Here is a 72,089-nt window from a genome sequence, read left to right on the forward strand (position 1 = left end):
CGAGGAAGGAAAGCAGGAGAGCTGGGAGAAAGCAGGAGTTGGGGGCAAGAAAGACACCTCTCCCGAAAGCCGACGAGGCCCTCTTCCCATGACTCAGGGAGCTTCCTCTCCGTGTATCTAACTCAGAGCCTCTGCTGAGAGCATCAGCAGAACACAGGGAATCTAGGCGTTTTAAGAAATGATTAACCACGGAAAGAGCATCTGCCCATTTCAATTTGCTTATTTTGTCCTCGGCTGTTTCTTTTGTGCACATATCATGTTAATTAGAATTACTTCTCCACAGAGGTGCAAGAAGACTAATAGATTTCCTTTATGTAATTACTTATCATTATGACCACCAGGAGTCTTTCGAAATGTGTTTGAAGTTATGCAATTTTTTTAATTGCACTTGGATGAATTCTTGAGGAAGAGTGTGATTGAAACCGACATACCTGCTAAACGGTGAGCTAATAAAGCATTCTTCTAAGAAGAAATCGAACACAAGAGTCTTTGGATAGCACTTCTTTATCAGGATATGGAATTAAACTAGATAGATAGATAGATAGATAGATAGATAGATAGATAGATAGATAGAAAGGTAGATAGGTAGATAAAGCACAGATATACCAATACATTCATAATGGTTTCTAATATAGGATTAGATAGAACAGTGAATGTAGTTCTAAAGTTAGGGACATGTACAAGAATGAAAGTGGATCAGAGCAAAAGGGTTCTAACACCAAAGCAAGCAATTTGTAATAAAAGTATTTAAGACCAGTCCTAGAACATCTAGCATACTATGGAGGTCAAAACCATCTGAAACCTTCCTTCTCAGCAAAAATCCTTTTTACACTGGGAGCGGTTCTTTTACGCTTCTCCAAATTTATAAACAGGATCAAAAAAGGAAATACAATAGCTATATAAGGCCATTCCCTAAATAAGAAGCATGATGCAATCCAGAGTCCCAGGGAGCTGAACTGCAGAAAAGACTGTAGATCGTGATCATTTTAACACTTTCTGACACTCTTTAAGGTATCCTTTTCCAGCCCAAATCACTTAAAAAATATGTATATGCATATCTCTACACTTCAATGGTGTTGGATCTTTGTACTATTTTTTCTTATGGGGGAAACGTGGAGTGGAGAAGAGAAGAACTGATTTCCAGCCCAAATGAAATCTTTCTCTTTTACTAGCACATGCTACTTGGATTAACTATGATATTTCCATATATGCATAGAATGTAATTCAATTGACGTGACCCCTGTATTGCTCCTGATGCCCCCCTTCCAGTGTAAGTTCTTAAGTCTACAACAAGCACTGGTCCAACCCCCCCCCATCCACACACACACACACACACACACACACACGCACACACACGTTCTATCTGGTGCCAGCTTGCTCAGGGCAAGGCTGGGACTACAAGTGGGCCAGGGAGATGGATCGGACTATAAATTACCACAATCGAGGGTGATGAAAAAGGAGAATGCCTAAAACAAACGGCATCTCTTCCAGATAACCTGGTTTGACGATCTTCCTAGCTAATAAGGCTCTACTAGGTTTTAATCTATAGACGGATCTCATCTATATGGAAGAATCAATCGATCCTAGAAGTCATTGCCCATGTGAGAGTTGGAGCCCTGGTCTCGCCAGAGAAGCCTTCTAGCTGCCTTCTTTGCTTCCCCTGAAATCATGAAATGGTTCCGCGCGTGAGGGTCCAGCTATACTGAAGGCTTTGTGCGGGAGGGTGAGCACGGGCCACAGCACTTGCGGGCTTCGCCCAAGGCTTGCGTGGTGTTCAGACATTTGCTGGGAATGCCTCTCAGTGACACCCATGCAGATCACTGCCTGAGCTCCGCGGGGATAAATGAGTTTCGTAAAGCCAAACGCTCTTTGTCTCTGGTGTTAAGCAGAGAGCCCTGGTCCCGCTCCCGTGGCCCGTGTCACTCCACACAAGCCCCTACACCTCAAAGAGCAGTCACCCCCACGGCGCCAGACAGCTGCTGCAGGTCAGGGAGTTTTCCAAGAGCTTGAAAGACAGACGTGCATTGCTGTCACCTCCTGACTTCCCACGAAGACACAGATGGATTCTTGTCATCTCCCGACCTTCCACAAGCCACGACAGCCATGGATCCAATGGAACACTACTTAGGCAAATAGTCCATGGGGGCAGTTCTTTCACTATCCCCGGGTTATCCCTCCCCCCACAAATCCAGCACCCTTCCCTCCCATCTCCCGGGGGTCCTTCCATCCTGTTGTTTCTCATTCTCTACCACCATCACTAGATCCAGCCGTCCCTACGGAGCATAGATATCACACTTCAGACATGCTAATGTCTTCTGTATGTGGGCTCAGAGGCTCCAAAGCCAGAGAAACCTCTCAGGGAAATAAAGCCACAAATACAAGCTCTCGGGCGTGGCGGTGAAGAGGGGCGTGTGCACTTGAATCCGCACGGGGAGGAGGATTTCCGCTCTTCCTCGGTGTTTTGTGGAAGGAGGGCCACTTTAGGCAGAACAGCCATTTGTGAAGAACCCTTGGCCAGTGGCACCTGTTGCTCTGACAATCCCCTCTCCAGGCCGACCCTGCTCGGTGGGAGATGGCCGGGATGGGAGGCGTGCACAGGTGGACGGGAGCTGTGAGAAGACTGGGAGCCAGCGGCTGGGTGCAATGTCCCTGAGAGAGAAGGAGGGGTGGAGGGGGGCACTCGGGGCGCCCTCCCGAGCCGCCCCACGCACGCCTGCTCGGTTCCCAGGCGGTTCCAAGGCAGGCAGATGTGCCAAGAGTTTGTTCAGACCCGGCCCCCGCTGCAAATTCCACCCGGCGAAGGCCACGTCCTGCGTCTCCCCCGTGGCCCGGGCCGTCCGTGGGGACCGACACCGGGTCGCGGGTTGGGGTGGACAGGGCAGACTGAATGGAAGCAGATGGGGTCAAAGGGCGGGCTAAGCACTTCACACCCCCCCACCCCCAACGGCACCCCCCCCATCGTCCTCACCCAGCTGGTTTGCATCCTCCAGCCCTCCCTCGAACCCAGGTCTGGGTGAGTCCAACCGGGGGGGGGGGTAACACCCGGGCCCTCCTTCTCCCCCCCACCCTGTGCCACAACCATGTTGAAGGCCAGCTGCCCCGCCGTCTCCCACCCCCCACCCCCAGTCGGGGCTGTTCCCTGCCCCCTCCAGGCCCCTCTCCATTTGTTTAGTGGCCCGGGGCTCAAGCCCATGCCCCCCCCCAGGGGGCCGCACGGCTCCCGCCGGCGGAGGAGGGGCGGCCCCCCCCCACTCCACCCCACCCCCCGCACCCCGCGCGCCCGCCCCTCTCCAGCCCCTGCGCCGCCCCGGTTCTCCAGCGCGCGGCGCTGCGCACGCGCTGATCCCCGGCGCGCGGCGCTCGGTGCTCGGTGCTCGGTGCGCGCCCGGCCGGCCGCCGGCTCAGCCCCATCGCCGGGCATGGAGGAGGCTTCGCGGGACCTGCGGGGTTCATGACGTCTCCCCGCGGCGGGGTCCGTCCCTTCGCGGCTCGCCCGGGATCGCTCCTCTCCCCTCGGCCGCTCCCGCGTCCCGCACCCGCCGGGGCCGCCCGCTCTCCGGCCGGGCGCGCGCCCCTCCTCCTCCTCCTCCTCTTCCTCCTCCTCCTCCTCCTCCGGCCCCTGCCCCGGGGGCAGGCGGGAGCCGCCCGGGCCGCACCCGGCGGGCGGTGGTGGGCGGGCGGAGGCGGGGGTCGCGGCCCCCCGAGGCGGAGGATGGGGGCTCCCGCCGCCGGCCCGCGCCCACGCCGAGCCTGAGCCCCCGCCGCGGGGCCGGCGTCCGCGCTCCTCCGCTCCGGCGCGGCTCTCGCTGCTCCCCTCGCCCGCCCGCGGCCGGCCGACGACGCGCGCTGGAGAGGAGGGGGCTATGGAGTGACCCCACCACCGGCCCGGCGCCAGGTAAGCGGGCGCCCCCCGCGCGCTCCCCACCCCGCACCCCACCCCGCTCCTCGCGCGCCCCCCCCCGGGTCCCCACGCCCCCGGCCCGGCGGGCGTGGGTCCGCGCCCGGTGCCCAAGCGCGCCCACCCCCCCCCCCCCCCCGCCCCGAGGCCGGGAGACGCCGCCGCGCGTTACATAACAGACAGAAAGGGAATTGAGTCCTGGGGTTTCCATGAACAACTGAAAAGTCTCCGGGGAGAAGGGGAGAGCGGGGGGGGGGGGGGCGCCCCGAGGCGGGGAGCCGGCCGGAGTCGGCAATCACGGGGCACGACGCCCACCTTCGCGGGCCGAGGAGAGCGGCGCCCAGCGCCTGGCCGGGGCGCCTGGCTGGCCGGGGAGCCACCGTTTAGTGCCGGACAAAGCCCGGGGTCGTCCCGCGGCGGCCGGGCGCAGCCCCGGAACCCCGTCAGCCTCTCCATGGGGGGTGGGGAGGGGGATCGTGCCTGCCGCCGGGAAGGGGGCAAGGGAGGCGAGGAGGGGACCCCGCGCGCACTCGGAGGAGGCCCGGGGAGCCTGCTGACCGGGCTCGTCCTCTTGCCCCCGCCCCCCCCCCAGGTGGGAAGCCCCGGGTTCGCGTCTGGCCGAGATCGTCTTAGTGTCAGCCGAGCCTCCCAAGACCTGTGGAGCCACAGGTTTGTCTCCTGTCTCCGGGGCGCGCTATGGAGAGGGAGAGACGCGCAAGAGGTGGCGGGGGGAGGGGGGGAAACGCATCTTCAACAGCAGCCCGCACGGACCCCGGGGTGAGGTTAGGAGGGAAACAAAATACCAGAATTTCCCCAAGAATTCTGTCTCTACCCCCAGCACCGCCCCGCCCCCCCCACACACACACCCCAAGGAAGAGGAAATGTTCCTTCTTCAGCTTTGGGGAACTGGAGATTTCCTCTCCGGATTGCTGGGTGTCACCGAGTCTCCTGGAGGGTTGGGGGACCCCACGGGTACGCAAAGCCGGCCACACCCCTGCCAGCCTGGGCCCTGCCTCCCTCTGCCCCTCTCTCCTGAAAGATGGAGAACGGGACATGGCCCCGAACTGCTTAGGAAGGAAAGAGGCCAGCAGTGGCCCCAGCTCAGCTGAGCTTCGCCCATCTTGCCAGGAGAGAGGAGAGAGAGAGATGGAGAGAGAGAGAGGGAGAGATGGAGAGAGAGAGATCCCTTGTCTCCATGGCAACAGAGGTGGGGAAGGAAACCCTGGCTCCCTGGACTGGGAACACATTGGGCAAAACTTTCGTGGCTCCGGGAGGAGAAAGGCGCCCGCCGCGTGCCCTGGGAAGGGTCTTTTTGCCCAGCTCCCCGTCAGAGACCTGCGGGAGAGCACTGAGCCCCGGAGCCCCGCTCCCCGCTCCCGCGTGGTGGTGAAAGTTTCCCGCGGGTCGCAGAGACGGTGGCGGAGCAGGCTTTCGATTCAGCACCAAGGCCAGAGCGCAGGCTCCGGTCCGCGCCTCCTCTGCCCGCCGCCGGGAATCCCGGCCCCCCCGCCACCAGCCTGGATTTGGGGAGCTGATGAGTTTCTATGAGGAAATGATCTGATGCCTTAGCCCTGCAGAACCTGAGTAACCGATTATCTGCGGGATTGATTACGCGATGATGCATGCGAGCTTGGGAATCATTTTCTTTGTGCATCAAAGTCACCATTCAGAACCAAGAACTCGAAAACAGCAAAATATCCCCAGCCGGGCCAAGAATGGAGAAAAGATCCCATCGCCTAGGGAGAGAAAGGGTGGACTTAAGCAAATACACACACGTCCCTGATAAGAGTTGTCTAGTTTCAAGCAGCCTTGGACGCTGACTCATAAAAGCACCTATTCCTCCCTCCTTTTCCCTCTCCTTTAACGCAATATGAAGGATAGATGGAAGGCAGGCGCGGTGGTATCATTCTTATCAGAGGGATCAACCAACCAAGTCCTGCCCAAGGGTCCTCAGATCCAAGAGGGCGGAGAAACAGTTCACTCTCAGTCCAGACTTGACAGGCTGCTAGGCAGAGCTGGCCAGCTTGCAGGGGGGGTGGGGGGGAGAGTGTCTTAGAGAGATGAGATCGGGTGGTGAGATCAAGCCAAACGACTGAGCAAAGTGTCTGTGTTGCCAAGGCTGCAGGCATAGGAAACGGAGGAGAGTCCCTTCTCTTCCTATGAGGGAGAAACGGCAGGAGGGAAGTCTTTAGTCTCTCAAGTTCATTTGCACATTGGCCTCCGGGAAAGGCAGGTAAGTGGAGCCATTGTGCCTTTCCTTGTCAGAAGCCAGTCTCTGCGGTGCTCTCCTCGTCTCTGGAGATAGGTGAGGAAGGGGGCAATCCCATTTTAAGGAGCAAGCGTGTAAGAGTGGCGTTCCGGTGTTCACAGGGGGCAGGTTGAATCCTAAAGCCCAGTGCAGCTTGGCGGCTGCCAGCCACTGCTGCCGTGGCTTCTGGCCACGGCCCTGCTGTCTCTCTCTTTTGAGGATGGGCTTCTGTGTGAGATGGTGGAGCTGGTTCTGGTTGGTTTTCCTAGTTTCTCCCTCGCTGGGCTTTCCAGCCATGAGCAAGTAGTTGTTTCCTAGCAGTGATGCATGCAGGGGGCTGAGATGTTGTGGGAAGCTGCGTGTGTCCATACTTTCCCATCGTCATCTCTAGCCAGTGAGTGGCTGACGGATCTGTTGAGAACATGGCAAAGGATTAGAGCAAGGACTTCTTGAGGTGTAGTTCCTGGTGGTGACAGTTTACCCATGACTGACTTGGGAAGTGTGGTGGTCTGAAGGAGAGAGAAGTGATTGCACGGAGCATTGTTAGAGCTAAAGAAAGCAGCTGCTCCCTGCTCCTTCCATCCAGTATTACCAGAAGGGAAAGAGGGATTCCTTATGAAGACAGCCACACAAAGGATGCAGATAGTTAGGCCTATCTGTGCATCTGCGAATTCTATAAAGATCAATTTCTCTCTCAATTTCTAAAGGGCAGAGAATGCAAATAAATAGAGTATTAGAAGTTACTCTTGAGTTCTGTAAGTAAACTAAGGTAGGAAATGTCTCAGTCAATAGTGTTTAGTTCTCCTAAGTTCCATACTCACAGATTCAGCAAATAACTTACTAAACCATGACTTGCTGATTTCTGGCATGGCTAATTATGGAACAAAGTATCCTCATGTCCGTATTTGCTTGCTTGCACTTTCCAAAATAATGGGCCCATTCCTTTAAACTAAAATATGTTTCCCAAGAAGAGCAACTTTAGTAAAAATCCTCTCTTGTGCATTTGGTTTCATGTTGCATTTTAAGGAATTCTTTTGCCTTCTGAAACATGGGTTAGCAGTGCGTGTCTTTGTGCAACCCAAATTTTCATTTGGTCTATACAGTCTACAAAGATCGTTTTCTTCCAGATCTGAAGAGACTGCAAGTGCTCATTTTCTTCCTGCCTTCTTGAAAACCATCTCTACCTTGTAGGGTTAAAAATACGAAACTAGCTGTGCCGTATGCAATAGAAAAACTCATTGGGGATGAAAAGTAATTGAATGTACTTTTCTGGAATCCTCACCTCATCCCCTGAGTTTCCCAGCTAAAAGCTGCTGCCAGCAAGGGCTCAGTGTACACAAGACAGACGCTGGACAGGGCTGGCGGAGCCCCTGTCCTTTCACTGACTCATTAGCCAAACGTCCCCTGAGGGTCAGGCAGACAGACAAGGAGAATGGGCCAGAGAGAGGCAGAGTAAAGCGAAGGAAGGGAGGGAGCTCGAGAAAAGACAGAAACTCATTTTTATCAACTTTAAAGGGATGACACATTGCAAGTCATACTTTTCAACTCATCAGAACTCAATAGTATGGAAGCATTTAAATTTAGTTTGTGGGTATAATTTAATGAAATGACATCTATCGCTTCTTTACTTTATGCCAATTGTTATTTATTTAAGGACCTAAAGAGAATTGACTTACTCCAGAGTTTTATGTAATTATTAAATTGGGTAATAGCAGTAAAAGGAAAATTGACAATTAAGTTGAAAAACAATCATCAAGAATCAAATCACTTTTGTTTTATTGGTGGCTCTTCATTAGTGTTTGGTGGTAGAAGAGATTAGGATACAGTCATTTGGGATAAAAATACATTTTAAGTATATTTTGAATAGTGGCAAGTAATTATTTCTATAAATAATTAAGAATTAATATGAAGTAACGCTCATCATGATGGCAGTGAGTGCTGTACAAGTGCCCTGAATTTCCTCTGACAAGGTTCAGGAATTCACATATGCCAGGTGTCAATTAATAGCACTCATTAATAGCAAAATCCATAGCCTCCCATAAAGGACAGTATCATTTCCACGAGACAGACCATGCCCTTGACCTAACCGTAACTCCAGTCAATTGTACACGTTCGTTTGCTTATTTATCACCGAGCTCGGTAGGTGCTTTCACAAATCATCAGGGAACTATTTTGCTCAGTGCACAATGTTCAAACAGCCTCTCAAATCTCAATTCTGTCCAGTAAGGGCATCCGCAAAACTTCTTATTTACAATATAGGAGGCCAGCCCGGAACTTTAGCCACATGGTTCTTTAAGTCAGGTCTGTAGAGATGTATAGCTGGCCTTTCGTCGCCCCTACAGCTGCTTCATCTTACTGCTGACCTGTCTCATCTCCTCCGCAGGACTGCTCAGAGCCGGGACCACACGGTTCCCATCATCCTTCGCGTGAGCAGATTTCAGCTAACATTCACAACCAGTCTAATTCCTGGTCACAGAGATGTGGGTTCCCATACAAAGCCTGCACATAAAGAAGCAGCAGGGCTCGTGTGGGTAAAAAAGACCCATGTTCTTGCCAAGAACTGTTATACAAGGCAATCTGAGAGTAGCATACACAACGCGGGGGGCGGGGGGGGGGAGAAAAATCTATAAACTCAGCTCACATTCTGATTCTGAAGTAGTTTCTTCTTTAAACTTCCTCTAGACATTTCTTTTTCCTACCCAGGATGAAAACTGAGTTTTCCAATGATGCTCTCCTCTGCAAGGATCTGCAGGGATGTGACTGGCAGGTGGCGTTGCTCTGAGATTAGGAACGCAGCTCTGGTGTCTCGCTCTCTGCATTGACACCAAGGCCTAGCCATATCAAACTTTTGTTGTCGCTGTTGTTTCTGTCATTATTGAGCTCGGTACAATAATAATAGCCCAGCATCTCAAGGGAGTCCGAGACTCTCTAACACCACATACCTTTGCTGGGCAACTGAGGCTCTACCCACCATGTCTTAATTCAAGGAATCAGGCTGAAGGACCGGTCTTATCTGGAACATTCCAGAATCGAGGCGGAAAGGAGAATGCCGTATAAGCAGTAGTCCCTAAACTGTCTGCTCAGCTATGGTACACATTACCCATGCCGTTGACCAAATCAAGACCCAGGCTACCCTGCGGCCGGCAGTCAAGGGCGCAGAGCTGTACCAGCCATCCCCTAATGGAGGGAGGCATAGCGTCTTCTTATGGGTTAGAAAGTGAATCACTGAGGACGATTTCAATCCAGTTCACCAGTTGTGACTCTGATCTACTCTGTGCATTGATTTCCCAATCTTTAAGATGAAACAATCCTACAGACATCTACTCGGGAGCTGATAGGAGGATTCATTGTGATAATGGAAGACTCTTAACGTACTAACTGGCACAAAGCAGGCGCTTCGTAGGTAGTAGATACTGACGTTCATTCGCTGCATGCGTCACAAAGTCCCCACTGTGTGCTGTGTGCTGTGTTGCCACAGTTCCCATCCCATGCACCTGTGCATTCAATTACCAGCCGTCTGAAAATATTAATATTTGTCTTGACTCCTTCCATACAGACATAGGACTTGGCATGAAGTCTCAACTCCTATCATAATGTATTGGTATCCTTGTCTTATTTTGTTATCATCAGTTACTATTGTTAATCTTATATTGTGCCCAACTTATAAACTAAACTTTACATGGTGTTTATGTATTGGGAAAAAAAAAACCCATAGTATGTAAAGGTTTGGTGCTGTCTGTTGTTGGACATCCACGGGGGACCCCCACAAATTGGGGGAGGGCTGTACCTAGCTGCTTTGACAGAAGACTGGTATATCCCAACAACGTAGCAAAGGAGATAGTTCTTTTTTTTTTTTTTTTTTTGCCAGTCCTGGGGCTTGAACTCAGGGCCTACCTAAGCACTGTCCCTGGCTTCTTTTTGCTCAACGCTAGCACTCTACCACTTGAGCCACAGCGCCACTTCTGGCCTTTTCTATATATGTGGTGCTGAGGGATCGAACCCAGGGATTCATGTATGCGAAGCAAGCATTCTTGCCACTAGGCCATATCCCCGGCCCCTCAAAGGAGATGTTTCTCACTCCCATAAATCTAATCAGCTGATTCTGGGCAGGAGGAGTTTAGATGGATGGACACTATGTCACCTTTAACATGAGGCTTCTAAATCATCCAGGGAGTGGAGAAAGGAGGCAGGGAGGGAGGGAGGGAGGGAGGGAGGGAGGGAGGGAGGGAGGGATGGAGGGCGGGAGAAAATGAGGGTAGGACACACAAATGATCCAGGCTGGGGCTGAGGGATTTCCGTCTGTCTTCTATTGTCGTGTCTCACTACTAAAGTAGCTGGAAATGGTAGGTTAGCGCCAGACCCAGAGGAGGGAAACCGGTAGGGTAAACACCTGGGAGTCTTGGGCATGGATATCCCATGTAAGTTGCCTGGTAACAGGAAAACACACACAGCAAGTGTGGGTCAAGGAGAAGGTAGGGCCGTGAAAATGATTTACCCCAACAGTGAACAGGTTCCTGGTGGAAAAAGTCTCTCCTTGAGTCATTCTTCAGTGATGCATTTAAAAAACAGAACCAGATTCATTGGATCTTTTGGCTTTGGGCGTGGGTGTAGATGGTGTTTAACAAAAGAGATGGGAATCCATGTCATCTGACTTGTTTGCTGAACTGTTCCAGCAGACACCAAGATTTAGAGCCACCATCACAAGCCGTGGTGGGAGCAACTTTGTAATCTTGACGCTTACACCCACATCCTGTCTGAGAATGCAGAAGAATTAGATGCTGTCTTCCCCCAATATCGGGTACTTGCTGTTGACTAGCAATTTGCATTTTGCTTTGTATCACACGCATGCCTATAGGTTAGACACTTGTGACAGGTTGAGGTTGAACGCATCTAACTACAGTCTGTGGTCTTCTGAAAATAGACCCTGCAATTTAGAAGCAGTCTTTGAGAATGTCTGGCTCCCTTGAGGAAAGCAGGTACCCCAGGAACCAAGGGCCACGCCCTTGAGAGACAGGCTTAACACTCAACTTATAACCTAGAAAAGAGAAAAGTTAGAGGGCACATCGCAAAGGTTATGAGAGAAAGAACTAGAAGACGCAGGATGGCAAAACCTAGTGCTTCCGTCTCTCTTCCATCACTCCTTGTCCCCCGACAGGCATCAAAGCTACAGTCCCTTCATGCAGAACCTACCCTGAAACAGTAGATGTGGCCAATGGGTGTCCGTCCTTCTGTGAGCCAGAGAACTCTTGGCCACTATAAATACTTTGCTGTTCCAAAATAAAGAATGTGTCATAGCAGAAGTTCTGTTTCATGAAGAGTATCTTTGGAGAGGTGGTTTAATTCTCTGCCTCTTTCTATAATCCCACCTTCAAAGGGGCATACCCCAACTCAGCCATGTGTCCAAGAAAAAGCAGAGATCGTAGATGAGCCTAAATCGCACTCTTAAGAAACAGATGAAAGAATGTGGGGTGTTTTCCACGGTCCGCGAGAGGAGCGCCACAGTCATTTTCAGGCGTCTCGATGGCTGAAGACGAAGGAGAGATTAAAGTTGGTCTGCTGGGCTATAAAATACAGAGCTGACACTAGCAGCCAAAGCTATAATGTTTTATATAAGAAAGAGTGTTCTGTAGTCAGAGCGAGGCAGAGGAAATGCAGTCTCTCTTGCCCTGGTGGTGTAGCCCAGGGTTCTCCATAACTGGGAGGCCCAACGCAGCCGGGAAAGCTGAGAAGTGGGATTGGGACGAAGGTGTTTTCCGGCCCTGCGGATCTGCACTGGGACAATGACAACCTTGGTTTTCAGCGGATGGGTTGGACTGAACCTTGGCAATCTGGGCTGCGCCTATTTTATGACTTCAGGAACCATCCCTTCTCTACAAGAGAAGGAAATGCTTTTAACCAGAATGGCCTTCCGTTCCATGAGGTCAACCAGAGCTGATTCAGAACATTCTGGCCACACGGTCAAGCCACAGGGTGACAGGACTCAGCACTCACAGAAAGGACTTACCCTGGCCGAGGGTTTTCGTCACACCTCTATAATTCCATCAAAAGATGAGGGCATGGAATTCCTCTTTGGGTCCTTCTCCATCTGCTCCCAGTGCTTTCAGAGTTGGACCCTGTGACACATCTACAAAGCAACACTTCAGATTTAGAGGCCTCTCTCACACACAGAATATGGAGTGGCTTAGTTATTTTCCTTCGTCATTAACAGAATACCCAAAAGCGGTCATTTATAATGACCAGAAATTCAAGGGACCTCTCAGTTCAAGAGCTGGAAGCCCCAGGCGTGTAGCAGTATCTTGCAAGCAAGGTCTCCATCCTTCATCACCCCACAATAGAAGGCAATAGAGCCAAGAGCAAAGATGGGGGTCACACTTGCCTCTAAAACAACTCACTGTCAGGACAGCGAGAATCCCCTATGGTAATACCACAAATCCATTCACGAGAGCAGAACTTTCAAGACCTTATCTTTCAGGAGGCCTAGCGTGATGTACTGGGCATCGAGATTGTCTCCCAAAACCTTTCAGGAGCAAAGTCAGCCAGGGCATGGTGCTCGTGGGTTCTCATTCCTCCTTTCAAAGGCTGCCAGTCTCAACAGCTACCACTTGATCCCTCGCCCCTGGGAATGCCCCAAATGCATATTCACCCTTGAGTTTTTATCAGCCGTGCCACAGCGGTGACAGGTCTAAAGAGTGAGGGCACAAAGAGGAAGTCCTGGAGAGACACCATTATCATAGAAAGGGTCCATCAGAATTGAGTCAGTCCCAGACCGGCACTTCGCATCAGCTTGACTGGCCACAAGTGGGTTTCTGTGGGCAGAAGAAAGTATCAGAAGCTGACGGGAGCCAACTGAGCTCACTGGGGCGTGTCCCCAGCCCAGCAGCCGCAACATCATTAGAGAACCAGCTCCAAACACAAATTCCTCCGCTCGCCCCAGACCCGGTGAATGAGAAACTCTGCCACCCTGCGTGGATGCTGGTAGACATGGAAGCATGACTAGGTTTGGCTTTCTTCAAGTCTGCTCGAAGCCAGAAGCCTTCCAGCTGCAGGCAAAGCTCCACGACCGTGCGCTCACATGGGGGGCCCACCGAGTCACAGGGTGGCATGCTCGTGAGCAGACCTGACTGGTGCCCACCAACTCAGGCCAAGGCAAAAGCTTTCTGTCCAGCGGATGAACAATATAGTCACCCTAAGCCGTAGACATGACGGCCCCAGAGCAAAGGCTTCCCCGTCCCTCGCCTTGTATAAATAGCCCGCTGAATCTTAGAGAATGACAGCTAATCCGTCCAGGAGGATTCCTATTTTTTAAACAATAATCCACAGTGCCACTTATTATCCTTTAACTAAGACGGTAGCAGCAAATAAGAATGGTGTACCCTGGAGAAAAGCCATATTGAGAAAAATGAATAGAGCACTTATCATAGCCATCTTTCATGTAGTCAGGTGAAGAATAATTGTAGTTAATACAACATTTATGTTCGGTTAAAGCATTCCCTTGGCCAGCCTCCTGTTCCTGGAAACTAGTCACCCATCGCTGGGTCTTCACGGGACACAGCTAACTAATCCCTAATGTGTACAAGAGTGCTAATGAACAAGAACGAGCCACGTAAAAGGAAGAGCACGGCTGGGAAGGAGGACCATGCTGGAGTAAGGACAGAAGGAGAGCATCATCACAGGGGCTGCTGGTGACAGGAGACCCCTGGCAAGCTGGTGGGTGGGATGGAGTCTTGGAGGGTGAACTGGGGGGCAGGGAGGGCTGTCCTCCCTGGGGAAGGGAGGGCTACCTGGGGGACCTCTGACGCTGAGGGCCGGTCAGGAAGGGGTGCGCTCCGCCTCTCTCTGCCATGGCTTGAGGGTGCAGATCTGTGAGAAGCACCTGCTCTGACTTCAGGGTGGCCAGGAAGACACACTACGAATCTTCACCCGGCCACCATGAGCGAGGCAGAGACTTGACAGGCTCTTCTAGGACTCGGGAGGCAGCCTAGAGACTGATGGAAAGAAAAGCAAAGCGAGGCATGCTCGGAGTAGCAAACTAGCCACAGAAAAATGGTCCAGGTCTAGTTCCATCGGTGGTGCTGAAAGCAGGTGATTGCTCAGGAGCCAAGGGAAGCTGCTCAGCGTGGATCCCATCCAAAGAAAGCTCCCGCGCCGCACTGCACTCCTCCGGCAGCATGGCCAGGGGCCAGGTACAGACTGCTGACGGCGCCCTAGTGAATAAACAGCTCTGCTGGAGGGAGGCCCCTCACCCCCTCCTGCCAGCCCTCGGCCGACAGCAGCCGCGTCTGTCTTCAGGGATAAACCCTTCCTGGGCCACGGGGAGAATCGAGTGTGACTGTGGCGATGAATGGGAAGCCGTGCCTCCCGAAGGTGATGGGAACACTTGGTTCTGTGATCTGTAGCAGAGAGAGCCGGCAAGAGCCCAGCCCCATGGTCCTGGTGACACACAGGAGAACTAGACTGGAACAGGAGGGGGCCTCGATTGAAACTCACCGACACGTCCAAACGGACGCGCGGTATCTTCACTGAGCAAATAGACTTACTAGGTCCTCTCCTGTGTCCCCCATCTGACGTAAAGCGAGCCATCCTCCGATGGTGAAGGACGTGTCGGGAGACCGTTAAGACTAAGGACAGTCCCCGAGAAGCCTGGTGACGAATCTTTGGGCTTCATGAACCTTTTCAATATGCGCCCCTGGTCCTGGTTTGTTGCTTTCTCCATGCTGGGGATCTGGAAGTGAGTTGCTTCTTCCTTTCTTAGATGAGTTGTCGACATTGTCTTGCCTGAGGTGGCCCGTGAGGCCATGCAAGTGAAAACCGGCAGGTATGGGTGCTACCTCTCCCTCTCTCCTGTCTCCCACCCCGGTGACTTGGCCAAGGCCTGTTCAGCCAGACATTCAACCCCAAAATAGACCCAACCACCATCTTCCCTCCTAGCGCTTCAGGATTTTCTAGACGACCGATCACACGAGCAATGGCAGCAGAAACCTTGATTTGTCAAGGAGGAAGAAGGACCCTTAGGCCTTGAGGAAGAGTCTGAGAGAAGACAAAGTCTGTGGTTTTGAAGGAGAGGGAGGGAATGAGACCAGACTTGCTGAAACCAGAGATTCAGCTACCATGGAATAGAGGTAAAAAGAAGGAGGAACTCATTTGCTATCATCTCAGAGAAATCAAAAAGATATAACGTGGCCAAGTTCCAGGGGCGTGTGCTTATAATCCTAGCTCCTCAGGTGGCTGAAGTCTGAGGATCCCAGTTCAATGATGCCGGCCCGGGCAGAATGTCTGTGAGACTCTTATCTTCAATAAGCCAGCAAAAAGCTGGGAGCAGAGATGTAGCTCAACTGGCAGAGCCCCATCTTTGACCCCAAAAGCCAAGGGAAAGTGCCCTGCCTTGAGCTCAAGTGCCAATACTAGCATGCACACACATACACACACACACACACACACCACACACACACGAGAGAGAGAGAGAGAGAGAGAGAGAGAGAGAGAGAGATTGGTAGTCCTTGAGTTCAAGGTTCAAGTCACTGAACTGGGGCATCAATTGAGGTCTATTAAAAAAAAAAAAAAAGCCACGCGATTGCAGAGTCATGTCCTTTCTCCTTCCCCTTGGTGGGCACTGTCTGTGGGGCCACTCAGCACCCACCCCAGGACTGCTGTGCCGCACATCTGCCAGGCACAAAGTCTCCGCCATCATCACCTCCTGCTGCAGCTCTCCCAAGAGTTTCAACCGCTCAGGATATATTGTTTGACTAAAACTCCTGGAGTTCTCAAGCTGTTCCGACTCCAGTGCAACGATTGGAAGCCATTCCAACCATCCTGAGTCATTTTCCTTGGAAGGTTAAAGGCAATGTTTTCCTTTTCAGTTGAGTGAGGGTCTCCAAGGAATAAGACGCGCAGATACTGAATATGGAGGTCTCAGGGGAGACGTAACATGAAAAAAAATAGCGTTTTTCTTCCCTTTGTAACTTTCCTTTTTAGAGAACATATCTGTTCTGGGCATCACTGGACTGTGGTATTTAAATAGTGGGAAAGGCTGAATACATTTCTGTGCCCAGTGAGGCAAAGTGGGTGACATTTGCTTTTCTGAGTCATATTCAAATTGGAGCAAAGTCCGGGTCACTGGTTTCTGTTATTCCCCTATCAGTCCTGCCTTTGCCTGTTGCTTTAAAGATCTTCAAAACCCAGGCCACCGTGCCATTAGACACAGTCACATTTCTGTGCAAAAATCCTGAATGAGAGGCTGGCTGTTCCTGCCTTGACAGACACCAGGCTTTATGAGAAATAATTCAGTTTATTTCTGTATCAGACTTCCTAGCTACAAGATAGGGACTGGGAGTTAAAGTACACCAGTAAGCTATTTATTTTTCTATCTTCAGCTTCAAAATGGACATGGAATACCTTAATGACTTAATGATTTCCTTCAATGCCAAGAGTAGATGTGACTCCAAGGAGCAGACATGTGACTCTCCGCGACACTGGTGGGACTTTAAAGGAGAAATTAATGAGTATCGGGGTAGAATAATGACCTAGATACATCACAGGCCCCACAACATCAAAGACCAAACCATGTCCCCGTCTCCAGAAACATCCACCAACACAGGGAAGTAAGCGTGGCTTTTAGAAAGCTTTGCAACAACTGAATTTGACCCCCTCGGTTGTGATGCTGTTGCATCATGAGTTGCATGTTCATCTAGAATGCTCCGTTCCAGAAGCACTGTCCCTGGACAGCTTCGCAGCAACTCAAGGCTGACCCTTGAGGGGGACAGATGTGTGGGACAACGTGGTCCTTCTGTGGGAGGAGCTTCCCACATCTGTCTAGATACCACGGCGACAAGCGGGGCCTCCACCGAAGGGTGCTCTTCGGATTCGCGCCCAGGATAATGTCCGCCCATGGAAATGTAGATGGGGGCGGGGGGGGGGGTGCGTTCTGGGTGTGAGTATATTGTCATTTGTGGGTAAACCTTGCCTTCCCAATTTTGGCTGTTCCCTGAGGTTAGCGTTCCTACAAAGCAGAGGACGTTTCTTGCTAAGTGGGTGAGATGGACAACTTTGACATCAAGGTACGAGCCCCGGGAGCCAAGTTCAACGCAAAGTTGCCTATTTATGATTATGCCTAGGCCTTTCTGACGTATTTGTGGCAGAAGTAAGTGGTGCTCGATGTCAAGAAATGCATGTGAGAACTCAGATAAACTAAATTTAAAAGGAAGGAAGGAAGAAGCAGGGAGGGAGCGTGGGAGGGGAAGAGGAAAGAAGAAAAGAGGGAAAAGAAGGAAATACTGAAGAAAGAGAGCCGGGGTGGTAGAAAGACCGGGCTAGGGAGGGAGGATAAAAGAACCAAGAAAAGGACATAGAGACGGAGAGAGAAAGAAAAAGAATACAGGGAAGAATGAAAGAAATAGCACATGCAATAAGTAAGCAGGGATGTTGTTTTTTAAACTAAAATTGATGAATAGTTGGGGTGTTTTGTTTTGTTTTTTTAAAAAACTGAAACTATCCCATTGCCTGCTTTTATGTGACAAATCCATCATTTGCCTCTTTCTGGGGTAAATCAGGGTGGATGGCCAAGCCGTCCTGTTGTGGCCCTTGCCTCATACTCTAGCTTGCTGGCCTCTAGCTTGCTGGCCCCTAGCTTGCTGACCCAGAGGTCAAGACCTCCCAACTCACCCCTTCCGCATCCCCGAGGCCCTGCCTCCAGTCTCTCTGCCCCCTTGTGGTCTCTCGGAGATCACACACTTCTACCTGTAGCTGGCCATCTCCTCCTTCCTGGCCCAGGCCCCTCTACCCTTCTTCTTACCTTCTGAGCTAGATGGAGATTTCGTTTTCTCTTTCCCCAAAGAGTCAGCGAGGTCCCCAGGGTGCCGTTTCGTCTGTCTTGTTCACTGAGGTATCCTCAGCCCAGCGCAGAGCAGATGGTCAGTACTGTCGGATAAATTTAGACTCGCCTTGCAATGGCTGCACTGGAAGTAATCTGAAAGCAAATTTACTTTGCATGGATATGCTTTGCTTTGGACATTGGTTTTGCGGCACACCATGTTGTAAGAAGCATCCTGCCCAAACCACATCTTGCTACAAACTGTTTCATAATGCATTTTCTGGTACAAAGTAACAGAAATGAAACTGTAGAGTAAGCCAACGGTAGCTTTTAATAAGCCCTTTTGGCACTTCACCACACTGCCCTTCAGAAAAGGGGCACCCGTTTATTCACTGTCCACCTGTGCCACTCCAGGAGCAACCTCTAATCGGGGATCCATTGTCCCTAGGGACAATCCAAGCAAGTGCAAGTCTGGACCCTCCCCCTCCTCAGCCACAAGAGCCACTCAGCCCAGGCCCATGGTACAGAAGGGCAGAATAGGAGACACCCAGCAGAAACTTTCCCACCATGCAATTTGATGATGCAGGGCTCTGAGAAATAACTTCCCATCCAGCCAGTTGGTTCTCAACAGCCGGTGGTGCAGAGCCCAGCCAGGACGGGCACGTGGCGCGTCCTCTTGGGTAGATTTCACCCTGGTTTGGCTGAGTGGCTTCTGCTCCTGTTTCAGTTCAGACATCACCAAAGGACAAACTTCCTGGGCGGTCCACTTGCTGTCTTGGTTTTGTTGACTAAGTGATAGTTAAGACACTTCTGGAAATTTTCACTACGCTGATTGAACAGGTCGGCTTTCAGTTTCCCAGGGCACGGCTTTGGAGAAGTCGGAGCCAGAAAGGGGAAGGGGAAGATAAGCACTGAGCACTGGGGCCTTGTGTGGATTTCTGACTTTGCCCTGGGATGTGTGGAATAACAGGAATTTGGACGAGGTTATTTATTGAAGTGCTTTGGAATTAAATTTTACCCTGCTCTATCTCTTCAAAATAAGCGTCAAGCTCTTCAAAATAAGAGCCAAGGAAATTCCAGCTGCTATCCTAGGAACAGGCTCTAGAATTGACTGCAGAACCTGCCAGACAGACATTTCAGAAAGGATCGATTCCAAATATGACGCGGGGCCGAGGAGGGCTAAGAGAGGGCCCGGCCGCACGAGTGGCCAACTGCACGGGCATGCTGGAGTTCAGCCACTCGTGTCAGGAAGGACGAACCAAGGAAAGCGACGCGCCCCGGCAAAGCTGAAGCGGGCAAGGCCGGCAGGAACGCCCAGGGATGTTGGAAAACAAAACTGTGGAAGAAACCCGACGGGTAGCAAAGAAGTCTAAGGCTTTGGAAGTTCTCATTCTACTGAATGAGTCGTTTCTTCTTTAAAATGTTCCTAGATAAAAATTATCGTTACCTCACTGCCAGGGCCAACAACAGACAAACCAAGGGTTGTCGTAGACATCCTAACCCCCCCCACCCCGTTTCCCAATCTGCCACCCCATCTCCACCCAGCCTACAAATACCTGCACCCTGTTCCCTCACTTACACTAACGTGTAAATGACCTGCGGTACCTAAATCAGCAGCCTGACTTTTCTGTGCGTCTATCCAAGTGCACCCTGAGCTTTTAAAGATATTTTAAAGTCACATTGTTTTTCCAAAACTGTACAGAAAGGAGTATGGTCAAATACGACCATGCACTCATGGCAGCAGTGAGAGCCTGGGAATTCTGTGTGCTTTCTTGAATTCTGGAAATGTTTTGTAACGGAACTATGGAAGAGGGGGCGTGGGTGGTGCTACGATTGAGCGGAATCAGGTGAGTCCTGCTTACAGAGGAGGCCGCAGGGCCCGCCTCCTCCCAAGGTGACCTGTGCTGGCTGCCAGTGTCACACTTGCAGTGGGAAGAAGGAGGCTCTTCTGCTGAGCCCCACCCCACCCCCCCGCCGCCCAAGCAGAGCTGGTGCGTCATCTTTTAGCATGACTGACACTTGCCTGGCCATGTCCAACCCAGACGTCAGAGGCCCCAGGCTGCATTTCACGTGCAGAAGGCTAGTTGAGTTTGCTGGCCAGGTACACATAAAGCCAGGAGCCAACAATAGAGCAGACCTCCTGTAGTCCCACGGGGAGGGGTCTATAGAGGCAGAAGGGGAGGGTGTCGGTTAACGTGGGTCCCCACTTCTCCGCCTTATCGATGTGAATGAAAAAATATAGTTTTCAATCTGACCCGCTTATACCAGGCTTCTGCAACCAGGAAGCAACAAAACAACCTAGGCAGAAAGTCACCAAGACTCCATCTCCAGCAAAACAGCAGGGCTAGAGGTATGGTGACGGAGCACCACCCAACAAAAAAGCAGGACACGTGTGAGGCCCTGAGTTCAAAACCCAAAACTGGGGGAGAAATAAGTAAGTGAAAAAACTAACATATTTGTCAATGCAACTGACCAAAAATTGGGGGGCGGTGCTGGGCGCCACTTAGGCCTGTAACCCTAGCTGCTCGGGAGGCTGAGATCTGAGGATCGCAGTTCAAAGCCAGCCTGGGCAGAAAAGTTGCCATGAGATTCATAGCTCCAGTGAAGCACTCGAAAACCGGAAGTGGCGCTGTGGCTCAAGTGGCAGGGTGCTAGCCTTGAGCACAAAGAGGCTCAGGGACAGCGCCCAGGCCCTGAGTTCAAGCCCCAAAACTGACCAAAAAGAAAGAAAGAGAGAGAGAGGCGGGGAGGGAAGGGGGGGCTGCCGGGGGTGGGCTAGGAGATGCAGGAGCAGGGCTGCCTCCCCGGTTCTGTGCCGCCGGCATCCGCTCTCACTTCCGGATCCCGCGAGGACCCTGGGGGAGGGGAGGACGGTGTACAGGCAGCACCTGAGCTGCTCCGGCCAGCTTGGGGGAGCCCGAGGATGGAGACGGAAGGAAGAGTTCCGTGGCGAGAGGGGAGACCACCCTACTGTCTGCCCACTTGAACAGAAGGAGGAAACACGCAGGAGAGAGCAGCATGGCGAAGAAAGGCCGGGCGCTGATCCACCAGAGAACCCACGAGTGAATGTTAACTAAGAGAAAGCAGCCCCGCCGTGCGCCCCGAGTGCAGGCAGGACGCCACGGGCTGGGGGATGACACAGGGGAGTCTTCATTCCGGGCCGGGGGAAGCCCAAGTGCAGGCAAGAAGTAGGCTCCGAAGGGTCTGCGAGCTCGCACAGCCGAGCGAACTGGGGACCCGAGTGCAGCTTCTGGGGTCCGCCGCGTGGCTTCCTCCGGGGCCCAGTCTGAAACTTAATCAGAGGTTCCCAGAAACCGCCTATACGCGGGGCACCCTAAGACAAGTGCCTCGGCCTGCTCATTCTATTTTTAAACGGCATTAACCATGCTTCTTTGGACTTAGAAATGGGACAGGTGAGCTCTAACTGCATGAGACATTTTGAAGGAGTTTATATAGTGCTATCCCCCCCCCCTCATATTCAGGAAAAAAGCGATATAGGAGTGGGGACCCACGGGGACCAGACTCGGGTCATGAGCAAGGTCCCAGTTCACCGTGCAAGGCTGGGTTAACCGCAACCTCTGTCTTCCTATAGAGAGAAACATGGGTGCATACAGACAGAGACATGCATGCATGCATACAGACATACAGACATGCATACAGACAGACATGCATGCATACAGATAGATAGACATGCATGCATACATACATACATGCAGACATGCATACAGACATGCATGCATGCATACAAACAGACAGACATGCATGCATACAGATAGATAGACATGCATGCATGCATACATACATACATGCAGACATGCATACAGACAGACATGCATGCATACAAGCATACAGACAGGCAGATATGCGTGCACGCATACAGACATAACTTGTTTTAAGGAATGGGATCTGGGCAGCAGGTTGCAAAGAGAAACCTTTGGAACTGGCATGAGATCTGACTATGCACTGTTGATGTCCCCAGTGCAGCGAGATTAAGGGGATAAATAGGTTCAGATGAGGTCTTGGGGGGGGGGGGTGGGCTGGTGATAGAACTGGTGGAGAAGAGGAAGAATGCTCTCTCCACCTGCACACACATGGATATGAAGACATAAGAAGAAGGTGGCTGACAGCAAGAGAGGAAGAGAGCCCCCACCAGCGGCCAACCCCGCCACACTTGACCTTGGCCAGCTGGCCTCCCTCTGGGACTGTGAGAAGTCGAGGTCTCCTTGCTTTCAGCCTCATCTGCACCATTCTCTTGGGGTAGCTGCAGCCGCTGAACACGCCGGCGACTGCTATTCCTTTCCACAGCCTCTCTTCACTGGAGTCCCAAGCCTCCCCACCGCGAGCGGCCTCCCCGGGCTGAGCAGCAGTTTGTTTTTATTTGCACAGCTGTCCCAGAGAGAGGACAGAAATGACCCAGAGATGACACTTGCTTTAGTAGCTTATAAATACCCTCATCCTCCACCAGGCCAAGAGCGAATGGCAGCGGTGGCATTCTACTTACAGTGTGTTCCAGGCTCACTTCCCTGCGGAGACGAGGCTCGGTGAGCATCTATCTCCTAAAGCCAGGAAAGGAAAATGCAGAGGGGAGGCTGCCTGCCCTGCCCCGCCCCCCACCCCCACCCCCGGGGTGCTCACTTGGGATCAGGTATTATAACTCCATGCCTGGGGACAAGTCAGTCACCCTTGAAGAGTACTGAGCTCGAAGCCAGCGTTTTGCCAGGTTTCCCCTCGAGCCTCTGCTCCTCAGAGCCAAAGCTTAGTTGTCCTTGCAGTGCCCACGTGGCCGGCCGGGACTCAGCCCACAGCCCGGTCCCCGAGGGAACCCGCCAGCCTCCCCTCCTTTCTGATTCAAGTCGCTGTTCTCCTTTCCTGAAGAAGAAGATATCAGGATCCATTTTCCTCCTCTTCAGTTTCCTCCTCTCCAACTTATGTTTTAGCTTGCAGAAATGTCACACAAATTAAGTGCATGAACTTCTGGCATGCGCCAGGGAAAGAGACAGACAATATACACCCACTCTTGTTCTGAAACCTGGCATTCGGTTAAGTTCAAACTAAAACAAGTGCCCGAACCCCCAGTCGCGGGGAGCGGGGGTTCTCTCCGGGGGAAGGAGGCAGAGGGGCAGGAGGATGGTCTCAGAAGACTGAGGGTTGGCCAGACTGGGGGAGATGGGGTGGCCCCTGGGAGGATTCTGGAAGGTTCCCACCTCACAGACCTGCAGCCTAATCCAAGATGCCATGTGGCTGACAAAATAGCCCAGCTCCTTCCCTTGTCTTTGCAAAGCTCATTGTCACCTGGATTTCACGCTGAGCCCGGAGTTTCTGTGGCCGAAGAGGCAGCTCGCAGATCCGAGGCCCCGTCTCCAAGCACTCCCCACAGGGCCCCCTTTGAACTCCTTTAGATAAAAGTCACGGGAACCTTCTCCGGCAGCCAGTTCCTTATCGACTCATCAGCTGGTAGGGTTTGTGGTCAAAACCGCAGATGATGTGACAGGGAGCAGAGGTGGAGGCGAATGGCTGGTTTTCTCATCATCCTCTCATCCCTGGTGACCGTTTTCCCTTTGATGTGATCCTGCCATTGTGGTAAAGTCCGTATGCAGATAATGTTCACACAGCACCCACGTGTGGAAAAAAACAACAGTCCTGTAAACCCATTTGACATGAACTCAAAGGTGGGGCACTCATACTGATAACAAGGCAAAGCCTCGGGTGATTGGGACACACCGACACCCTGAACAGCAATGCCCACTCACGTGCCACCATTGTATCCTCAGGGTCACGTGTGTGTGTGTTCACTCATCACCAACCTGCCCTATCCACCCAGCCGTCCTCTCTCCTATCAGCTATCCATCCACTCATCCATCACCTAGTCCAGCCTCTATCATCGTGCATCATCGCTTTATGTATAGCCTCTACCTATCTGTCACCTGCCCGTCGCCCGCCTATCATCTGTCAATCACCCTTCTAGAAATAACTGGGTTCCAGGAGCCAAACTCACATGAGCTAAACCGAGAAGAGCCTGCCGGGTACACCAGAATGCCAATGTGGACATCGCCGATCGGGAGGGGAAACTGTGGAGTGTGTCCTGCTGCGCTCTGATGATGGTTCAAGAAGCCTGCAATCATGGGCTGGGGATATAGCCTAGTGGCAAGAGTGCCTGCCTTGGATACACGAGGCCCTAGGTCCGATTCCCCAGCACCACATATACAGAAAAACGGCCAGAAGCGGCGCTGTGGCTCAAGTGGCAGAGTGCTAGCCTTGAGCAAAACGAAGCCAGGAACAGTGCTCAGGCCCTGAGTCCAAGGCCCAGGACTGGCCAAAAAAAAAAAAAAAAAGAAGCCTGCAATCTGACCCTCCTCCACGCAGGTGGGCAAAACCGTGGCCATCAGTCCGGCTGCCCTACCTCTCAGGCGTGCACACCTTCCTGTTGGTAGCCAGGGCTGGCGGCAAAGAAAGACGTGCATGCTGACTCTGGACACACGCACGCCAGGCAGCTAGCTGCCTTGCTTGGCTTCCTCCACCTGAGCTCGGCTTCTGGGTCAGGACTGTGCAATTGTTCTCTGGAAGGCCATTTTTCTTCTCAATGGCTCTAGTGTTTGTGTATGGTACAGTGGATGAGTTAACCTGTCCAGCTCATAAAGGGTGGCCTGTGTTTGTCTGCCTCAGTACCGACTGACATCTACACCCCCACACACACACCTTACTTTGGTTTGGATGTTTACATTAGTGCTTTTAATAATTAATAACAATTAATACTCCCCCACACAAAGAAAAGGAAAGGGCCAACTTGTGTTTTCCTGGGGAAATCTTTTTCTTTAAAAATCCACACATTAAGTTTAAGAAAAATGGAATCCATATGTTCCTGACTTAATTATTTTAAACCCATCAAAACATGTTAACAGCTGCCTAATGCCCAAGAATCATTTTGATGTGTCTTAATAGGTTTGTGTAAAAATAAAGGCTCTCCCTTGAGAAACAAAAGAAGAAACAGGTGGCCGTACGTTACGAACAGGAAATACACCCAGACGCCACGGTTGGATTGCTTTGGATGCCGTCCCGTCCACACCGTCAATCGCGGGCTGCCATCACCGTGCCTCCAGCAGGAAGGCTGTCCGCCAGCTTGACCGCTTCCTCGTCTGTCTCCAGAGCCTCGGGGTGACCGTGCCCCGCCCCTGTCCTCATCTGCTTTCCCGTGTCCCCTCTTCCCACCAGCTCTGCCAAGTGTACAGCCACCTTCCATGTCACCCCATGAAGCTCACCTAACCCAGAATGCTCAGTTGAGCCTCTCAGGGAACGCTGGTTACCTTACAGCAGAGCACACACTAGAGCCAGGGGAAGGAATGTGAACCAGGGACACCCATGTCTGTGGGATCGCCCAGTCTCAGCCCAGAGCACCGGGCTTGCCTGTCTGCCCAGCCTACCATTCGCCCTGACAGCCTCTGTCCAGCCCAGCCCGTCCCTCTTCGATTCCTAAGCTCTAACATCAGTGGAGAGTCAAGGGTGGTTTCTTGGTGCCGGGAGGGTAAGTGAATAGGAAAAGAAGGTAGCGGATGGGAAAAGGAAGATTCTAGAAAGTAGATACAGATGTGAATGTGACAAATCTGCACGAGGCGGAGGCTCCCGTGGCAGTCCGTCCTTCGTGACTCAGCACTGATGTTTGTGTTTGTAATGGACGGGAGCAGCCAGCCGAGTCCAGGGCCAGAGGCCACGCCCATCAGGAGGGTTCAGGGATAGGAGAAGCCTTGAACAGTTCGACGACACTACCGTGTCGCCCTTTGCATTGGGCAAATGATACCCTTGGAAAGCTGCTCCAAAACTTACAAACTTCCTCATCAAATATAAATGTGTGATGATCGAGGAACAGGAGGTGGCATTGTACCGTGTACAAGTTCTCCCTCAAGCGAGTATTACATACCTTCCTAAGAACTGGTTTGGGGCGGTGGGGGTGGGGGGGAAGACTTTTCAATTTGTTTCAGGTAGCTCTTTGAATGCATATAAATTCACATTTGATCACAGAACCCTGAGCAGAGGCGGCGGACACTTGCTACCCTCCCTCTGGAGTTTTCAGAGTCCGTGAGGAACGCTGGGGGTGGGCTTGGGTCCCCGCCAGCCAGATACTTGGACCTGAGCCAGAGAGACAAAACACTGGGTCTCAGATAAAACAAGCCGTTACACAGGTCTGCTGCCATCTGAGGTCTCCGTCTAACGGCACCCAGCGCTGACATTATTGCTTTCAAGTCTTTCATTTATCTTGGCAGAGGGGCAGAGCCGCACACATACTGTTCTCAGCAGGCCAGGGGGAAAAAACCTCCCAGACTGACACCCTCTTGGCTATTGCTATGCTATGATCAACACCAAAAAATGGCTCATTGTGTAGCTTAACTCCTCAGAAAATACACACTTCCCGGAAACAAGAAGTTTCTGCACACAGTGCTCACTTTGCAGCAGCCTGGCCTCCTCTTCCAGCCCTCGATCCTGGGGCCTGGACCACTCCCTGAAGGAAGTGGCCCCTGTCTCAGCTCACTTCCACCAGGGCTGGCCTCTCTCACCATCTCCCACCGGAGCCCCTCACCCAGGGCCTGATCTCGGGAGCCATTCAGCCCCTCTTCTCAACGGCCATGTCTGGGAGCTTCCCCTTTGGCGTCTACTGAAGGAAGAGCTTCAGCCAACTGGTCAACCATGCTGTCGGTTGGTGGAAAAGGAGCAGGCTCCCCAGAGCCAAAATAGGACTTTATGGCCTGACTCAGAAGTGTGAGGGCAGATTGGAAAGCACAGACAAGGACAGAGCTGCTGTGTTATCTGAGTGGGCAACGCAAGGGGCCACAGTGAGGGAGACAGGAGACCCTCCCTTCCTCCTCCAGATGCCTGCATCCTCAGCACCTCTTAGGTGAAAATGCTTCCCACTCCTGACAGGATTTGAAACGAGCAGGCGAGCCGAACTCAAATCACATGAAGCCCGAGGCAAGTGTTCCTACCGGAATGTCGCTTAACTAGATCCGAGAATGATCAGGAGTGACAACCGGAGGAAATGGTTCAGTTCTGCAAGTGCCGCCCCGCAATCCGGTGTTCCTGCGGCCAGTCTCTCCACTTCGGTCTGGAAAAACACCTCGTTGGTTACCTCTGAATTAATATGCAGAATGCAATACCTGGCATACCGCAGGTGCTCCGTAAGTGGGAGTCATTACTGAAACAGTATACTCTTCCCTAGAAAGACGGTAACAGCACCTTACCAATGGTACCACAAAGGGAAGGGATGCCTCTTTCCTCATCTCCACATGCGTGGCCCATCGCTGGCCCCCAAGTCCTCCTGTGACTGATTCACAGCTGGTTGGACAACCCCTATAACAGCAACGGGTCTGGGGCTCCGGAACCCTGGCTCTCCCTCCCAAGGCCCCTCTTCCTTCTGCTAGCCCATGTCAGAGACTCCCGTGCACAGCCTGAGCCCATGCTGTAAAAATATTCCCCGCCCCCCACGGAGGGATTACCATGACTTTTGTGTACTGTGGATTCCCACAAACACTTTTGCTTTAGATAGTAACGATCAGCTCCGCCATCCTCCCCACGGCAAATGGATTGTAGGTTGTGAACTCTGTGAGTTCTCTCCGGGAGATCTCCAGGGCCTGGAAACATGGGCATCTGAATTTTCTGATGCTCATCTTCCCGCTCCTTTCTCTTAGACAGGTGGATCTCTCCAGTTCCATTCGTATTTCTCCTCAGATCCCAGAGAGCTGTCCTTCAATTGCTTTCCTGAGCTCAGCTTTAATCGAGATCTTTCTCTGAGAAGCAGTCTATACTGTCTATAGACAGTAAGGGAGTGTGTGTGTGTGTGTGTGTGTGTGTGTGTGTGTGTGTGTTTCCTGAGGCTTGAACTCAGGGCCTGGGTGCTGTCCCTGAGTTGTTGCATTTGGGGTTTTGATTTTTTTTTTTTACTCAAGGCTATACTGCTCTACTACTTGAGTCACAGTTCCATTTCTGGCTTTTTGCTGGTTAACTGGAGATAAGAGGCTCCTAGACTTTCCTGCACAGGCTGGCTTCAAACCATAAACCTCATATCTCAACCTCCTGAGTAACTAGGATTACAAGTGTGAGCTAATGGTGCCAGGCTGAAAAATAATATTTTACCCTGGTTATCTGAAGCCTTTCTTCATAAAATGTGCACTTTACTTGTTGAAAATAAACTTTTTTTATAGAGAATGTGCACATCCAATCAACTCTGTGATATCTTTCCTTTTAAAAGGTGTTTTGGAGAATTTTTAAACTTGTGTTCTGGAAAATAACATAAATGTATATAATTATTAATCTCACAGGACTCCTCTCCAACTTTACACTGACTGTCTCTCCAGTTACGGTCGTGAGTGTTGTTACGTAAATAGCAGACCCGTGCCTCCTCCACGTTATTTATGGCATTGTTCATGAAGGCAGGTTGGAAAGGACCCGGGCCACACAGGAAATCCAGGCTGTTGTCTTCATTCTCACAACCAGAACCGAGGTCTGCTACATCTTGGGGAAGGAGTGTAGGAACCGCCTGCCTCCAGAGTCTTAATCACACAAGAACAGTAGCGGTGCCACTCTGCTGCCCCTACCCATCCCCCAGTGAAGAGAGAACGCACTCTTCTGGGATTGTGGATACAGGCATCCAACGTGTTAGTCATAGCTCAGAGCCAGTGACCTTGGGTGACCCTCGGGCCTCTGTCCTTCTGTTCTTCAGCCTCCTTGGGGGCCTGCTTGCTGTGGTAACATATTTACCATTCAGCCTTTCTCATATGTTGGATTTTTTTTTAGCCATCTGCTGGGCACTGACACTGCTCTTTTACAAGGGAAGTCCTTTTACTGCCCAAGCTCTTGTTCTCTCTCATAGCACACTATTGGACTCATTTCAAGCATAGCCTCTGGAAGCACGTGGGCTATACATGACAGGTACTTAAACAAGAGTTTATAGAGGGCTGGGGATATGGCCTAGTGGCAAGAGTGCCTGCCTCATATACATGAGGCCCTGGGTTCGATTCCCCAGCACCACATATACAGGAAATGGCCAGAAGTGGCGCTGTGGCTCAAGTGGCAGAGTGCTAGCCTTGAGCAAAAAGAAGCCAGGGACAGTGTTCAGCCCCTGAGTCCAAGCCCCAGGACTGGCAAAAAAAAAAAAAAAAAAAAAAAAAAAGAGTTTATAGAAAGATGCAGCCGAGAACGGGCCTAACTCTTCCCTTAAAGCCCATGAAAACATCTCTTGTTATTTATCTCTAAAGGGAAGATAAATGAACAATAAATGCAAAATTCTTCATTCAGATTGTTTCTGTGGCAAGCTTGTCTGCAAGGGGCTTTGGGAACCAGGGACCCCGAAGCATTCCTCAATGGGGTGGCTTTCTGCTCCCTTCTCTTAAGGCAGTATTGTCTGAGACACCCTTTCCTATCTTTATCCTGGGGCTTGAACTCAGGGCCTGAGCACTGTCCCTGGCTTCTTTTTGCTCAAGGCTAGCACTCTACCACTTGAGCCACAGCGCCACTTCTGGCTTTTTCTATATATGTAGTGCTGAGGAATCGAACCCAGGGCCTCATGTATATAAGGCAAGCACTGAACCAGTAGGCCATATTCCCAGCCCGAAAGAATAGTCTTCTAAAGGTGAAATCACAAACCTATACGTAGCTGGACAGAATAGTTGTCAAATATTTAACTCAGTGATTAAATAGCAAGGAAATCATACAGATGTCAAAGAACGACTGGTTTGTATGGACCAGAGGAAGAATGAAACTGCGTTTTGTGCAGAGAGAGGCACCCTCTGAGACACCAAGCTGGCAGAATTTATTTGCAGGTCTCTATACAAACAGTCACGCTGCATTGCTAATGATAATTGCATCGCCACCAATCCTCCACAATTTACAGATTGTAAAAACAGCTCAACGGTGATGAACAGCTAGAGTCGGGAAACCTAGAAGGATGTGCTTTAAATAGCGCGTCATTCTCCCCAGAAGCAACGCAGAGGTCGCCGTTGCTCATTTCACGTTCCACACCAAGTGCACACGGCTTCAGTTCCCACTCCTCTCTCTGTGCACCGGCCATCGGCCGTGTCCGGCTCATCCTGTAGCCTCCGGGTCTCCTGCGCCCCTCTTTCTTTCTCTCTGTCTGGTCAGAGTTCTCGCATGGCACTTCTGGACGTTCAGTACTATACTTGGATCAGAGCTCCTGACCATGGCCTGCCGGCAGCTCCGGCAGCTCAAGTGCTAGTTTCCCACACTTCCAGTGGACCCTGTGGCTCATTTCTATTCTTGGTTTCTCACCCACTTCTCTTGCCTGTTCTCCCTCTTCTACCCAGTGGCCAGCAGGCAAAGGGTTTGATTTGCATTCAAAGGCTGTCTGGGGCCTGTGTGCCAGTATTGGTAATGTTATATGACCCATAAATGATGCTATAAATAGCCGAACGGCCTTTGGCAGAAAAAGATTGTCCACCCGAGCCAACTGATTAGAGCTTCAGCTATAAAACACCTTCACGGCAACTCCTGCGTTTGCGTTCAAGAGGCTGGTGGAGATGGTAGTCTAGCCAAGCTGACACAACACTTGAGCACTGAAAGGTTGACTTACTATTGCAGTCCAGTAGTGAAAAGGCCACTTGACACGGACCTAATAGTCACAAATCCTGGATTCCCACCAGACTCTGCCAGCTCCACACAGGCTGGATCCCCTCAGACGTATTTGCTTTTCTTCACCTATAAACTGGGTATATCTGCTTTCCGTGAATAGCTTGTCTACTGGCTAGAGTGCAGCGGTTCCCAAGTGTGAAAGGAGTTGTGACTGCTATTCCTACTAGCTGTAGAAAGATAATTTCTCTTTTAGTTACTTTCTTTTCTTTCACTTTTGGAGTCAGGTTTTTTTTTCAGTTAAAAAATCTTTATTATGGGCTGGGAATGTGGCTTAGTGGTAGAGTGCTTGCCTTGCATGAATGAAGCCCTAGGTTCGATTCCTCAGCACCACATAAACAGGAAAAGCCAGAATCAGCGCTGTGGCTCAAGAGGTAGAGTGCTAGCCTTGAGCAAAAAGGAAGCCAGGGACAGTGCTCAGGCCCTGAATCCAAGGCCCAGGACTGGCCAAAAAGAAATCTTTATTAAACAGGATTACAGTTACATAGGTCAGGCAGAGAGTACATTTCCTTTTGGACAATGTCACTCCTTCCCTTGCTCTCTCCCAGTTTTTCCCTAGTTGACTTCCTTAGTTTACTTTCAATAAAACAACTTCACATTTTCACAAATAGCCTGAAACAAGAGCCTGTTGGGTTAATGACAGTAGCCAGACATTATGGCTAGACCTGAGAGGAGAGGATAGACCAGACCCGAAAACATTCTCGTTTTTATTCCCTTGTCTTTTGACATGTCCAGAGAAAGACTGATGCCACACAGGGCTAGGAAGAAAACTCTCAGCACAAATTGATGGGAACTTGCTTCAGTTAGCTCCGTGACAGGAGCAAACCAATGAAACAGAGACAGACAGACAGACAGACAGACAGAAAAACATACAGACTGAGGCAGAGACACAGACTGAGACAGAGCGCAACTGATCCCTGGCTCCCTTAATTCCACAGCTCATGGCCTGTGCAGATCTGCCCCCGGGGGTGGAGGGGGGGAGGGAGGAAGCAGAAGATTCTCAATGAGAGAATTTTGCCCGGCTTATAAAATTTAGCTTTCATACAGCCAGATTGTAAACTTTATTCTTTCCCTCCTATTTCTTGCATCATGAGAAATGGCTTTACTAACCTCACCAGGATGCGGTGGGGGAAGGACCAGGGCTTGTTCAAGTTGGAAGACGCCCACTTGGCTCGTGTTTAAGGTGCTGAGAGGGTGTGTTGTTGCAATGAGCCCTGGCTTGGTGAATCCGCTCCTCCGCAACATGAAAAAGCATTAGTCGGGTCTTTGGTTTTGAACTCGGCCATTAAATCTTGAGACACATCATAAAGTCTGTACTCTCTGGGTCGAGTCCACAGGTTGCCGGGTATTGTACCATCCGCGGGAGCCCTAACTCCTCGGCCCTCCGCAGGGGATTTCTGTCCAGCCCCTGTCCCGTCCCCAGGATGCGAACGAATGCTTTCTAGGTTGACACCACGGGCGGAACGCTTCATTAATGCAGCTAAAGGGATCTGGAAAGGCTGCTGGTTCTGCCTGGGGCTTTCCGAAGAGAAGCCACTGGCTCCGCCAGCTGCACCTCCCCCTTCTTCCTTACTTGTGTGTGTTCCCCTGTGCCAGTCCTGCTGTCGGAATCCAACTCCTGTCCCAGCGGAGAGTCCGACCGCCTCCCGTCCCAGAGGCCTCAGCATGGCTTCTCATCTTGGTCTTTGTTCAATTCCTATCATCCCTGAGTAGTTCTACAAAGTGGTTTCGGTTCACCACGTCAGTCCGTGAGTGTAATGTGTCCTGATCAATGTGACCCCTTTCATTACTCTCTCCCCTTTCTCCCAACCTCCCCTGTCCCCTCCGTTTTCCTACTTCCTTCCTTCCTTTCTTCCTTCCTTCCTTCCTTCCTTCCTTCCTTTCTTTCTTTCTTTCTTTCTTTCTTTCTTTCTTTTTTTGTCAGTCCTGGGCCTTGGACTCAGGGCCTGAGCACTGTCCCTGGCTTCTTTTTGCTTGGGCTAGCACTCTGCCACTTGAGCCACAGCGCCACTTCTGGCCTTTTCTATATATGTGGTGCTGGGGAATCGAACCCAGGGCTTCATGTATGGGAGGCAAGCACTCTACCACTAGGCCACATTCCCAGCCCCCATTTTCCTATTTCCATCTTCACCTATATACACTGAATTATAACTGCGTTTGCCCGCCCTCTCCATTCTTCTTCCTCTCCCCGCCTTGACCTCACCCTTTGTCTTTCAAGCCACCTAGTTACACATGAAGTCGGCTTGGCTCTGTCCGGGTTTCGTCTCTCCTCTGACATGTTTCCGGCAGTATATTCAAAAATGGCGTATAGATGTCTGGTAGGATCTCCTCGGGTTATAAGAAGGAAGACTGTCAAACGTGGAAGGTTCCTCTGCCGGGTCTCTTTGCCAAAAGTCAGCCATGAGTAGACTCGTCCTGGTTCTAAGGCAGCAGCGTCCGATCCGGACACGCGTGAGGGAGCAGAGACTGCGCGGTCACCCCGTCTCCCTCCAGACCCTCGTATCCCGGGTCCACCCGCCGTCCCTGAAAACGCCAGGAGCCCCCCCCCCCCCCCCGCCCCAGCTGGTCCCCCGCTGGTCCCCCCTGCCATGCACTCTGGATTTTTCAGCTGCAGAAAGGGATAAAACAAAGCAACAGGACTTTCCTAAACCCCAGAACAATTTGTTTCTCATACGGATCACATCAGTGCATACAGATAGGTGCTGAACGTTATTTGGGAAGTGGAGCCTTTGTGTTATAAACCCATTAGCTCTTAACTCCAGCTCATTATGCATTTTGTCACGGGGAGCAAAGCGCCGGTGGAAACCTATTTTAATAATATTTAATAACATCATTTTCTTAGGCACAAAAAACCAATTGTAGATGTCAACCACACACTGTGAAGAGAGCAAAATTCACTCCAAAACATTAAAAATAGAGGGCTCTTTGGCATCCAATGTGCTCCTGGAAGAGTAAACGCCTAAGGACTGAGCAATTAAACAACTCTTTTCAGGTCCCTTTGCACCCACTCAAAAACCAATTTACAGTAGATCTAATTTGATATCTGTGATAGACTTGTCAAAATTAGGAGGTTGGGCCGGGGATTGGTGGCTCACGCCTGTAATCCTAGCCCTTCAGGAAGCTGAGATATGAGGATCGAAGTTCAAAGCCAGTCCGGACAAGAAACTCCATAGTTCTGCATAGTTCCCTGACCTTCCACGGCAGATAGCCAGCGGCTGACTACCGTCCCACACTGAGACAGCAGGGACAAGGCCACCTGGGGCAGCGCCTAGTCCTTCTATCGTAGTCTTGCTTAAATTACATGGAAATTTCCAGAAGGAATGCCGACGTTTTAAATAACCTTTTATGATAGCACGTTCTTCGAGTTCCCTTTCATTATTTGTTATGGTTATTGATCCATCACTGGGACTGATTTGTAAGCTCTGTCATGGTTTTAAAAGTGTGTCATGGTTTCAGGCATTGATGGGGGGAGGGAGGGCCTTGAAATCCATCTCCCATGGGGGGGGAAACTGTTGTGGCCTGGAGTCAGGCTGACTTGATTGTAAAGAAAGGAGATCGAGTCCCTTTCTGTAGCACTCGAAGAGGAAAACATCTCTCTCCTCTGGCCACTCTGACACTTGACCGGAAGATCAGAATTCACTTTCCTAAAGGCCAGGCGAGTTCCCCAGCCTCCATCCAGGCATGCGGGCCAGGGCCGGTCCGGAAGATCAGCAGAGCTCCACACGGACCCCCGCCCTCAGGGCTGGGAGCTGACCCATTCCTGAATACTTCAGCAAGCCACGCCCCCGTCTCTCCTTCCATCCCCTAGGAGCCTGACACTAACTAGCACGTCATGAGACCTGTGGTCCCCTATTTACCACTGCGTTCCAGAGGCATCGTTTAAGTTACTGGAGGCACAGAGTAAGCCTGGAGGGGGGTCCCAAGATGGGGCTGCCCAAGCCTCCCCCCCTCCGCCCCCCGCAGGTACCTCTGCCCCACGTGTCTGATTCTCCCAGCTGTCAGGATATGGCACAGTGAGTAACATGCGTTGGGGGTTGCTCTATGCTTCCAACACACTGAAGCGTACTAGAGAGCACACTTTCCACAGCAGAGGTAACAGGCGCCAAAGCTCAGCTCCAGGCTGACTGGTCTCCTCCCTCCCCCAAGTGGCAATACTGAAACTCTAACCCCCAGCATCTCAGAAAGCCACCGTATGGTGATACGGAACCCCGAGCCCTGTGCGTTATCACCCCAGGAAGACTTTGTGTTCACCCGTTTGATGGTTGTCGTTGTGAAATGAGGAATTTCCAGACACAAGCCAATCAATAAGACCATTTACTGGTCTGCCAAACCCCACGAGAGAGAGAGAGAGAGAGAGAGAGAGAGAGAGAGCAAGCAACCTTCTCCGTGCCACTGAGACGCTATAAAAACCGTAATCCCATCCTCAGGTTGTGAGAGCCTGGAATGAAATGGACGGCGCTCGGCCCAGGGCCCCCGTGGAGCTCGAGGAAGCGATAGGAAGACACAGCTAAAACAAAAAAAGTGCCAGTGGGCACTTTTCGTGGGCAGTGAAAGCTCACCGTGGCTTTTGTCTGAGAGGCCTCTGCCCTGGCCAGCATGCGTCTGTCCATCAGAGAGATTGAAGTCATCGGTCTGTATATGTGTGTTTCTATCCATCCTGAGCTCTTCACTAGACCACCGCAAATAACGTATGTACAATACGTACATACATGTGTTTACATGATAGCATAATTGCACTCTATCATGTAGTACGGTATGATTCCTCTCTTCCACCTGCCATTTTGTTGTTTTTATCTTGGGCAGTAGTGGGGGTTGAACTCGGGGCCTCACGCTTGCTCCCCTTTTTGAGTCTGTTGTTACTTTTCTGCTGTCGTCTCTGCCTGGGGCCAGCCTCAGACCTACATCCTCCTACCTCGGTCTCCTGCATAGTTGGGGGTCACAGGTGCACCATGATAGTGTGCGAGTTGGGATGTGACCTGGCTAATCACTTCAAACTGTGATCCCCAATCTCCCTCCCAAGGAGATAGGATTATAAGGCCTGTGCCACCGCGCCCAGCTTCTTTCCTTCACAGTCTAGCTTTACATCTGTACATCTGATCCTTGCTGCTCCGCAGGGGAGGGAACTTAGCTACCGCTCACTATCTTCAGTCTTCTCTTCCGCCTGCCTTTCGCTTATCACACTTTTATTTTCATATTACCGGTAGTGCTCAGTTCTCCGTTCTTTTCAGTAGTCACAGTTTCCACGGTGGATTTATCCTGAGGTCCAAACACAAATGGTTGGTGAATGTAGGGTACCTAGACTCATGGCTCGCTGCAGTAGTCATCCGTCACTCTTTCTCCTCTCTTCCTCGTGTCACTGGGGTTCTTTTGGAGGCCTTCATAAAAAAAGACTCAGGGAGAATTGATCTCCTGAGAACCTGCATCGTTGTAAGCTATCTCTCACGGGCATCTTTGAACATCAGTGTGGCTGGGTATGAAATGATCACATCCCACGTCCTAGTCCTGAAAACTTTGGATCACGTAACATTGTTACCTACCATTGAATCCTTCAGGAAAGAGGCCTAAAGACGGATTGTTTATTTCCCCTTTTCAGCAGACTCTTTCAACTTCAGTGCCTAGAGAATTATTCCTTTTTCCTTGATGTCCAGTAACTCTATTAGGATGCATACAAGTGTCCCTGAGTTTCCTTTCCCTCCAAGATGCAGTGACCCTACTGATGTGAACCATTGAGCTGTCTCTGACAGTTATCTTCAGTGATTTACTTGTTCTTTTTCCTACTGATGTACTGTTTTCTTCGCCAAAGACATGTTATATTTACATTGACTCCAAACCTGCCATTTTTTGTTTAATCTCTTTAGTTTTCTCTCCATTGTGCACTACTTCATCAAATACACCCTCCATGTTCCTGATTATATTTTTATTCATGTCTTTTCTTTCCAAATCCAATACATCCTCTACTTCTACATTCACAAGACCTCTTCTATACATTCATTCATCGCCATTCCACCTCAGTATTTCATAGCCATTTCACTTTCACCTCCCAGCCCTTTGTCAGCTCTCGTTGGTCTTTTCCTCTGTCGTATTTTGGATATCTCCTTTACTGCTTCCTGATGAGTGAATGACTGGGCCAGCAATCTGAAGGAACAAAGTTCAGGATGCCTGGAAGCACTGTAACAGAGCTGGGAATCTCTCAAGGCTCTGTCAAGTGACAGGCTTTGTCTCAGGCTTTATATCACTATACAGCTAGTCACGTCTGGCCATCTCGCTCCTCCTCTCGGCCACACAGAGAGATGGTCGCTTGGAAAAATGGAAAACCTGTCCATTTTCTCCTTTCCTTGTGCTCGCCCTGGTCTTTCTGTGGAGTCAGAAGCTGACTGGAGAGGTCCCCAAAGCCAGATTTACACCTGCACCTTGCCATACACGTCGATCTTGCCTCGGATGTGCCCAGAGTGGAGAATCCCGTAGTTTTCTGGTTTGGTCGTAAATTTCCAGATCTTGGCGATCTTTCTCATGGACTTCCTTCATCCTGGCCCAAATCTACAGTGTGTCACAAGAGCTCGCCCTCCACAAATGCAGTATGCAGCCATCGGCATTTCCTAGGTGAAACAAAAATGAAGGTTGTATTTGTTCCCCATCCTTTTGCTATTTTTAAAGGAAGATGAGAAGTTTCTTCTCATCGTCTTAACACTAAGCCTTTCCACGGAGAATGGCTGACCATCATACGTTGTTCCCGTTTGGAGATGTGTTGGTTCGGCAGGTCAGCAAGCACCACAGGAAACGAGGTAGTGAACTTACAAGGTTGAGAATCCTGTTTCATGCTGTCTGTACCCACACTGCCAGCCGGTAGCCATGCCGAGGGTTCCCACTGCGGGGTGGGGGTGGGGGGGGGCTGATGTGCTCCCCCAGCTCGGCATCCGGAGCGGACGCCACAGACGGAACGTGAGGGAGAGACTCTGGTCAGTCCACGCTTCCACTGGCGTTCCCTCTTCTGAGCCATGAATCCACACCAAGCTCAAGAGCAATGCAGGGCACAGGATGGGTCTGTCACCCACACTGCCAGTTGTTGACATCTGCCATGCACACACACACACACACACATCCTCTCCCCACCCCCTCCTATTCTCCCTCCCTCCTCCCCTCCATTTGAGAATCCTGAGGTTGCAGACATCAGAACGCACGCACGACCCCGTCTGCGCATGCACGGTGTCTCCTGAGGCCCTGATGCCCGTTCTCCACACGGCTGGGAGCCCAGCCAGGCCCCCAGCCCTTCCTTGCTCATCTAGGCGGTGATAGAGAACCGAGAGCAAGGAGGCCAGCTGTCGCTAAGGCAAGAACCAGAAAACCACTGAGATCCGGGGTCAAAGAGCAAGCGGGGGACGAGGGAAAGGAAGGCGACGACCGGGGGGTTTCTGAGGAAGGCTTAATGCCGCCTCATCCTACAGAATCCCCTCTGCGATGCTAAGAGAGGATAACCGTGTCATCTCCAGAACGCCAGGAAGCCAAGCAGCTTCCAGAAACAACGAGGACGCCTGGCCCCCTCCCCTCCCCCTCCCACTCCTTCGCCTCTGGCCACGGCTGCCAGGAAAAACCGAGTGCCATCTGCCCCCTGTGCCCAGCAGCCTTAGGAAAGAATTTCCACCTTGTGCTCCCTGAATCCTGCTCCACCCCCCCCACCCCCACCCCCGCCTTCTGCCGCCCTCGGGGACAAGGAGCTGAACAGCTGCTGCTTGTCAGAGAGGGAGGCCCGTCTTGCACCTCAACGCGGTGGGGCGTTATCTTTCCCGTGGATCAACATCGAAAAACTAGAGACCCCAGGATTGCCCGTGAGAAGACTGTCCTTAGGAACGCATCGTTTCCAGAAATAGTCACATCTGAGCAGTGTGGGGCTCCGTGGCTGGGCAGCACTGTGGAAGCTACGCAAACACAGAGCACAATGATGCCGTGACAGAGGATCCCCAGGGAGAGAGGGTCCTAAGGACAAAAAGGGGCCCTGGAAGACTCAGCCACTCTGACTTTGCCGTTGAGTTTGGGGGTCTCAGAAGGGATTCCTATTCCATTTAACTATTTTTTTTCTGTGTCACAAAGCTGTTTAAGCTGTACACATGATACAAACTCATCTTCAGAAACACAGACGCAGAACCATGCATATCGCCTCTCCTTCCTGTGCTTTTATATAGGAAGTTTCCGGAAACAGTCACAGCAGAACAAACTGGGGATCCTGGTAATTCTCCAGCAGGAGAGAGATGATTCCACTCAGAGAAAGCAAAGTCCAACCCTCTCTTCCCTTGAAAGCTCTGTGCCATCCCACTCCACACACCCAAGAACTGAACTCGCTGTAGCTCTTATAGTGGGGCTGAGGAAGAGGCCAAAGGGGAAAGAAAAGAAAGACAAAGAGGAGGAAGAAGAAGAGCAGGAAGAGGAGGAGGAAGAGGAGGAGGAAGAGGAGGAGAAAGAGGAGGAGAAAGAGGAGGAAGAGGAGGAGGAGGAGGAGGAAGAGGAAGAGGGGAGGAGGAAGAAGAGGGGGAGGAGGAAGAGGGGGAAGAAGAAGAGGAAGAGGAGGGGAGAAAGAGAGAGAGAAGAAAGTCTGGCACTCGTGGCTCACAACTAAAATCCCACCTGCTCAGTAGGCTGAGATCTAAGAATTGAGGTTTGAAGCAAGCCTGACCAGATTAATCCACAAGACTCTTATTTCTGATTAACCAGCAAAAATCTAGAACAGGAGGTGTAGCTCAAGTGGTACAGTACCAACCTTGAGCTAAAAAGCCAAGCAAAAGTATAACGCTCCAAGACCATGCAAAAAGGAAAAAAGAAGAAGGAAGGAGAAGGAAGAGAGAGGGAAAAAAAAGGAAGGAAGGAGGGAAAGGAGGGAGGGAGGGAGAGAAGGAAGGATAAGGAGAAAGAGGAGTGTTGTTGAGGTCCTCTGTAGCCTTATTTTTTTCCCCTCTAGTTCTAGCAATTTTTAAGAGAGGTATTGCTATTTTCAACCACACCATGGATTTTTTTTCAATTTATTCTCTTGGCTCTATCCATTTTTGTTTACACATTTTGCACTTCTGTTGCTTAATGCGATTACATTATAATTGTGAAGTACTCTTGGTTGATCAGGTTTAGAATTTTGATGTGCTTTTGGTTGATGAATCTCTATCCTTTTGTAATGTTTCTACCCTTCATCTGAAACCTACTTTAATGAAAATAGAGCCATACCTGCTTTGTTTTGATTTTTTGTATGTGATAGCACTTCCCATTCTTTTGCTTTCAACATACTTAGTTGTATTTTAAGTGAATTTTAAAAAATCGACTCTCATTTCCTGTGCATTTCACTTCTAGCATATGGTTGGATTTGCTTTTCACAAACTCCATTAATCTCTGCCTTTAAGTTAGTACATTTAAGCCATTTACATTTAGTGTGATTATTAACATAGCAAGGCTTATAATTTCTAGCGTTTAATTTCTTATTTTCTATTTCTTTCTGTCTTATGGTTTCCTCTTTTCTTGGATTTCTATGTGCTATTTTTTAGAATTTAGAGTTCAGTTTTTATTTCTATATGACATTTGAGTATATCCTTTCAATTATGTTTTTAACTAGTTGTTCTATGCATTGTGCTATATATAACTTGAACACTGGTGTTGGTATGTTACTAGTTTTGAGGAATCATAGAAAGTTAGGTGCCCTTTCATCAATTTACTTCCTACCAACTTATAGCATCATTTCACATTCACAAAGATCCACATTGTACTTTGAATTTTTTTTATCTGTAAAATATGATTTAGAGAACTAAAGATATAAAGGAAAGCCTTTGTGTTTGCCTACATATTTGCTCTTTTTTAGTCCTTTCTACTTATAGAGTGCTCTGAGATTACTTATTTTATCACTTCTTTTTTTGGCTGTTTCAAGGGTCAGTGTCTTTGTCTTTATCCCTCAGTGTTTATAATGTATCTTGGAAGAGATCTCTGGGTTTTTCTGGTTTGGAATTTACATCGCTTCAGCCATCTGTCGGTTGATTTGCTTTTTTGTCCGTTTGGGAGGTTTAAGCCCCCTGTTGGCCTGTCTGCTTTTTCATCCTGCCTCTCTCCCTGTTAGTCTGTGTCACCGTTGTTAGCTCTGCACGGGCACTTAAGGCTCTGCTAACTCCTCAGAGTCTACCGTCTCTGTGGCCCAGACTGGATCGCCCCCGTTGCTCTGTCATGGCGTCGGGCCCGCTGACTGCCGCCGAGCCTTCCACTGAGTTTTCATCCCAGCTATTGTGACATTCACTTCTGGAATCCCCCCTTGGTTCTCCTCTACCCCTTCTCGTCCCACGCTCGGGCTTTTGTTTGTGCGTGGAGACTTTCCTCAGTTGTTTTGACCATGTGTATAGCTGCTTTATTGGAACTTTTTTTTTTTAGTGAAAGCTTTAAAATCCTTCTCGTGTGATTTTAAAATCCGCATCATGAGAGTTTTGGTGTTTAGGTTTGTTATTTTTCATTCACCTTCCGCTCTTCCTGCTTCTTTGTGTGACAGGCGGATTTTGTGAGTTGAAACCCAGTCATCTGGGGTAGTCTTGAAGCTGACTCTGGATCTTGTTTAAACCTTGCGCCAGGCGGAGGTATTCTGAAATCCTGTGGTGGTTACGTGGAATGGGGAACCGCCCCACCACTTCCTAGTGGGGCGTTCGCCTGGACTGACTGCGGGATGGAGAGAGGATGCTTGGCATGGCCGCCCGGAAGGAAGCGGTCCGGCTCCCAGTGGGGCCTCTCACGACGCCAGGCTGGAGAAGGCAGGGGAAGCACCTTATTCTCGCGTCTCATGGGGTCCCCGTGGACTCCTTTTTCCGTGAGGGGCCATGTGGATGTTTATAACGTCAGTGGCAGACACGACGGAACGTTCGATGCAGGCAGATGGCCGTGTGCACCTGGCCACGCGCCTATGAGAAACATGGCGTCTTCCATCGTGTGGCAGATGATCACACGGATCTCACACAGACCTGCGGGCTGCAGGCCGGATGTTCCCCACGCCTGCTTTGGGGTACTGGCCTTGCTCGTGCTGGGTGGTGGTGAGTGTCCTGACCCCAGTGGGCACGGGGAAGGGGTTCCTTGTTTCCACAGGGTGATGTCCATGGCCCCCATCATCTCCTTGGGGAGTCTCGTCACCCCTCTGCAGTGATGGAAATCCAGGCTCCCACCTCCGTACTCTCTGACACAAGCTCAGTTGCAGATTAGGGGTGCTGTGTTGCGGTCGTGCAAGGGTAGAGGCGTAACTTCCTCACTTGATCTTGACTTTCACCGCTGTATTGTCATTTTTTTTCCTCATTGTTCGGCTGGAGTTGACAGGTTATTATTTTTAGCAATTCTCTGTCGTGTTCTGTGACCGCTGTCTTGGTCCTCTGCCCGGGAAGGACAGGCTTTTCTGCATCCAGACTTTCCCAAACTTCTGGCTTCTCCGGCACCCAGCCTTGGATGTAGAAGGCAAAAACAAAGTCCAGAGAATTCTTACGAGTCCCACAGTGCCCAGCTCATGTGCCTACTTCCTTCTATCCATCAGTCTTCTTGTGTTTGTTTAATGTTCAGTTTCTAGAGCTTAAATTGTACGTCATGTGACAAATACTATGAGGCATACACCGACCCCATCTGCTCAAAAGCTGAAACCAGGAAATTAATTGTAAGCAGGGAGGGGGAGAAACGGGAAGAGGTGGCAAAAGACCAGCACCAAAATGAGATTTGGATGGTGTTTCTTCGTTTGCCTTCTCAACAAACTTGACCGCTGAAACTCAAGGACTGAATTCCTAGAGAAGAGGCCACTCCGACTCCCTCCCCTCCTCTGTCCACACGGTTCAAGCTGGAGGCAGACAGAAAGAGGCACACACACAAAGGATATGGGTTCTACCCATGAATCTCCCTCAGTCTTCAGCCCCAGTAAATGTCACCTTTGGATATGGAGAACCTTTCAAGCTATTCTTTTTTAAAAATGTTTCCCAGGCTCAGTGTCTGTTATAACTATTGAGGTACACGAGAAGGTGGGAAACCACATCTTTTACACCCTGCACTGCCATGTGTGTGCATCTGTAGCAGGCTGCCTTGCTGGGTGATTCCCATCACTGGGGCTCTGGGCTGCCCAGTTGGCTCCTCTGTGGTGAGTCCATCAGAGCTCATATTCTGTTCCCAAGAACAAGCATCCATCCTACTTCTGGGAGTGGGGCGCGATGTCCCACAGAAGCCTGGAGGAGTCTACTGCGCTGCACTGCCTTTTCCCCGCCAACGGGGGAGGGTTTCTGTGTGGGCCTCCCAGCACTGACTACTTAGGCTTAAGCAATCTCCCGTCAAAACCATGACTTGTCTTCTCCCTACCTGGGCTTTATCACGGCCTCACACAGGCTCATGTATGAAGGAACGAGTGAATGAATGAATGAATGAGAACTTTGTTCATCATGGAACCCTGCCAGTTTTCTTGAAGGGTAAAATGGCAAATGTCTCATAGGTCAGCCCTGGGGGGGGGTGGGGGGGGATGATCGGCTTCTTCCTGTCAGCGAAGGCTATTGGCAGATATTAAAGGGCTAAAGGAACTAGGCAGCTACCATGATGCCTTCGCTTGATGCATCCCAAGGCCACATTGCATCATGAGACGGAAACTTCCGGTGGCTTGATCTACCTCGCAGGGCACTGGACTGGCTCCTTATAAAGGGGTCAATCTTTGGGGTCTGGAGATGGTTTTCTAAAGCACCTCAGTAGGCTGTCACCCTTCCCCCCACCCTCACCCCTATCGCCTAACACCTACTAATAGAGGCATTTCACATTTCTCAAAGGCTGAAAGGAGATTACACTGTTGGGGGGAATGTGAACTTCCGCAGCCACTAGGAGAGGCAGTTTGGAGATTCCTCAAAAAAAAAAAAAAAGAAAGAAAAGGAAAAGCCAAGCACAAAACTACTCTACAATCCAGTGATACCACACTCAGGCATCTCCTGAGAATATTACAAGCCAGGATATAGTAAAGACACTCGCACAGCCATGTTCACTGATTCATTATTTACCATAGCCAATTTATAGAGCATCCCAGATGATCTACGATGGACTAATGGATCAAGAAAATGTGATATTGACCAGGCAGTACCAGGCTCTAATCAATGAGAAATACATTTATTCTATATTCTTCTATTTTTGTATACATGTATACAGTTAAACATATTTACATTGCCCTAAGCCATGCCCAGAAGTTGGCCAAGCACTCCCATTAATTTTGCCTTAGACAAACGAAACCAGTGGTTGTTGAATGCTCTGGCCTGCATTTCCCAGGAGCCACAGAAATGACTCCGCGCTCACGGCGGCAGACCTGGCCCTTCCCCATTTGAGTCAGGTGACCCGAGCGGCCCTAGGTCGGGGAGAGGAAGGGGGACAGGCCACCGCGCAGTGGACGTATTTATGGAGAACCTGAGAAGAGACAGAGGAGACTCGGGGTACCTGGTTTAACCCCGGGGGTGAAGTCCACTTGAGGACACACGTTCACAAATGACACCCGCCACTATCCTCTCCCACTTTGTGTAAAAGCGTTCCTTTCCAGGGTTGTCATCTGAAAAAGAGATCACAGTTTTCTGGTGACTATAAGCACACATTTTACCGCGATAAAAATACCCACTGTATAAATATAACCGGTTTGAAATATATCAGCCGTGATGAGTTTCTGCTTAAAACCCTGTTTGTGGACGGCAGCAGGTGAGAAACCCAGCTAGAAGCTACCTGTGGGGTTGGCCAGCCCCTGACATGAGGCTGAGGAGACCCTCTACCACGGGCAAACCCCTCCCACACCCCAAAACTCTGCCCTGCTCAAAATCCTCCCTCCCTCCTCCCTCCCTCCCTTCCCCTCTCCCTCCCTCCTTGCCCCCTTTCCTTTCTTCTCTTTCTCCATCTCCAAGCAGGGCACACGCACAGGAAATAAGAATAATTTTCAAGCCACAGTAAGCGCAGACAAGATTCTTGCCTCCGTGGTTTTCCTTTCGTGTTAAAGGAGAACATGTCTTCATACAAACCCTTGACTCCTCAATGGGAAGAATGTTTTTAATGAAAGTTCCTAAATCGTGCATATCGTGTTGGACCTCAGCAGAGAGCAAAGCATTTCTTTTCCACAGTGGGGTATGGAACTGCTATTTACCCCAGCTTTCATTCTTTATTTAAGCGTGTAGCCGATAGGTAAAGTTGGACATGCTAATGGGTGACGTGTGCTGGTTCATTCCATGTTGGCATGATGTAATGTTTAATTCCAGTTAATCTCTGTCTTCCAAAATATTTATAATCTGTCACGGTAAAAAAAAAAATCCCAAGTCCTTTCTCCTGGCTGTAGGAATATGAGTGTATTATTGTCAGCCACAGTTGCCGTACTGTACCAGAAGGTTTCAAGCAAATGAGCCAATAAAGGAGAATGACTTGTCCAGAGTGATAAGGTTTTCAGGAGCCAGGGATTCAGCACTCGGATTTTCCAAGTTTTCAGGAGTTCTTTGCCACCAAGACCAGTTATTCAATGTGCCACGCAGATGCACTGGTACACGACCACCGAATTTTAAAAATAAATTCAGGAAACGTCATCCAAAAGTAAGGGGGAAATACAGACCAGTGGGTGGTGTCCAGTGGAGTTCTGGGGACAAAGACAAATGGACCGTGGGATGTCTTAAGAGGGACAATGCTTACTGGTGGGGGGGGGGGAAGGTATAAAACCAGGCCCGGAAGGCTGGGACCTTCGGCTCCAGCGTGAATGGAGGGGGCAGAGCCGTGGGGCAGCCATCTTTGACTAAGGATGAAGGCTGCATCGGGGCGGGGGGGGGGGGGGGGTTAGCCTTGAAGGAAGGGTTTCCAGCAGGCGTCCGTTAGCGGCTCCGTGCGAGCGTCGCCTCCGTGGCCGTGGGACACGTCCCGGGGCTGCATCCTCTAGGCCTGGACCCGGATCACTTGGGCACAATGTCTTCCAGTTTCCCCAAGCTATCATTCACCAACCTCTCCCCAGTCATGCAGATCCAACTACCGGGCAATTGACTGTGGAGGGAACTCTCGGCTTTGGAACCCGGGAGGAGTGTGCTCGGGACCAAGAACGGAACGTAAACGCTTCACCGGGCACGCACCACATCCTCGCAGACACCAACTTTCTGATCTGATCATGAGTGAGGGCCATACGGAGTTTAAAGATGTCCAATGGGATGACTAAACCGCTTACTCAAACACATATGCTACGATTTCCACCATCAGCGAGGCTATAGATGAGTCAGCCTGAGACAGATAAATTTAGGTTCTATATGGGCCCCTCCCCCTCCCCCTTGATGTCAGACACTTCCATGTAACTGTGGGGAAGGCAAAAAGGCTGATCAGAGAGGATCTGGCATTTCTAGGATTAAGACATCCGCTACATCAGAATACGAGTGACTGTGAGGACCAACCTAGCCGCAAGATGGGGTCTGCAAACGTGGCAGGGTCCTGCGGTCAACAGATCGATAAGGAGCTGTCTGGGGGGGGATGGAGATAGGTGGTGGAGTGCTGGCCTAGAAAGGGGGAGCCCGGCACCCTAAAACAAAAGAGATACAGGGTGACACACACCCAAGAAGCCAGGTGGACTTGAAGGGGTTGGGAGTGGGGTGGTTATGGTACGGTTGTGGAGCGGAATCTGTCAGAAGAGGGGCCGGAGGAAGAGGACAGGGGTCCAAGGGAGGACCGAAGGCACATGGAGCTGGCAGGAAGTAAGAGGAGTACGTCCCCCCGGGGTGCAGGGGGGAGCCGTGCAAGGGGGAGGGGCCGGAGCACGCAGGGCGGGGCTGGGAGAGAGAGCTAGGCGTCAAGACAGAGCGATCCAAGACAAACACGGCTCCTTCCTGTTGAAGGCCATGCTCCGAGAGTTCCCGCCATGGAGCTGCTGCTAGGGCTGAAGGGCTTCACCCCCCTGGGGAGCGCGGGCCAACCCCCTGGGGGGCACTGGTCACGGACGCAGCAGCTGCACACACCCCTGGAGCCCCGGGTTGCTGTGGCGAGCTGCTCCGTGGCCTTCCTGGCCGTGGCTCCAGGCCGTTCTCCGCCTTCCCGCGTTGCTTAGTCCGCATGGCAGGCAGCAAGCCGAAGGGGAACTTCTTGCTCCGGCCTGGGGTTCTCAAGAGCGGGTATCCAGCTACCTGTTTATTGCCTGTGTGTTATGGAAGCAGGCTGGTGTGCAAACCACGGATACTTGTTGCTGCTCCAATCACGTCCTGTCCTTTCCGTTGGGCAACAGTGCCGCTAAAGGGCCAATAATGTGGCCGAGCAAAGCACCTAAGCTCACACCAGCCCAAGGGCTAGGCAGGCTGCCCGGTGTGCCCAGCCCCTCGTGCCCAGCCCCGCGTGCCCAGCATTTCGCTAGAACCTCGGGGGAGGGGCGGGTTCGTAAGCGCCACCCTGGGTGAGCTTTGAAGAATGCAAATGTTAATTGCCAAGAGACAGAACTTAGAACCGAGAACTGCGGGACCGCTGGTGAGGATGAGGAGGAGGAGAAGGAAACCACGGTATAAAGCGAAAAGGAGACATCTTTTGACTTTCAGATTGTGCATGATAAGGGGGTAGGACTCAAATGCCCGGGGCAAGTTGGCAAGAATAGGAGGTGTGAGGAAATGAACAGCTTCAGATATCATCGAGTACAGTCTGTACGTAGGGTGATGACCTATACCAAAATAGGTAAATAATTTAACTGGGAAAGGAGTAAATTGCTGTAAATAAACCAACCGGGCGCTTCCAGTTAAAGAAATTATACCACCCACTACGAAAGCTATGTAATCACTTTAAAAAAAAAAAAAGATCTGTGACGGGCGCGATGGCCCCCACTTGTAATCCCAGCACTTCAGGACGCACAGATCTTGAGGATCAGTGTTAGAGGCCAGCTGGAGCAAAAAGTTCACCACACACACACACACACACACACACACACACACACACACACACACCTCAATACCTGAGCAAGGAGGCCCGTGAGTATCGCCGCAGCTACTCAGGAGGGGTACGTGGAAGAACCACGGTCCAGGCTGCCCTGGACCGAAAGCCCAGACCCCTAGTGAGAAACGACTAAGGCAAAAAGGATGGATGGGTCACGGCTCATGTGGCCAAGTGCCGTCCCGGTGAGCGTGAGACGCTGAGTTCAAGCCCCCATGCCTTCTACACCCCCCAAAAATGAGGTTTCCCCTTTCCCGACACAGAAAGATGCCTGCTTTGGTGTAGAGTGGAAAACAGTCTGATCGTACATGGGTAGTGTAAGTATTGTAGCCTTAAAAGGGGGGAAACCGTATTTCTAGATCTGTAAGTACTCACAGATGTAGAAAGAGGCTGAGAGAGATATCCACACAAATGTTGTAATGATTTCCTCTGGGGCAGGCATTAGGAAAGAACTATATTTTCAGATTTATAATTTCTCAGTGTCTTCTGATGTTGGCTAAATAATGAGAGCATGCATTAGTTTCACAGTAAGGGAAAAAAATCAAGGTATCAGGAAAGAAAATTATAATGGCTGGCTGGTGCTTTAGTAACTACTCAAGGTTGGAACCCAAGGAAATTGAGAATACTCAAAAGAAACCTGAATATGTTGCAAACGGCTTTTCTCAGTAGACATGACCACTATTCCTAATGGCTCTTAAGTCCATTTGTAATTAGGACACATTCAGTTTCTTTATGTATCTGCATGGCTGTCAGACTCAGTGGGTTATAACCTATATCTGGGTAGAAACAAAATGTATTTAGCCCAAAATAGATAAGGTTGTAAACTCATCAAAGTAATGACTTTCAAAAGAATCCAAAGAGACCTAAAAGGACCGAAGAAAATGTAGAAAATGCATTTCTTTCTTTCTTATATTTTGGAAAACCAGATGACTACAAAAATATCAGCTCCAAAAATACTAAAAAAAAAAAAAAGTTCTAACAGAGAAATGGAGAACAAAATTTTGGCAGATGGATGTCAAAACTCCAGTGTCAAAGAGGTTTTGAAAACTGGTCGTGCGTCACCAATTATATATATATATCCAAAATCAGTGTGACAAATGCTCCCTTGCCAAGAGCAATGGAAAGGTTTCCAGTGCCCTAAAAAAAAAAAATCTCTGTTCAGGGACTGCTTGCTAATATGACTAGAATGTGCGAGTGTTTTTATTCATTCAATTATTGGTGACCAACTAGGAAAAAGGAAGAGAGATGCAGCCGTAACTGACCTAGTAGTATACCAATCGAACCTAAGACATGTCATGTACAGTGTATATAACCATCCTTTCTTCTTACCTGCAGGAAAAGCACAGAGAAGACGCGAACAAGATGGCGAAGCTCACAGAATCCATGAGTGAGTAACTTGATCTGTATTCTTTACTTTGGGTCTGGAGTGGGAGAACAGCAAGTCACACGCAGACCCCATCCTCCTGTGCTCAGCCGCGCTTGCTCCGCCTCCTCCCAGTGGCTGAGGTCTATGCAGTGTGGTAGCCTGCCCCGCGGTGAGAGCGTGCCATGCGTTACCCGACATTCATCTTGCTTGGGATCGGAGTTCTGTGCTGAAGCCCTTGCCCGAGTTTTGGAGCTATGGAAGGAAAAGTGGATTCGGATTGTAGCATGTCATAGGGGATTGGGAACCACATTCCTTCTGGCTGTCCTGACCTGTTGGAGTTGGAGTTTTTGTGTGTGAGTAGTTCGTGGCCTTGCATGAACTAAGAAGAGCAAAGAAGGGTGAATCCCTGGTGAATCTTTCTTGAGGGGGGTGCTTGAAAACTCAGCAAGAATGCTTATGACTGGTGGAGGCGTACGGAGCTTGTGATGATTTGGGCTTTGAAATATATCCGTGTTATACTACTCGAAGCTCTTAAGCTAAATCAGTAAGACCCACAAACGCATCTTAAGAGGAAAAGGGAAATTAATTGTGACAATCCTACGCATTAGAAATGCAGTTTCATCGGGTGGAGTGTAAATATAAAACACCTGTAGATGCGGAATAAGTGGACAATACGGATCGTTTCCTCTGAAAATGTACACTGCTCCTGTTGACAAGTTTCAAGAAAGAAGTTACAGAAGACTCACAAACACTTCTGTCTTATCATTACCTTATTAGGTCTGGTCTTCAATATTAATGATCACTCTTACCCCCTTTGATTCCTTCCTCTTTCTATTCATCCTCATATGATGAGATACGGAGTACAAATCTTCTGTAGCATTGGCAAAGAATCTTCATCCCTAATAATACTTCCCCTCCCCTGGTCATGACGTCAAAAGTTCTTTGCATCCTTCCCATTCCTGACTCCACACCAGGGGTGCACAGACACCCCAACCTCATGCTAAGCTCACCAGAAATCATTCAAGACGACCTAGAGGGAGAGGGTACGGCGCTGAGCCTCTTCCTCTCTGCTGCTCTCCTTTCTACCTCATCCCCTGACCAGCTCCCTGGTCCATTCTAGTCCACCTCTAGCCTGAGGTCAGGCTGAGAAATGCTGGAAAGACTTGCCACTTGCTTTGAAACACCCCGCACTGGGTCTGTGTAAGTAGAAGTATCTCAGAGCCACGCAGTGTGCACTTGTCAGACTTAGTACCAACTCCTGAGGCTCCCGGAACCCTCGCAACACACACGACCCCGTGTTGCTCAAATACACACACGTGCACATTAAGTTCTGATCTCTTGATCATAATAACCAGCACAGGTGACTTGCAGGCTCTCTGAATGTTAGGAACTTCAATAGTGTAGAAACTAGGGTCATTGTCCATGAATTCATTGTTAAATGAGTGGGTGGATCAAACCAGTGTTGCTTATGAGTCTTGAGAATAAAAGGTTTACAGGGTTTCGGTTAGCAATTGCTATCTAGTGCAATAAATACTATTTTAACTCACCTAACTGAATTCAAAGCATTACAGGAATCGACTAGTCAATACTTTAGGTGGCTTCACTTTTGAGTCCCTCTGTGTTTTGGCTTCTAGGCATGGTCAAACAAATACTCCTCGGTTGACTGTTGCTGTGTGATGTCAGGATTAACATTTGCCTTTGCAGTCTCTGTAATGAGTCTGATGGTCAGTGAATTGGCTGCCTCTAGAATGCTTGGTTGAGTTTGGATTGTTTTCTGAGTTGCTTTGCCTTGAAGTAAAAGCTCACCACTGATGTTTAATGCACATGGAAATGCGAAGGTTGAGAGCAGTCCTTGGAATCATATTCAGGATGCCCATTCACTGATTCTTAGATACTTTTTCTAAAAATTTTTAAATTTTATTGTAAAGGTGATATACGGAGGAGTGATGGTTCCATAAGTCAGGTAATGAGTGCATTTCCTTGTGAACAGTGCTGCCCCCTCCTCCATTCTCTCCCAGTACCCCCCCATCCTCCCTTCCAAGTTGTAAAGTTCATTTCTGGCATAGTGTCTACTGCGTTTCACTGTTGAGCTGGTTCACCCTTTGTCTCGCCATTTCTTCCCCTCCCCAGATCCGATAAACTTACACACAAGACAGAGGGTGCAGAAATCATCTTTTGTGGTGGCACAAGGGGTTGAAGGTTGAACTGGGGGGGGAGGGGGAGGGTTGCTCCTGTTAGGAAGGCTCTCCAACACTTGAGCCCCACCCCAGTTCTCCTTCACTAACTCTAAGAAAGACGCAGAACTTTATAAAATATATTGTGTGCACTGTAAGTCTCCTACGAGCTAGGAGATGTTCCTTGTGGGGTTAATACGAAGAAGCACATTATGAAAATGTATTAGTAATGGATGACATTTACCGTGTTGTTGTGGGAAATCTGATGGGAAGCTGAGCTTCACTGAGGTGTCGGGGGGGGGGGGGGACACCGGGTTCCCCTCTGTCCATGGGGGACAGGACAGGACCTGACCAAGGCCTTAGACTCTGTCCACCCTCCTCGGGGATCACGGAGTTCGGATGATTCGCCAGGCAAGTTGGTCCACTTCTTCCTGGGCTGAGGCAGCACTGCGGTGGGGGGCGGGGGGGGGGAGGTTGAACTCTGGGGCGCAGGAGAACCCAGGATGGGCAGTCCCACAAAGGTGGGCGGGGGTGGGGGGGAGACTCTCACCGAGACCTCCAAAGACGTATGGGAGAACAGAGTGACACGGGAGGCCCCGCCCTTGCGTCAGGGAGAGCACGCGTGCGCTTGAGCCTTGGTTTACCCCCGATGACTGCCTCCAAAAGGACTTGCAGACCAGTGCCGGCGATGGCAGGGTGAACTCGTTCTGGTGGTGGCAGTGTTTTCCATAAGCACTCATAAGGCCATCAGTGCATCATTCTGGGGGAAATTTTGAGCCATCAGCAAGCTGGGCAAAGTCAGGATCATACCCTCACAACACCGCAGAACGGATGGGCGCATCCAAACCAGGGCCGGCAGACCAGAGGGGCGCACACAGAATCAACTGCACTCCGTCGGCAGTGCTCGCTGCGGCTTCCGGAGCCAGCCCGTGCTTTGCTTCCTGGACTGCCCAGGAGAAAACACGTGACTAGAGAAATCTCTCCACACTCAACCGGAGCCGCTAGCAAGTCCTCCGCTACCCGATGCGTCCTGACGCCCTGGCTTCTTCTTGCTCAAGGCTAGCACTCTGCCACTTGAGTCACAGCGCCACTTCCAGCCGTTTTCTATATATGTGGTGCTGGGGAATCGAACCCAGGGCTTCATGTACACGAGGCAAGCACTCTTGCCACTAGGCCATATTCCCAGCCCAGTGAATATTATTTTTAAGACGCCTGAGTTTAAGGTATTACAGGCTCTGTACGAGTTGGTATTCTTGTCAAAGGCATTTTAGTTTTCCTACCTCTACTGGCTTTGAGTTTGGGATGCAGTTATAAATAAGAGCTATAAGAACTATTTTATGTCTTATTGTAGAAATGGGAGGGCATGGCAAAGAGGCAAAAAGAAACAGAATGGCAGGAAAAATAGATGTGGAGAAAGAACACATCTGTAAAACACACATAAGAAAAATAGACCGAGAATATAAAGCATATATGCAGAGTGGTTAAGAGAAGGAGGACAGTGAATCACAGACGCACAGAAAAGTCACATAGGCAAAAGGGAAGGACATGAGGACAGCTGAGAAGACAGCAAACCGCAAACACCCAGAGCTCACCTGGCTGCGGGTTCGCCACCTCCCAACCACGACGGATCCATCTTTTAACTCCGACCTTTGACGTTGCAATCATCGCTTGCCTCTTTGCAAAGGATGCTTCCACACTTAGATCGCCAGAGCCCTGATGAAACAGAATAGCCCAGAAGCCCATCAGGGAAGAAGTCACCCCGACTGCCATCCGGTGAGACCCTGAGCCCCGTGGACCTTCCCAGGCCTGTCTATAGATAGCCTCCCACTGCCCAAACAGAGACACTGGGGAGGGCCGGCTCTGCCAGGGACTCGGGAATCAAAGCCAGACAATGACAAATTGTCTGGAATGCCCAGAGGGCACAAGGAGCCCAGGACTCCACCATCAAGCAGAGCCTTCTTACATCCACTTTGTAGGGAGCTTGCGTCCTGGCCCAGGCTGGCCCGGGGGCTCCCACCTCCTACTGGGAGTGCGTGGGGACCTGTCAGAGCCAGCCCGTCGTGTGTGCTGATGAAGTTGTTGGGTGGAGAGGGGAGGGAATGCTGAACCAGATGCAGGGCCTCTTCGCAAAGCCAAGACCCAGCCTGCTGCTGCCGGTGTCCCGAGCTGTACTACTGCCTCGGTTCTCACATGCAGAAGATGGGGGGGGGGGGGGCCTCCCGGGCTGCCTGTGGCTCCCACTGATCTGGGTGAGCGAGCTGACTTCCTGTTGCGCTCTCCACCCATCCTGCCCATTCTCCACCTCTCCGTTCTCCTTTCCCAGCCAAAGACAGCACCACCCGTGGTCACATTCTGGCCATTCTGCCCCAGGTCTTCCCCTCCTGAATGGCTCAGCTGGTGTCACAGCCGTCACATAGATACGGGAAGAGCACCGAGCTCCTCAGCACTGTTTCCAAATAACAAGAAGACAGCATCTGCGTGAGCCCCCACGGGAGCTTTATCTGGTCAGGAACGGGGGAAGGCTAGGGTACCTGCACTTCCCTGAGCCTACTCTGTGAGGGGATCATAGGTCTCCCGCGTCTGCCTTGAAGCCGAGGGAATTCCTCCTGTGATGAAAGAAACGGCCCAAATTTAGCACAGATTCAGAATTTTTGTCTTATGAAATGAGGAGAGAGAACCAATCGCAATGGCAGTCGCTGCACACTGAATTCGCTCCGTTACAGCAAAGTGGGTTTTGATCATCGATCCACTCCTCTGTGGAGCAGCTCTTGTAACTCTGGCCTTGGATTGAGGTGTGCAAGGGACAAGACGAGGTGTTTTTCAGCACGAACCGTGCACAGCCTTTGGGGATGGAGGAGTTGGAGAATGAGGCTAACGCTGCAGTTCTAGGAGCTTCCTGACAAACAGCTGCAGGCCACAGATACACAGCTCCAAGGCTCTCCTCCCACAGACCCCAGGGTGTTCCTGAACCCAAAGAATGGATAGTCTTCCACCCACCAGGCAGCCAGGGGGAGTAGGGGGTCAGGACTGTGGACACAGGACTCAACATGGCAGAGGGCAGAGGGGGAGAATGTCGCCAATGGGGGAAGGGCAAAGCATGCACGGCAGGTGACTGGCAGATAGAAGGGGACTGTGTGCGAGTTGTGGCTGTCCTGAGGGGAAGGGGACAGACAGCGCGAGGCCCCATAGGAAGGAAGTGGAGAGCAGCAGCTAGTGGCTGGCAGGGCAGCCCAGCTCAGAGCCCCTGGGGGTCACACGCTTGGGGCTGAAGGTGGCGCTGGGTGAGCACGGCACAGGGAAGACAGGGCCTGGAGGCGGAACCGCCTTCGGAGACCGGCGTGGCCAACGCATCCGAGTCCCCAGGGCTGGAAATTCAGGCAGGACAAGGAAGAGTGTGAGCTGCTGGTGGAAGGAACTGGAACGGGAACGCGTTGAGTTAAAGAGTCGCACGACGCTGGGTGTGATCTCCGCCGGCCTGCAGTCAGCAAGTCTGCGGAGGGAAACAGTGGCCTCTCCGTCCGGGGCGGTGGGCGGGGGGGGGGGGGGGAGAGGGCGGCGTGAGGCCAAGCCCCGCGGTGCCACGGAAGCCCCTCCCCGGTCCTCGTGCCCCGCGGCCATGCCGTACCTGCCCTCCAGAGGGCGCTGGCTAAAACGGATCTCCGCCCCGGTGCGGGCGGAAATGCCAGACTCCACGCCTCCCCGTGGCCCACCGCCACCCGGGAAGCCGTCCCCCCGCCGCAGACGCGCCCGGATGCGAACTCCCTGCGCCTGACTATTCGGTTCCTAAATGTCGCACTCGAAGCTAGCGCAACCCGGCACCTCGTTTCTGCACCAGCCCTGCGGTGCTGGCCCCGGGACAGCACCCCGGTGTCTAACGGCAGCAGGGTGTCCTTTCAAAGGGAGATTGGGGGGTCCTTTTGAAACCCCTAGGGTCCTATCCTCCTCTCCTATCAGAGGCCTCCCGGGCTCCATGTTAAGGGGTTCCCTGTCAGCGCCGGGAGCATCGTGTTTCAGGCCCAAGGCGCTCGGCTTCCTTGCCGGCTGTGCTGATTGGGAAGCAGAGGCCCAGCTCCGAGCACGGACGGGGTGGACACGGAGCCCCAGCCCTCGTGGGAAAACCTCCCAAGCCACATGTCCGCCCTGCCCGCCCCGTCCAGGCTCCCGAGTGGAAGACGCGACCGCCCCTCCGCTTCCCACCCGCCGCCTCCTGCGCAGATGGTTCCGTCCTGAGCCTGACTAAGTGAAGACTGCCCTGTCCAAAGCGGGGACTCCAGCCGCCCCCCCCACCGCCCCCCCCCGTGGGAGCGAGGCACGGGGCTCCTGTGGTCTTCACAGACCCACAAAGCTCAGGGGAGGGGGGTGCGCCTCCCAACTGGGGAGCCCCGGAAAGCACTCACCCCGAGTTCTCTGAGCTCTGCAAATGAGTATTCCCACCGACGGGCAAGGTTTGGCGCCATACATAAAGCTGATGGATAGGGGCGTGCGAGCTCATTTCTATGTCGATGTCTATGTCTGTGTCTAAATAATTGCCCTGAGTGTGCACAAGTATACTCAGGCTAATAGGAATATTGAAAGGGAGGAGATACCTATTCAATATATATTTGTATACAGTAACAACTATACATATAAAATTAACATAATGTTTGTCCCGTATCATGCAAATCTAAAACATGCTCATTTTCCCCTGCCACATTTTACTCATCATTCCCAAGGCCGTTAGGAGACTATTCCGTGTTGTCAAACTTTATCCCCTCATGTTCTATTCGGCTCTCTTCAGAGATCCAACAGCTGTGATCTCTTAGAGATCCAACAGCTCTACAGTTTTATAAGCTGCTTGCAATTCAGTGCTAAAATAATATTGTTGATTCCCACCGCATAGGGATTTACGTGTTTGTCGCCTGGGGTCCCCACTTCTGCCAAGGGCTCCGCCTGTGTGGATTTTGTGGCTGAGCACCTGAGACCCCACCCCGCCCTGAAACAGATGGCCGCACCGTGGGGATTACCTTCCAGATTCTACAAGTCCAACTCAGAGAAAGATCTAGAACGCTTTGGACGCAAGCCAAACTTGCCTACTTGCTTGGTTGCTAATTCCCATGACCACCCAGCGCCAGAAGGGTCCAGCGGATGGCACCCCTGGACTCTTCAATAGTCCTCCAAATTACTTGGCCTTGCGCGTTTCTGAGTCCTCGCTCTGCAGAGACAAGCCTTCTCCATCACTTTGCTACCACACATTCCCAGCAAGAAGGCTTCCGGTCAGACTACAAGGAGCAAGCTGGGATCCAGAAATCCCGGACCCTCTCCACCTGCGCGTGCTTCCTGAGCGCTCTCGTCCGCTTTAAAGTGGAAAGGCGTGAGCAACCCCACTTTCCTTCTACCAGATTTGTCCCTTTTACACCGGGCCCATCCAGAGAGGAAGACATCATTTACCCGAGTAAAGATGTGTAGCCATCCCTCAGACTTCCTTTTACAGTCTTCATCCTTGCGTCATCTTACATGGCAGCTTGATTTCTGTGGATAAATCCTTTGCTAAGGCGTGTTTGTCAGCAGGCGCCACGGTGTTTTGCGTGAAAGGGAGTACGTTACCACATTAGACCCAGCTTGCAGCCGGGAACCAGGAAGGCAGCGCCTGCTTTCTGGACACGGCCGAATGGACATGACAGAGCTAGCGTAAGGACCTTGGTGATGAAGATGCTAAGGCCCCGAGTTCACCTGCCGCCTCTCCTTTGCTAGGTGCATCCCCCCATCCTACCAACAGATGATCAGCATACTGTGTCCAGCATGCACAAGGCTCCCCCTTCAACCCCTAGCAGGAAGCAAGATGGGAAAGGAAGGCGGGAAAAGGATAAGGAGACGGAAATGAGGGAAGGGAAGGCAACTGGGAAGGAAGGATGGAGGGAAGGAGGGGGAAAAAGGAGGGGGGAAAAGGGGAGGCAGGGAAGGAGACGGGAAAGAAGGAATCATCGCATCTTTCTTCTTCAAGTCGACGTTCAGGCTTTCGGAATCATTTTCTTGGAGAGACTGTCCATCCTTCACTGTGTTCTTGGCACCTGCATAAAAAGATTGATTTTTACAGATGACTAGATTTGTTTCTGGGATCTCTGTTTTGTTCCCCTGTTCCGTACAGCTGTTTTTATGCCTGTGCTATGCTGGGTGTAGTTGTTTTTTAATCGCTACAGCTTTGTAGCATATTTTTAACCAGGTAGTGTGCCACTACCACCAGTGTTCATTCTGATCAAGATGACTTTGGCTTCTCCGTGTTTTCTTAGGGTTTCAAATAAATTTGGGGATTGCTTTTTTCTGTTAATTTGCAAGTGTCATGGTAGTTTTGGAAGGGGTCACATTGAATCTGTGGGTTGCTCTGGGTAGCAGACGTGGTAACAATCCAAGTACACAAGGGATCTTCCCGTTTACAAATCTCCCTCTTCTTCAGTTGTTCATCGGCATTTCAGCTTTCTGGCGGGGGAAGGGGGTGTTCAGGTCTTTCACCTCTTTCACTGAATAAATTCCTAAGGATTTTATGCTATTGTAAGTGGGGTTTTCTTGACTCCTTTTCTCAGATAGTTCATTGTTGCACCAAAGTGTTACTTTCGTGTGTTGGTATACTAACCTGCTACTTTGCTGAATTCATTTAAGCTCTAACAGTTGTTTTGTTTTTTGTTTTTTTTATGGTGCCTACATGTAAAACAGCCTTCTGATGGTTGCCGTTAGGGTTTCACACATAGAAAATCATGTCATCATTTTACTTCTTCCTTGCCAATCTGCATGTGTTTTATTTCTTTTTCTTGCACGATTACTCTCACAGAGTTTCCTGGGTGGCTGAGCCTGAGCATGCTTGCCTTCTTCCTCTCTCAGAGGAAAAGCGTTCGGCCTTTACCACTGAGAGTGATGTACGTACACCGTGGGTTTGTCATACACGCCTGTGCTGCGTGAACGTGCGTTCCTTCTGTACCCAATTGGCTGGTTTTCTGTGGTGAAAGGTCATTTGGTTTTGGCAAATGCCTTTGCCGCATCTCCTGAGATGCCCGTGCGATTTGTATCCCTCCAGCTGGCGCATCTGTTGAAGCAGCTTTGCCTCCAGGGGTAAATTCCACTTGACTCTGGGGAATCCAACACACGGTTGGATTAACTTTTCTAGTATTTTGTTCAGAATCAAGGTAATACTGGTCTCAAAGTGTACCCTCCTCCTCTTTGGTTTTTTTTTTTATTTTATTTGAACAGGAGGATAGACATTAATTCTTCCTTAAAGATTTGATTGAGTTCACTAGTGGAAATATTTAGTCCTGGGTTTTTCATTGTTCAGAGGGGTTTTGTAGTTAGGAATGTATCCTTCTTACTTGTTATTCTCAGGTTTCCTATCCATTCAAGAGCTCAGTCTTTTTTTTTCTTTATTATCAAAGTACAGAGGGGTTACAGTTTCATAGGTAAGGCAGTGAGCACATTTCTTGTCCAACTTGTTACCTCCTCCCTTTTCCCCCCGCCTTCCTGTTCCCCTCCCCGCCATGAGTTATACAGTTGGTTTACACCATATGGTTTTGTAAGTATTGCTGTTGCATTGGTTTGTCTTTTTATCCTGGTCTCTCGATTTTCTTATTTTCCTTTCCCTTCCCTAGTTCTAATACACGTATATACAATATCCAGGGTACTAATAATCAGTTACAGTGATATCAGGGGTAAGACCACGGGAAAGGAATATGAAAAAAAAGGGGGGCATGATTTCACATGGCATGTTGAAAATAGCTACAAAAATGATACTCCATTTGTTTCCATAACTTGGAGTTCATTTCGTTTAGCATCATCTTATGTGTTCATATGTACATAGCTATTGAGCTATTGGGATCTCCTGCTAAGATAATCCTAGGTGAGTACTAATTATTCCCTATAAGGGAAACCATAGAGTCCATGTTTCTTTGGGTCTGGCTCACTTCGTTTAGTATGATTTTTTTCAAGTCCTTCCATTTCCTTACGAATGGGGAAGTGTCGTTCTTTCTGATAGAGGCATAGGATTCCATTGTGTATATGTACCACATTTTCTTGATCCACTCAGTCTTTCAGGCTGTGTGTTTCTAGAAGTTTACCCATTGCTTCTAGGTTAGCAAATCTGCTTATATATATAATGATTCTTAGTAGTCACTCATGAACCTTTGTATTTCTGTGATATCAGTTGTAATGTCTTTTTCATTTCTGCTTGTCTTCCTTCTGAAGACAAAGATTGATAATTTTATCTTTTCAAGAGACAAAAGTTTGTTTTATTGATCCTTTTTATTCTTTTTATGTGCTTTATTTCATTTATTCCACCCTGACTTTTATTATTTCCTTGCTTCCTCTTTGGGCTTTATTTATTCTATTTCTAATTCCTTGAAGTATAAAGTCAGATTGCTTGAGATCTTTCTTTAACTAAATTTAGGCATTTATTGCTATAAACTTCCCTCTTAGAACTAGTTTGGCTGTATCCCATAAGTTTTATATATTCTGCTTCAATTTTCATGGAAAACATGTTGTCTCAAGATATTTTTAAGTTTCTTTTTTATTTCTTCTTTGACACATTGCTTGTGCAGGCATGTGTTGCTTGCCTTCCACATATTTGTGAGTTTTCCAGTCTTCCTTCTGTTATTCAGTCCTATTTTGCTGTGATTGAAAAAGATACTTGATAGGAGTTCAACCCTGTTAAATTTAAGATATTTTGTGGCCTAACACAGGAACTATCCTGGAGAATGTCCCATATACCCGTGAGAAGAATATGCTCCTGTTGAGTAGAATATTCCTTTTTGCCAATGAGGTCACTTTAGTCTACAGAGGTCAAGTCTATTGTTTCCTTCTTCTGTGTGGATGACCTACCCATTGCTGAAAGCAGAGTATTGAAGTTCCCTGCCATTATCATCTTCCACTTCGGCTCTGGTCCTCTTTGCGTTATGTTGGATGTACACACATATATAAATGTTATGTCCACTTGGTGCATGAGTCCCTTTATCCACTACAAAATGACTTTCTTCATATAGCGTGCCAGAGCTGTTTTCTCCGGTGTGAGTTCAGCTGCTTGTTTCTTGTGTCTTGTTCTTTCGTGATCACTCTCCCTCCTTGCCCCTGTACTACAACCAGCTGCAGCCCCTCAGCTGGCTTCCTTAGCTCTGAAGAAGGTATGTCATGTGTGGAAATAATGGTTCAAGGTGACGATTCCATAAGAGAACAAGGGCTAGAGAGTCCTACTTCACCATCGATCTGACCGGCATGATTCTCAAGAGCCGACTCTTCATGCCAATTCCACTGAACTCATTTGTACTTTCTAAATGTCCATTAAGGGTGCGTTGACCATGACACCTAGACTGAACAGCAAGGACGAGTATGGTGGATATGGTTTAGTTAAGTGCCTGAAAGTTGAAAAATGAAACCTGTTAAAAATCGTTTTAGGAAGGATGGAGGAGCGTGACGGAGGGGAAAGATTGATTAGGGTCTATGTTTTACATGTGTAGAAAGGTCACCGTGAAACCTCCTTGTGCAACTAATGTATGTGTTTAGAAAACAAGGGGGGGCTGGGGATATAGCCTAGTGGCAAGAGTGCCTGCCTCAGATACACGAGGCCCTAGGTTCGATTCCCCAGCACCACATATACAGAAAACGGCCAGAAGCGGCACTGTGGCTCAAGTGGCAGAGTGCTAGCCTTGAGCGGGAAGAAGCCAGGGACAGTGCTCAGGCCCTGAGTCCAAGGCCCAAGACTGGCAAAAAAAAAAAAAGAAAGAAAGAAAGAAAGAAAGAAAGAAAGAAAGAAAGAAAGAAAGAAAGAAAGAAAGAAAGAAAGAAAGAAAGAAAGAAAGAAAAGAAGGGGGAAAGGAAACTCCTCTCTCCGTGTACACGAGCCAGGCCCAAGCAAGTCACAAACCAGCCTAATGAAGGGCTTTGTTTTGGAAGTTCCTCATCCACACGACACAAGAGCCCATGGTCACTGAGACGCGTCTTGAGGGATGGCCGGGTGTTTTCAGACACAGAGCGCTTAGGCCGCAGGAGCCCTGGGCCTCGCCCGGGGAACGCTGGCAGGTGTCCGGCCTTAGAGGACGGACGCAGCCCTCGGGGCAGAGCTCCAGCTGTAATGCACTTCCCCCGTCCAGAGCAGGACACTCTCTGTATGTTGAAGTCGCATCTCAAAGTCACTCCCCAACCCCCAGACTTTTATGTAGCGAGGGAGGTGGCATGCTGCGTGCACCCCCGGATTGTCCTTACACCTTTCTGTCTCAAGGGCAACCTCGGAACAACCGGCTCACCTGGGTGTTCCCAGGCGCAAGGCGTAGTTTAGCTCCCCGTCTCTCTAGGAACCTTGTGAATGATGCACACATGAACAAACAGCGGGGACCATTCCTGCGTGGTGGTTCTCCTCGGAATCCTCGCGCTGACTCAGGTGTGAGCTCACGTCTCTGGCTGCTCATGACTGAGGCTGCCTCCAAGAAGTTCTTGAGACGATACAACTCTTGGTCAGTATCGTTTCGGCCAATGCTATTATCTGAGGCGCTAATAGCAATGGAATGTAGATTGTGTGAGGCTGTGATGGTAATGGAATGCAGAATGACAAGTCCACATTTACTGTGTGTTCGCCGGGAGTCGTACTTTTGGTTGAGTAGAATAAAAGATATATAGGCAATTTACTGTTTGATTAAAAGTTGTAAAGTGGTAAAGAAGCCTAGCACCATAGTCGAAAATGTTGTTAAGTAGACGATGAAAAGAAACTCATTTAAAGGTAACTACCTCCTGACGGAGAGGGACTCCCTAGGGTTGAATAAAAATTTTAGGAAGTAGCCAGCGATGGCGGTTTCAGGACATCGTGAATGGGATAAACGCCACTGGGTTGTTCATTTTAAGCTGCTGCAGCCCAAGACCCTTTGCACAGCTAGACTATTTCATAAAAACAAAAGCACTTCAAAATTTTCCATTTGCACCATTAAATTCTGACTGAGTGAGAGCCCCACTTGGGCCTAATCTACTTGATCATAAATATGGTCCCATAAAAATACAGTTCTGGAAATGAAAGAACACAACGTCCCCAAACCCCCGAGGTTATCTTGCTTCTGTGCACACACAGAAGCCTCACCGGGGTCCCAAGGCAAATCACGGCTTCCAGCGGAGGAAGAAGGCACAGGACTCCCACAGACACCGAAGAGCTCAGATGCTCAAGTCCCTTCTGTGGACAGTACAGTGCATACAGCCGGTGCAAACCCTCCTGAGTTCTTTGAGCCTTGTCTAGATGACTCCTGACCCAGTGTCAACGCTCTGGGAAGCTGTCACTGTGCCAAACTATGCAAGTTAGAGAATGGTGACAAATAAAAGCAGGCATGTTCGCTATGAATGCAATTATTTTTTGATCCTCATCTGGTAGAACCCATGGAAATGGAGGGTCCACCCGCATGTGGTGCTTTCTTGAGTTCTGTGAGTCATTCTGGTCAATTATCCAACCCGAAGGGGCCAATTAGACCCTAGAATTTGCAGGCAGAAGTGCAGATGGGCTTGGGGTCCCCAGCTTGCGGCTGAGCCGCAGCAGACTGACTTCCTAACTTGCCTGAGACAACTTGTAGTCGATGTCAGAACTGAACTGCAGGAGACCTGGTTGAGGTGGAAACATATATAACCCATATCAATTCCCTTCTCTCCAGATAGTAATAACACACTTGTGTTCAGCAGCTCCCTGTGACTACAGCAGAGTACCTGAGATAACCAATTCATTACGAGGTTTCTTTAGGCATGTTGTTTGGGAGATCCAGTCTCGCTGGGGCAGACACGCTGCTTCTGGGCCTGGAGAAACGCAGCAGCACATCACGGCAGAGGTGGGGCAGAGCACAGCCACTGACTTCATGGCCAGAAAGCAAGAAAAGAGACCAGGATCCCACAATCCCCTTCAAAGACACGCCACCCCAGTGACCTCTGACCCAGCCCCTCTTCTTAAAGGCCTAACACCTTTAAGATAACACTCTTTAAGATCCAAGCCTTCAACAGACGAGTGTGGGGAACATTGTAGGTTATTTCATCTATTTCTCATGTATTTCCATTTATTTCATGTATCCAATTCTTATTAGTTTATTATTCTTTGCGCTTACTTTGGTTATTTTAATACCCCTCCGCACAGTTCAAAATGATTTCACGTGGCAGTCTGAAACAGGAAACATGTCTTTGCAACTTAACCATGCAACTTATTCTGAAATACTCTCAATGCTATCATTAGCTCTTTTTTCAAACAAAAGAAATATTATTCCTATTCATATGAAATTAGAAGTGTCAAGGGGTCTTTCAATCTGTTTTCCTTCTTACCCATTTTTCTGCTGGAAAAAGTACTCAGAATTTAGTGAATGTCCTCTTCATGCCCTGGCTTTCTTGATAACAAAACGTAAAAAAAATAAATAAAGGAAAGGAAAATTTTAAAAATTAATGAATAAAGAGACAAACAAGCAAGACAAATCAACGCTGGACAGTTTGGGAAGTTTGCCTGCCCTCTGTTAGTGCCCTTTCTTTTTTCGTCAGAACCAATAACATTAAAAAAAAGAATACAGAAAAGGACAAATTTCAAGAAGTTTTTTTTGTTTACCAGAAATAACCACGTGATTTTATGAGTGCGTTATTTGAGAGAGACTGTGTTTCTGGGAAAGCATTGCTTCTCTAATTTGTAGTCTGGAATTTCCATCTCTCGAGTTCTCTCAGTCTGTGTTCTCCTGCAGTGATCAGGATAGTACCTTATGACGGTGGTGTTTTTATTTTAATTAACAAGTCTGATGGGCAAAAAGACAACCTTCAGTTTTAAGTTAATGACATTTTGGTCTCAATTCTAAAGGACAGATACCTTAGCACAATTTGCTTCTCAAATAATCTGATCCTAGATTTTTTTTTTATACTCTAGAACCTTCCAAGCAAAACAGTCCATGAACTGAAAGAGATTTGGGATCATTGTATATTTGCTTCCCAAAAATAATAATAATAATAAATCTAGAACAATCGCAAAAGAAACTAAAAATTGAATTTAAAGCAACAACCAACTAAGGCAAAAATCCAGTTGGTCCAGTGTGAGTGAAACCAAATAACATTGAAAATTTAAAATATCCAGGCAGCAAGAGCTATCCCAAAAGAGCTTTAATACTCACAGAGAAGAATGGCAATAAAGCTATAGAAAATAACTTAAGTCTTGTTTTGTTTTAAGCTCTCCAGATAGCTATACTAGCCCATCTGTTAATATTGGTAAGTCCCTAACAAACCTTGGAAGTCTCATCATTTCCAGCTGTTGACTCCTGTTGGCAGCCAGATTGGGAACTCTTCTGATTCCTGTCCCCAAGGTGGGAAAAACAAAACTGTAGAATGCACATTATCGAGAACCACTTTGTTTAGAATATCCATTCTCCTGGGGAGAAAAGATACAAGAAGGTGAGAGAACAAGGAAACCCAGAGCCATGAGGAATATTTCTAGGGGGAAAAAAAAAAGTTTCTTTTTCTCAAAAGTGCATGGGAAAGCACAGGTGAGACCAAAGAACAAAAGAATGTGCTATGTCCACACAAGGGACACACAAGCCAACGGGGCTGGGAGCGGGGAGGTCAGCCCACAGGGGGAATTCTCCTCTCTAAATGGAGGCTGTTGTAGGTTGCCAGGGAGCTGTACCGAGGGGGACAGGTCAGGTCGAGAGGTGAGCCCACCAGAGCTGTGTGGGAAGCTCCCGGAAGCTCCCGGAAGCACTCGGGCTCCTCCATCACATGGGTGCCAGTGGCTAGTGAGGAACCCGAGGGATGGGCATCGGAGGGAGGGGGAAATGTCGCCTCCTTAGCTCCTGTTAAGCTGCCTCTGAGGCCGTGCGGATTCTGCGCACGCGCGCACACACACGGCAGCGACCTGGTGCGTGGAGAGCGGTTTCCATGGAGAGCGGTTTCCATGGAGATGGTCCTCAGCTTTGCTGCTTCTCCAGGCTAAAAGGCAAAGAAGCTACCCCACGCATGTGTGCTTCTCCGGGTGGGGGTGGGGGAACCGATGGGCTGTGTGCAGCCAGAACTGAGATGCTGTGATTGGGTGGGGATGAGTGGGTCCCTGGAGTTGGAGGAATCAGGGTGGGATGGGATGAGTTGGAGGAGATTGATGGAAGCATCTATGTGGCTAGCGAAGAAGGAGCAAAAGCCCTCTGTTGTTTTTTGTTTGTTTGTTTGTTTTGGCCAGTCCTGGGCCTTGGACTCGGGGCCTGAGCGCTGTCCCTGGCTTCTTTTTGCTCAAGGCTAGCACTCTGCCACTTGAGCCACAGCGCCACTTCTGGCCGTTTTCTGTATATGTGGTGCTGGGGAATCGAACCCAGGGCCTCATGTATGCGAGGCAGGCACTCTTGCCACTAGGCCATATCCCCAGCCCAGAAGTCCTCTGTTTTTAAGTCTCTCTTGGACACGAGGCGAGCAGGCAGGGTCCTGAAGTTCGGCTCCGAGCAGATGGGATATCACTGGACAGAGGAGAGGGTTGACTGAGACCGAGCTAAGGGCCAAGATGAGCGACTTCTGTGCAACTTCAGGGGAATTAACCTCTCTGTTTTCCCACATGTGAAACCAAATTGGCAAGCTGGTGTTTGTCCAGCGCTGGAGGGGCTTCCCCGACTATTTTATTTTCTCATTGCTGTCATTGCTCCGGCCTGTTGCTCTCCCCGGAGATCGGGAGGGTGGAGGAGCTAAAAGCACAAAGTTCTACGCAGGGCTTGATCTTTCTAGCGACCAGCTCCCGCTCAAGAATACGCCAACAGACTCCTCATGCGAATAGAAAGAAACCACACATACCAGGGGCTCTTTGGCGGGAACTTGAGTCCAACTCCAGAATTCCAAGAGTTTCTAAGCTCTGCCCAGGAACCAAAAGGAATCATAATTCTTATTAGAAATCACAATAGCACAGTGCCCAAGAGAACAGGCACGAACAGGTCAGTTACAAAAGAGGACACACGGAGAGCCAGTGGTCAAGAGATGTAGACATAGGAAGCCAATATGAAAAGCCGTAGACAAAATACAAAGGAGAGCCACAGCTGTGAGCTCCTCATAGCTAGGAAACGAGCCAAGATTCCAAAGCTTGGAAATACAAGTGGATATATTTCAGGCAAAAGCAGGGGCTTTTCACCACTGCTAGTGGAAGTCAAGCCTTACTCTGCTGGTCCTCCTCTGGCAATTTATCATGGCAAATGTACTAACGATGTTTGGGATTATTCATACCGATGTTGTGCAGTGGAAACACTGAATTTCCATCCATGAGAGGCAATCAGTCACTTCGTATTACACTTTTATTCTTTATCTACGGCTAGTTCTACAAAGAGGTTGCGACTGCACCTGCCCATTCTGTGTACAGCGCATCTCGAGCAGTCAGCCTTCCCCCGTTCTCCCTTCCCCGCTCTGCCCAACTCCCCATGGCTGACCTAACCGCGCACGGTGGCGGAGATCCCACTCCAGTCCCCCCACGAAGAGGGGGACTCCACGTCCCACATCTCAGACACACCAGAGCCTGCTTTCGTGTTACTTCCGTCTTGTTTGATCCTCACCAAGGAGCTCGCGTTATCTCCATCATCGGAAAACAGTGAATCAGATCATTTCATCTCTAAGAACAATTGTCGTTCTCAGAGTGAGAGAATGACAGAGAAGCGACCAAGAAGGGCAAGAAGGGAGAAAGGGAGCAAAGTTAACAGACAGTGGGGAAGTAGGTCAACAGTGTGTGTGTGGAAATGAAATGTTCCTCCCACCACACAGAGAGAGGCGGGGGGGGGGGGGGGGCCTGTGCTTTGAAACCCTGGTCCCCAGCTGGTGGTGCTATTTCGGGAGACACTGGAGGAGCCGGCGGCCACTGGACAGGGAGGCCTCGGCCCACATCACACCCTGGATCCTTCCTGCAGCTCTGTCCTTCCCGTCCACCACGACTGCTGCCCTGCCCCGCCATGCCCTTCTCTCCACCGATGACTTACACCTCCAAAACCATGAGCCAAACTAAATCTCTCTTCCCCTTTTAAGTCTTTTCTTTTTTTTTTTTAATGTCAAGCGTTTTGTCACAGGAACTAAAAGTCCCTCACACGCACATTCTGGCTCTGTTACTCGGGTGGATTCTCCCGTGCACGCGCCACGCCTTCGACAAGCCAACACAAGTTTGGAGAAGACACCCATCTTAGCTCTTGAAAGCGAATCTTCTAGCATCTTAGCTCTTCGGGGCACAAAGCAGGATGATCCTGTTAAATGTTATTTTTTTAACAAAAGAAAAAGTGGATTGCATCATTACAGGACCAGCTGCGGCCTTTTAAAAGTATGAGCCCGGCCAGGTGTAATCTCTTCTGAGTGAACAGGTCCTGTATTTCCATGTATTTCTGGGGGTGAAGTAGCAGGAAGCTTATTCCGATTATTCTGTCCCAGTTTTCAACAATCCAGTCTTACCCTGTTCTCGTGACTGCTGTGGCTCTTCAGCTCCATCTTCGCAAATCAGGCACAGCTAAGTTGACAGGCCATCTGAGCTCCCCCAGGCTGTGCATGGCGAACAAGGATCGCCGCCAGCACCCTGCCCCGTCCCCCCTCTGCCTTGACGTGACTCCCACAGATCTCAGGAGAGAACCTGTGGCGATGTGTTTGCAGGTGAACAGCCTTGGCAGGCTGCTTTTCTTAGGCAGCTCACGGGAAGACCCATTTGCAATTCGTGGTCATTCCATCCTACAGCAGATGCACTTGGATTTTGCAGAGAAGGGAGAGCGAGAAGCTCATTGGTGGCTCTGTCTTGTGCCGTGGTCTTGCCAGCGCCGCTGCTGGGCTTTCTCGCTCTCGACTCGAGCGCCATCCACTGGGATGGTTCCTGGCCCGCGTTCCTGGCAGGTGCAGGCTGCTGAGGACTAGCTGGACATGGACCTGGCTGAAGCCTCAAGGTCCTAACGTGGGCAGGGACCGTGGCTGCCACATCTCTGTGCCAGCCAGGAAGGAGGTACCAGCAGGCCGCCGGTTCTTCTCCTGGGCTCGGGTCCTGCACAGTGAAATGTGCTCAGTGAAATGGAAGTATTTCTCAGTGTGACGACCTGCTACATTTGCAGACTCATCTGAGGATTTCTTCACCATCAGTTTTAACTACAGCCAGCGTGCCCCTCATACAGATGAGATTGTCAGGTGCTAAAGTCAGTCCCTACACATACAGAAGTGTCAGCAACTTCAACAGGAGCCACTCCACCATAAGAGTTTAGGGAAGAATTAAAACTCAATCTTTCTAAATTACTGAAAAATATTGGAAAGAAATTATATGGAGAAATAAGACATCTTATGTATATATTAGTAGAAGTATTTCTGCTAGATGCTAATGACTCATGCCTCAGGAGTGTGAGACGCAAACGACCATGGTTCAAAGCCAGCCTAGGCAGAAAAGTCTGGTCGGCATAACTGGCTGCAAGTGTGTCTTCCAAAGAGGTGCATTTAAGCCCTGGCCTCTAGCCGAGGCCATCATTCTTTTGTTCGTTTGGTTTGGGTTTGTTGTTGTTGTTTTTCGGTGGGTTTTTTGCACAGTTCTTTTTATTTTTAGGTCATCTTTTTAATTATCTTAAAGTATTTGTACAAAAGCATTATCACAAAGCAGTTCATAAATACAATGTATCTTGATCCACATCACCCCTTTCAACAGTCTCCTCTATCTCCCCCCCCCCCCCCCCCCCCCCGCAATCTGGCCCTTCCCTCGCTCTTCTTCATTTGTAGTACAGGCATTGGATACACACTGGGGTCTGCATTCTCCCCATCTTTTCCTCTTCTTTTGCCCACCTTTTTCCCCTTGCTCCCATCCCACCCCTTTCAAATACCTCTTGCCTGGTGTATTATTTTTGCTGAGCTTTGATTTGGCCTTTCTAAGGAATTACCCTATTTGAGTTTCTCCCTTGAATCAAGCATATTTCAGTTAATAGATCTGCACACACTTGCATACCAACCAATGTGCTTACTTATAAGTTTATAAACTAAGTCCACCTTCCATATATAAGGGGAAATGTACATCCTTTGTCTCTCTGGGCCTGACTCACTTCCCGTATTTTCCAGGTCTTTCTGTTTCTTGACAAATGATACAATACCATTCTTTCCAGTGGATGAGTACAGTTCCACTGGGTATATATACCACATTTTCTTGATCCATTTGTCCAGTGAGGGGTGATTCCATACCTTGGCTATGGTGAACAGTGCTGCAATAAACATGGTTGTGCTGGTGGATCTACTGTATCCTTTTGGGTAATCTTTTGGGTAAATGCCCAGGAGTAGAACGATGTATATACTACAAAACTAGTAGATGGAAAGAAATAATAAATGTTAGATGATAAATAAACTGGAGACTAAAAGGCATTCAAAGAATCAACAGAATAAAAAGTTGGTTCTTTGAAAAAAAATTAGTAAAATTGTCTGGCCCTTAACAAACCCAAGAAAAGAAAAAAATCACCAAAATAAATAAAATTAGAAATGAAAAGGGGAACATCACAGCAGAATAAAGCAAAATCTAGAATGTTATAAGGGAGTATTTTGCAAACCTTTGCACCAATAAATTAGAGAATCTAGCAGAACTAGATATATTCCTGGGGAATATCAATAAGCCTAAAGTAAGCCAAGAGGTTATAAACCAGTTGAATAAATTCATAACAAGCAATGAAGTTGAAATGGCAACCAAAGACCTCCCATCCAAAAAGAGCCCAGGACTGATGGCTCAACAGTCAAATTAAGGCCTTCAAACACTAATACTCCTCAAACTCTTCAATAAAATAGAAAAGGAAGGATCACTACCAAACTCATTGCATGTAGCCAGCATTATATTCACCCAAAACCAGTTAGGGACACTGTAGAACAATAGACCTATCTCTTTGATGAACATAGATGCAAAACTTCTTAGTAAAATTCTGGCCAACTAAATTCAACAACTAACCAACCAACAAACAAAAACCCATACACTATAATAAAAATGGATTTCATCCCATTGATGCAAAGCTGTTTCAACATAGAAAAATCAATAAATGTACTACAACCCATCAACTGAAGTAAGGACAAGAACCACATGATCATCTCAATAAATGCAGAAAAGGCTTTTGGAAATTTTTATGTAACTTTTTTGTTGAACTATAACTCACATAGTATGAAATTCACACTTGTAAGTTATATAACTCAGTGAGTTTTAGTATGTCTACTAGGTTATGCAACCATTGCCACTCTCAAACACCAGAACATTTCCATCATCACCAAAAGAAATTCAGGTTCTTCTTTTTCTTGGCAATCACTAATGTACTTTCTTCTTGTCTATGAATTTCCTGTTCTGGATATCTCATATACATGCCATCACATGCCTTTTAAATTCAGCATCATGTTTTCAGAGTCCATCTACGTTTATTCCTTTATATGGCTAAATAATATTCCATTATATGGACATACCATATTGTAGTTATACATACATTAATTGATCAAGATTTCATTGTTACCACTATCTGGACATTATGAATAACACTGCCATGAATGAGTATTTTGTGTGTGTGGAGTATTTTCCATTCTTTTGAGTCTTTACCTAGAATGGCTACTCTGTGTTTAACCTTTGGAGGAACAGCCAACCTATTTTCCACGGCAGCAGTGCCACTTTGTGGTCCTCCACACAATACCTGAGTTCCAGCTGTGCCACATTCTCAATAGCACTTGTCATAGCTGTCCTCCTCCTGAGAGTCCCCTCCCTGCCCCCCCCCACCCCCGGCAGACAGAGAGTGACAGCTCACCAGGCTTGGCTTTTGCATTCTCTTCGCCTTAGTGACTAATGATGGTAGTCAGGTGCTCATGGGAGATTTTTAGGTCTTGAGAGAAATGGCTATTCAAATCCTTCGCCCATTTTTAAAATTAGAGGCAAGGCGTTTTTGTTCACACAGATTGTAAGACCAGAAATAAAACTCAAAGAGGGGGACTGGAGAAGAAGTACAAAGAGGACATTAAAGAGCCCTTCCCCCAGACAGCCCTGCCCCTCCTTCCTCCATGTCCCTGTGACGGTGAGGACCCAGCACAAAGGCCACCGTGCTGCGAGGAGACGGGTGTAGATGGGTCATTATTTCCACGCATGGACATCAAGCTGTCGTCATCTGGTCATTTGACTATGAAGCAACCCAGGGTCCCGCCTTCTCATCACTCGGCCTTCCGGTCTGTTCCACACGGACGTGGGAGGCTGCCCTCGTGTGCCAACTCCAGGGTTAATCGCGAGCCACAGAGGTCATGAAGTCTGCTAAGAAATCATCGGGGAAAGCTAACCGTCCAGCGCAGTCCTGAGAAGCGCCCGAGCCAACGGGCATGGGAAGTTCTGGGAAATGCAACGGTGACAGCGTGGACGCACTGATGACTGCACCCCACGGGCTCCTTCCCCAAGCCCACGACGTCCTTCTGCGGTGGAAGGGCATCTTGCTCTCCCGAGTTTCTGCACGGGGCACCCGATGGCCGCGTTACACCAAGTGTGGACCTGAGGTCTCAGACGCCCGCTGAGGGGCACCCAAAGAAGGCGCTAAGATGAGGGCGTGAAGCTCAGGGCTGCACCAGCTGCTCTGTTGGCCCTGGGGTGGGGAGGGGGGACCAGACCTTCTCTGTCAGGGTCCTCCTGCTTCTCCAGCTCCCCATCTCATTCCCAGTCTTCCTTCTGGCTCCACCAGGAAAAGGACGACGTGACCCACTGTGGATCAAAGCTTTCCAAAAGCAGCTCGTCTGTACTGCACAGGTGCAGCTATTTTTTTCCCTGCCCTTTCTCCCTGAACAAAATTATAGCCATTTGCACAGAGTTTACACTGGGTTGGGCATTTAAGTCACTGACGATCCTGTAAGGTGTACGGGAGATGTCTGTGGATTTCACGCGGTTCTCGTACGGGCGTCCCTCGTGCGTGGACTTCCATACACCCAGCATCCCTGGAATGCCACCCAGAGGCCACTGAAGGATGACGGTCACTAACAAAGGCTTAGAGCTGAGCTAGCACCTCACACCGTGACAGAAAGCAGCAAGGAAGTCGACGATTGAAACCTTACCAACTTCAAAAGGCCTTCAAGATCCAGTTCAAGTCCAGCGGAGTGGAAAGCCCCGGTGAGACTTCAGGGTAAACCAAGTC

Source organism: Perognathus longimembris, chromosome 5 (genome assembly GCF_023159225.1).
Source record: "Perognathus longimembris pacificus isolate PPM17 chromosome 5, ASM2315922v1, whole genome shotgun sequence".
NCBI classification, from domain to species: Eukaryota; Metazoa; Chordata; class Mammalia; order Rodentia; family Heteromyidae; genus Perognathus; species Perognathus longimembris.